The sequence below is a fragment of the Pimephales promelas genome, chromosome 2 (assembly GCF_988280905.1).
Source record: "Pimephales promelas chromosome 2, fPimPro1.hap1.1, whole genome shotgun sequence".
In the NCBI taxonomy this organism is placed as follows: domain Eukaryota; kingdom Metazoa; phylum Chordata; class Actinopteri; order Cypriniformes; family Leuciscidae; genus Pimephales; species Pimephales promelas.
The window spans coordinates 46,398,708-46,470,796 of record NC_142770.1 but is presented as its reverse complement, the minus strand read 5'-3'; the positions used below and the strand labels follow the sequence as shown (position 1 = coordinate 46,470,796).

The following is a 72,089-nucleotide window of genomic DNA, read 5'->3' as shown; positions in this document are numbered from 1 at the left end:
AATCGGACACAAGATACCCCGAAAGATTGTCTGGAGGAGTTGTGTTTTTTCCTTTTCCAAAACCAAAAACACAACGCCACCGGTGCCTAAGATGGATTAAACAGTGTGGACGGCCTCACTTCCAGTTAAATGTGTCGAACATAACGAAGCACAGTTACGTCTGCTCAAAGGTAAGGCTAACAGCTAACTTGTTTACGTTACTTGTTATCTAGATCTAATTTGGTGTAAATTATGTTATTGCCTTTAATTAGTAGATAACCATGGATATTATTGCCAGAATGTTAACCTACTCTCTAAGCTATACGTTTAACGAGCCCTTTAGCAAACATTATTTACATGTGTTGGGTCTTTGAGCCCCCCAACTTTATTTTTCGTCAGTTTACAACAAAGTCGAACATAGCGCTCCAGCAAGAAACTTTACATAATTTTGTTTTTATCTTTCATGTAGCATTTTATGAACGGAAAACCTACCCATGAGTTTCCCGATCCCGTAAATGCTGTACAAGGGCCTAACCCAACTAAAGAGAAGCTCGGAGGCTGTCGAAAGTCGCCCAAAAAATGGTAGGTAAATTTATAAATATGTATGGTGATAAGCACTAATGGCAATAGTGCATATCAACATGTTACATTTATATGTTACTGCACAGTAAATTCCCTGGTGTTAAATTAACACCGCTCGGTGTTTATATGGGAACCACCAGCAGGGTGTTAAAAGTAACACTGAGGCAGTGTTAGAGTTAATGAGATAATTAAGTGATTAATTGAGTGATGATTGAGCATTATTGAAGACACCTAAAGCAGAATTACAAGGAGAAAACCTAACTTTCAGGTCACCGTTATGGAGGTGAGTGTTTGCTTTAGTCGGGCTCTTGACCCTTTTATTATTAACTTTACATTTGAATTGGCTGTTGCATCTGAGTTATACTTGCCAGATGAACAAAGAGACAATTTATATGATGGTGTTGGTCATGTTATGACATTCATTTGAAATATATGTTCGTGGATAATTTTGTAGGTCACAACATAACTGAGATTGTACATAAATATCCAGAATGTCAGATATAATATAATGGATTTCTACAAGTTGTTAAAAAAAAACTTCTTATAGGCACACATAAACCTCAAAATTCAGTCAATGCTTCTCAACAATGGTGACGAGCAGAATATTCAATTAGGAAAAGTAAATTACATAGACAATTCAGATCATAATTTATTCATACCCCAATGCATGATGGGAGCCATTAATGAGTTGTGATTGGTGGAAACAAGGATTATTAATGTCACCATGGTTGAGATACACAGGCTGACTATTTATGTCTGTGTTTCTAAATAAAGATGAAAGTGATTTGATCAGAATAGTTGTTATTAAATATTTTCGGTTAAAAGAAAAACACGGATATGCTGCACAATCACTAAACTGTTACTAACAAGTTAAGCCAATTCATCTGAAAAGTTAGATTTTTCAGATCACAGCATGATTATGTGAAAACATAACCAACAATATCAGATCACAGTTTTCTTTGTTCATTTGACTGTTATAAATTAATAAAAGCAGGCAAACAAAGTTCAAGTGAAAGTATAAGTGTCAAGAGCCCAACTAAAGCAAACACTGATCTCCATAACGGTGGCTTACAATTTGTGATTTTGTCCTTCAGTGATTCTGCTTGTTAACATCAGGTGTCTTCAATAATGCTCAATCATCACTCAATTATTCACTTAATTATCTCATTAACTTTAACACTGTATCAGTGTTACTTTTAACACCCTGCTGGTGGTTCCCATATAAACACCGAGCGGTGTTAAATTTAACACCGGGGAATTTACTGTGTGTAAATAAACTGATGATGCTCATGTACAAATCATGTGTGCAGACGCAGAGTGTGTGGAGGATTCCTCCTCCGGTTCCACCTTCAGTATTGATGCAAGAGAGAGTCAACAACATGCTGTTGAAAGTGGTAAGTGGAACGCATTTTTTACACAACTACTACCGTAAATGTATTTACTGTATTGTTTTCGGTTTAACTTTTGCGAAAAGTAACTCAGTAGTGTAACTCAGTAAAAAACAAGAACAGTAATATGTAATAATTTTTTTTATATATATATATAGCTGTAATGAGTAATACAGCATACAGAATATTACACTGTTAAAGTAACTTGTTCAACACTGCAAACCAAACAATGGAACAAAATAAGAATCACTGGCACATAATATAGTAGGTAAAGAAGAATGCATCAAGCTTGCACTTCATTTGTTCCCATTTTGCAACATCAAAGTGTATTCTCTCTAAGTGGTAGTCTTCTTCACATTTAACAAAGAAATCACACCAGGACATACCTGAGAGACCAAGCTGCCCCATTATTTGATGATGATGGGCATGACACTCTTTTAATTTATAGCTGCCATCAGCCTGCTTGCTAAGGTAGGGACACTCTGTGAAGCTATTCTTGGAAGGGCACTTAATTTCTAAAAGCCCGTAGTTTGGGCTTTCACTCCCTCTCTCTATAACCTTACGGTCAGGTGACGTACCAAGGTGTGGGGCATTGGGATTTACAACAAAACCACATGGATACACTTGATGACCTGTGAGCTTGGTGTAATGTACCACTGCTATGCTCTTGTTCTATGCCTCTTTTCATGGCCTTAGTTTGAACTGATCCTGCACTCTTTAAACTTTTGGCTAGTTTTTCATGGTCAGCTCTCCTAGAACAGATTCGCTTAAAAGAAGTTGATGTGAGTCGCCCAGACCTTGCGTTAAACCATAATTTGTTTGTGCTCTGTTCTCTGGTCTCCTGTTCCAGAGCTATAGAATCAGACAAAGAAATGCTCAATTCTGTGTAACGATGCATGGCACTTTCATTCAGCACTGTGCAGAAGCTGGTAGGTTGGGATGGCAGGGGAAAGTTGGGCAGGTCATGTGGTTGTCTAACTGTAGCTGCTCCAGGGTCAACACAAGGCTCTCCAATTTGATTAACCAGTGGCAGCTGTAAAAGGTGAGAACAATAGATTATAATCATTAATGTGCAAACATATTTTTCTGTACAAAGGTTCCTGAGCACCCCCCACTTCCTGAATGCCAGCTGGAAAGGGAGCCTGAGGAAGAGCAGTCCTGTCAGAGCACTGAGAAGGAATTGGATGCAGAAAACAACAAAATTAAATTGCAATTGCCTTTACAAGAAACTGAATTAAAAAGTCTTAAAGCACAAATTGGCACATTTAAAAATAAAAAACTAACACCTGAACTTCTTCAAAGCAGTGAAATCCACAAGATGTTGGAATACAGTACAGGGTTTACATATGAACGATTCAATCAACCAATCAAATAAATGTACCCCTAAACTACAAGCACAAGGATTGGCAAATAGCAGAGATGCCCCTCCGTACCCAGTTGCTGTTTGTTTTAATGAAACTCCGCAACAACGAAGACTTGAAAAGCCTGGCCTTCAGATTTAATATAAACATGCAAGCAGCAAGTAATATTTTCAATTCTTGGATTCATTATATGTTTGATGTATTAGGTGAATTACCAATTTGGCCTCACAGAGACGTCATAAGACAAAACATGCCAGAAACGTACAAAGTAGACTACCTGAACACATTTGCAATATTAGACTGCACAGAGCTAAAAATGGAAAGGCCAACATCACTGGTGTTGCAAAGCCAGAGCTATTCAAACTACAAAAGTACAAACACACTAAAATCACTAGTTGCCTGTGACCCCCGTAGTGCTGTGATTTTTTCATCTGCCCTGTTTACAGGAGCAATGTCAGACAAGGAGATAGTCAGGCAGTGTGGAATCCTCCCGCTACTAGAAAAACTTATAGACAATGGCTATTTGCAAAGAGGGGATGGAATTATGGCTGATAAGGGCTTTTTAATCGAGGAAGAGATGAAGGCACTTGGACTGAAGTTAAACCTGCCACCGTTTTCAAGGTCTAAGAGGCAAATGCCAACTGTGGATGTGGTGGCGACAAAGCGCATTGCAAAGCACAGGGTGCATGTAGAGAGGGCCATCGCTAAAATAAAAAAGTTCAAGATAGTGTCCGGCAAAATTCCTAATACACAGTTAGGAATTATAAATCACATCTGGTACGTGGTGAGCATGCTTTCAAACTTCCAGCCACACATACTAAAGTAAGAGTCAGTCAGGGACATTAGTAGCAAAGCATGGAAACGTGATTGAAAAGTATTGCTACATCATATATTACAAATGTTTTAACTGTTTTTGTGTATTTTTACTGCATTTTGTAAGCCTGCAATAGTACAGTCCTATAAACAGATTTCTGGATACTATGTGGTTCAACCTTTGTTTAATGTCGATTTGTGTCTGTTTATAATATGTCAGACCAATGTTGTTGTTTTTTTAACATTGTAAAAACGTTTAAAACTGCAACTTCATGAATTTACTGAAATTCCAATAAACCTGTGAGGGAAAATCTTTTCTACAACAGTAAGGCCACTATTGATTCTCACTGGTTTGTTTACATCTTTGATTGTTCATCTTACCTGGTGGCTTAGACCGCACCCCAATGCATATTTCCTGCCTTCAATTTCTACCTCTGGTGCAGCTTCATCAGCTATGTAGCTTATGGGTGAATCAGTCATCTCCCTAAGTAGACCATGTACTCCTTTCCCTAACTCTTTCCTATAACAATACATGCTGGTGAGTATTATCATGTGACAGGACACAGAATTATATTCAGAACAGTGTGATGGTACATAATGTTGTTGGAGACGTACTTATTATGAGTGTAGCTGGACATGATGGGTTGGGTTTCCGCTTGCGGTTGACTTTGGCCTTAGCTGCCAGCACACTACTCACAGGTTGTCCAATCATTTTTTTACCCCTGGCTTTGTGCCATTGCTGGGGCTGGCTTGTGGAGGAGATGTCATCACTTCTGGCACGGCACAGGTCCAGTGTGTGCATCAGGCCCACAATATGAGAGCAAAACCCTGGTGAACTAAATTAAGAAGAATTACAGAAGTAGCATTAGTTATTAGTGTAAATAGTTATGTTATTAGTATTAGCTGTTTTCAGAATCAGAATGTTTTATATTACATAATTCACAACTTGGAAATAGCTTTGGCTTAGTTAAAGGTGCATAATAGATCATCATTATTTAAAAAAAATGGATATCTAAATGCCTTTTTGTTTTATCTATTTCATTTTATTAAATTATTATCTGTAATGCACCTTTTAAGCCAGAGCAATTTCCTATTTGTTAATTCTGTTCATCAACAAAAACAACAGGGAAATGGCTTTGAAGCACATGTAGGTTTAGCTAGCTCAACACCCTTGTATTTTAACAAAATAGCTGCTAGCAATAGACAATAATAGACCACAACATATGAAAGAGAAACTTACCCGGCAGTGCAAGAACATGACTGGTCCACAAGGCTGTGCTGGTTGCATCTGAGGTACAGGTCATGGGGTTTTTCTGATTTAGCTTGAGACCGGTAAGCATTAGCCTCAATAGTAGTCGTGTCTCCTTCATTTCTTATTTTTATATTTTGAATATATCCCTAATTAATTGTACATTATATAATTACTATATAAGAGGCATGGAAGTTCGATTTATGGACAACAATAATCAGTACCAACGTCTTTTTTAACTAGTGTTTAGTTAACATAAATAATTCGAGCAGATAAACTTTCATAAGGAGGATTAAATAAGACTGAATTTATGTAGCCAGTAAGATTTCATAACTAATCACTGAACCATAACCATATTTTTCGTTTCTTTGGCGTCAAATAAAATAACAATGACTCTTAATTGTATTCACCAAAATCGGGATGTTGTCTGTGTGTTTCCATGAGAGCACCAAATGGATATAATGGCATCTATGAGAAAGATGGTTAAATCTGCAAAGACTGCCTTTAAAGAGAATGCAGCAAAATATCTAACTGCCCTGACTTGTAGGCCTATAGCTACAGGAAATGTTAAAGTGTTTTTGTTTTGTTTTTTCCTTTTTTTTTTTTTGTAAAAAAAGTTATAATCTTTAACAAAACGTTTAACATTATTTGACAAGCACGAATACACAAATACATGGACACAAAAGACCGATGCACAGAAACACTACACCAGTTAATTTTAATTGGATTTTTAATTAAATATTCGTTAAAATTTCTATTTTATGAAATTGTTGTGTTGTTGCTATATCACACTAAAGACAACCATGTCAATTTACTGTTAAAAAAAATAAATACAGAATTACATCATCAAAGTATGGTAAAGTACTTTGATGCTAAAAAAAAAGCCACGTTTTCTATTACCATCCAATAAGCCATGCATGACATCATGCTATTATTATAAATTAACATGAGTCTCTTAAACATATTGAATTTTTAAGCGCAATAATGTTAAAAAATTATGAGTTAGAGTATCAGTGTCACGAGGGAGTCCAAGGAAGACGACGAGGAGAGTAGAATCAACATATAACTTTAATGATCGGCGGTTCAGGAACAGGAAGACAGCGTGTAAACCACAAACAATACCGGACAAGGGAGTGAAGACAGGCAGGAACTTAAATACACAGTGAAGATGATTAACAAATGACAGTCAGCTGTGCGGGAGGTGATTAGTGTCCATGGAAACAGATGAGGGCGGAGAACTCAGACGAGGGGACCACGTGATGAATCAAAACACAGACAGTCCAAGGGTGGTGACAATCAGCAGGTACCTTCGTGAGCCATGGAACAACATTCAGGGGCCAATACAAATAGAACAACACAGGTAATTTCGGCTGAAATCACTTTATTTTAAACAGTAAATTGACACGGTTGTCTCTTGCAGATTTAACCATCTTTCTCACAGATGCCATTATCCTATAGACGCTTTCATCAGACGCGTTGCCATGGTGATGAGCTGGCCCAAAGTTAACTTCCGTTCTGTTCGTTTATTAGTGTCTGATAATATGGCATTGACTACACATGCAGTGAGTGAAAGTTAAGGTGATGAGCAGGTTGTTGAGCTGTGGGGTGCAATCTGACCTAGGGAGCAAACGCAATTTTTAAAAATAAAAATGTCAAGGTTTCCTATGAGGGAGACGGTGGTATTAAAATAGCCTAGCTATTTTATCTGAGTGATAACCGGTACAGTGTTTCCCATACATTTATTAGTGGCAGCCCACCACATTATCAGCGCTGACCACCACATATTGATTTCCGTGTTTTTAACAATTTGAGATGGGAAAAGTTGTAATTGACTGCAGAGTAGCGTGCAGCGCATATTCACACGCTCTCTCTCTCTCTCGCTCGCAAACACATTGACAGCGGACCAGTCTGTGTATTGAATGGTTATCATAAACAGTGCTGCACAGATCCATCCAACATGCTGTCAATGTGGAGACCCGCCTTAAAAAAAGGTTGGCAAGCATGTAAGTGTGACGCTGTGCGGAGAAACAGAGCTGAGGCTGGGTCCAAACGCAGTGTAGCTTTATTAAAGAAACTTAAAACAAGACACTAGAAGCAAGAAACTTGAGAGCACCAACGCAACACACATAAATTCAACAACCAACAAAGACAGGGCAGAAACACAGGGCTTAAATAATCAATGACAAACGAGCTAGACAAGATAACAAGGGGGCGTGAGAAATGAGAAACACCTGGGATAAATAATGGACGGGCAATAACTAATAACGAAAACACACAAAATCACTACGTGACACAGCCTCCCCCCTATGGGCGGCTCCCGACGCCCATACAAAAAACAAACAGTTCAGGAGGGCGGTGAAGCGGAGACAGTCTTGGGGGAGGGACGGAGGGCCAGGCCCGTGCAGGGGAACAGGACCAGGAGGTAGCCAAGGCGGGCCTGGGCCGCAGAGCATGGGCCTACCAGACTGGGCCGGAGACCAAGGCGGAGCAGGACGTGGCAGAGGCCAGGGCGGAGCAGGACGTGGCAGAGGCCAGGGCGGAGCAGGACGTGGCAGAGGCCAGGGCGGAGCAGGACGTGGCAGAGGCCAGGGCGGAGCAGGACGTGGCAGAGGCCAGGGCGGAGCAGACACAGGCAAGGTCCATGACAGCCTCGCCTCCATGGCCCCCACAGAGTACCTACTGCCCCCCCCCAAAAAATACTTGGGGAAATTCACGGGAGGAGCCTCTGGGTGGTAAACGGGTTCAGGAAAGGTCTCCCGGAGCTTGAAGGGCGCAGTCAAGGTGATGCGCAGAGGCGGGGCCGGCAGGGCGAGGCGCAGAGGCGGGGCCGGCAGGGCGAGGCGCAGAGGCGGGGCCGGCAGGGCGAGGCGCAGAGGCGGGGCCGGCAGAGCGAGGAGTCTGGGCACGCTCACCGGGGCCTGGCGAACCAAACGAGTCCTCCTTCTCCTCCTCCTGCGGCGGCGCGTCACAGGGCTAGACACACTCGCTGGACTGGACAACTCACTCACTTGAAGAGGAGATGCAGCGCTCACTTGAAGAGGAGATGCAGCGCTCACTTGAAGAGGAGATGCAGCGCTCACTTGAAGAGGAGATGCAGCGCTCACTTGAAGAGGAGATGCAGCGCTCACTTGAAGAGGAGATTCAGCGCTCACTTGAAGAGGAGATTCAGCGCTCACTTGAAGAGGAGATTCAGCGCTCACTTGAAGAGGAGATTCAGCGCTCACTTGAAGAGGAGATTCAGCGCTCACTTGAAGAGGAGATTCAGCGCTCACTTGAAGAGGAGATTCAGCGCTCACTTGAAGAGGAGATTCAGCGCTCACTTGAAGAGGAGATTCAGCGCTCACTTGAAGAGGAGATTCAGCGCTCACTTGAAGAGGAGATTCAGCGCTCACTTGAAGAGGAGATTCAGCGCTCACTTGAAGAGGAGATTCAGCGCTCACTTGAAGAGGAGATTCAGCGCTCACTTGAAGAGGAGATTCAGCGCTCACTTGAAGAGGAGATTCAGCGCTCACTTGAAGAGGAGATGCAGCGCTCACTTGAAGAGGAGATGCAGCGCTCACTTGAAGAGGAGATTCAGCGCTCACTTGAAGAGGAGATTCAGTGCTCACTTGACTCGATTTGGACCTGGACACACTTGACTCACTTGATTTGGACCAGGACACACTTGACTCACTTGATTTGGACCAGGACACACTTGACTCACTTGATTTGGACCTGGACACACTTGACTCACTTGATTTAGACCTGGACACACTTGACTCACTTGACTCGGCCGTTGACTCACTTGACTCGGCCGTTGACTCACTTGACTCGGCCGTTGACTCACTTGACTCGGCCGTTGACTCACTTGACTCGGCCGTTGACTCACTTGACTCGGCCGTTGACTCACTTGACTCGGCCGTTGACTCACTTGACTCGGCCGTTGACTCACTTGACTCGGCCGTTGACTCACTTGACTCGGCCGTTGACTCACTTGACTCGGCCGTTGACTCACTTGACTCGGCCGTTGACTCACTTGACTCGGCTGGCACGCGCTCAGTGGAAAACTCTTGAGGCAGGAATGCAACGGAGCTCACGTGAATCGCGAGTTCGGCTGGGCTGACGTGAAGCGCGGGCTCGGCTGGGCTGACGTGAATCGCGGGCTCGTCAATGCGCACGTGAAGCGCGGGCTCATCGTGACTGACGTGAACCAGCGGTGAAGACGACGAGGGCTTCGCGGGTAAAGTACACTCGGCAGGTGTCGAGTAGAATAAGCGCGCAGTAGTGAAGAGGTCCTGCAAGTAACGAGCCCGAGCGACATACCCGTCAAGAGTCCAGTTGGCAAGGTCCCGCGGCATCCATCGAGCGATCTCATAATCCAGCCCATTCAGAAACAGGCCCATGAGCTGGATATCATCTAGCGCTCCCAGACTGCTAATGGACAGGAACTCCTTCGCGTACCTTTGGACAGACTGGCCCTCTTGCAAGACCGACGACAGGTATTCTGTCATAGCCCGGTTGCTGACGACTGCTGGACCCATATTGATGTTGGTTGTTCTGTGACGCTGTGCGGAGAAACAGAGCTGAGGCTGGGTCCAAACGCAGTGTAGCTTTATTAAAGAAACTTAAAACAAGACACTAGAAGCAAGAAACTTGAGAGCACCAACGCAACACACATAAATTCAACAACCAACAAAGACAGGGCAGAAACACAGGGCTTAAATAATCAATGACAAACGAGCTAGACAAGATAACAAGGGGGCGTGAGAAATGAGAAACACCTGGGATAAATAATGGACGGGCAATAACTAATAACGAAAACACACAAAATCACTACGTGACAGTAAGAAGCCTAGCTAATAAGGAGAGCTATGTTAACCTTATCAAACCCCGCCGTCGCGCTCACCACAGTTTTTTAACACTTCGGTAAATCAGACGTCGGTAGAAAAACATCTTGTCTCCAATTTTTGTTCAACGGGTCTGGTAGTGTCACATTTCAGTTTGGCCAGGTAACATTTATTTTCTTTGACTGGCAAGAAATACCAGCTACTAAGGTTATTTACTTCACTCTAAAAAATGATGGGTTAAAAATAACCCAACTTGGTTTGTTGTATAACCCAACTGCTGGATCAATATTGCACCAGCCCAACAGTAGTTAATTTGACCCAGCAAGATGGGTCGGTCATTTTTAACCCAACAGATGAGTTGTTCATTTCTACTCAAATGCTGGGTCAAATTAAATAAAATTCTGGGTTGATTTAACTACAAATTTGTTATATAGCGTACCCAAATGCTGGGTCAAATTAATTACAATTCTGGGTTGATTCAACTACATATTTGTTATATAGTGTACCCAAATGCTGGGTCAAATTAACCCATATGCCAGACTAATTCTAGCACATTACAGTACAATTAAAGAAAAAAAAAGGCAATTGACTACTCATAGCTATAAAACTGTTACACTACAAACCTAGAACAGAATACATGCTAGATGTATGCATAGATTATGCAATAAACACTTAAACAATACAAAAACAAAACAACAATGGAATCTTTGAAAAATTATTTTATTACTTTAATATCAACAATATTAGTGGAACTGCAGTTAATATCACTGAAGTAGGAAAACATTCAATTATGAATGAACTGGCTGAACATTTAACAGGCCAACAGTCAACGGGAGCCATTAGCTCTACTTGCAAGCAAGTATTCTGGTATCTTCCCAAAGAAACTATTAAAGGGATAGTTCACTTTGAATTTAATTTTTGATATGTTTCATCTTACCTCAAGGGCATCCAAGATGTAGGTGTCTTTGTTTCCACAGTATTTTCAATTTTGATATCTTTCGGTCAAACCATTGTTGTCAATCAGTCATATAATGGAGGTTTAGGGGGTCCTCCCCCGGTTAATGTCAAAGAGCATGCACAGAGAAGTCCAAATTAAACATGATTGAATGACTCGTAAATGTAAGTACACAGTGATGGCCTAAGGCACGAAACGAGCGGTTTGTGTGAGAAAACGAACAGTATTTATATCGTTTTTACCTCGTGTAACTCAGCCATTGGCAACTGATCTGACGGCAGGGGCGCTTCAGTCTGTGCATGCGCCAGAAGTGATCGAATAATGGGAATAATGGGACATTTCTCCAAAATGCTACAGTAAAATTGTTTGATATGAGGTGTGTGTACTGTGTGGGACGTCCCGTATAAGAATTGGCCGTTAGTTTTTCTACTTATTAGATATTAGGTATTTATGGCCCTCTGAAGTCAAATAATGGGACATTTCTCCAAAATGCGACAGTAAAATGGTTTGATGTGAGGTGTGTGTACTCTATGGGATGTCCCGTATAAGAACTGACCATTATTTTTTTCTACTTATTAGAAATTAGGTATTTATGGCCCTCTGAAGTCGAATAATGGGACATTTCTCCAAAATGCTGCAGTAATATGGTTTGATATGAGGTGTGTGTACTGTATGGGACGTCCCGTATAAGAACTGACCATTATTTTTTTCTACTTATTAGAAATGAGGTATTTATGGCCCTCTGAAGTCGAATAATGTGACATTTCTCCAAAATGCTGCAGTAATATGGTTTGATATGAGGTGTGTGTACTGTGTGGGATGTCCCGTATAAGAATTGGCCATTAGTTTTTTCTACTTATTAGAAATTAGGTATTTATGGCCCTCTGAAGTCAAATAATGGGACATTTCTACAAAATGCTACAATAAGATTGTTTGATATGAGGTGCGTGTACTTTATGGGACGTCCCGTATAAGAACTGACCATTATTTTTTTCTACTTATTAGAAATGAGGTATTTATGGGCCTTTGAAGTCAAAAAATGGGGCATTTCTCCAAAATAAGACCGTAAAATTGTTTGATATGAGGTGCGTGTACTTTATGGGACGTCCCGTATAAGAACTGACCATTATTTTTTTCTACTTATTAGAAATGAGGTATTTATGGGCCTCTGAAGTCAAAAAATGGGGCATTTCTCCAAAATACTACAGTAAAATGGTTTGATATGAGGTGTGTGTACTCTATGGGACGTCCCGTATAAGAACTGACCATTATTTTTTTCTACTTATTGAAAATAAGGTATTTATAAACCTCTGAAGTTGAATAATGTGACATTTCTCCAAAATGCTACAGTAAAATGGATTGTTATGAGGTGTGTGTACTGTGTGGGACGTCCCGTATAAGAATTGGCCATTAGTTTTTTCTACCTATTAGAAATGAGGTATTTATGGGCCTCTGAAGTCGAATAATGGGACATTTCTCCAAAATGCTACAATAAGATTGTTTGATATGAGGTGATACTGTATGGGACGTCCCGTATAAGAATTGGCCATTAGTTTTTTCTACTTATTAGAAAAGAGGTATTTATAGCCCTCTGAAGTCAAATAATGTGACATTTCTCCAAAATGCGACAGCAAAATGGTTTGATACGAGGTGTGTATACTGTATGGGACGTGCCCTATAATAATTGGCCATTATTTTTTTTCTACTTATGAGAAATGAGGTATTTATGGACCTCTGAAGTAGAATAATGGGACATTTCTCAAAAATGCTACAGTAAAATGGATTGTTATGAGGTGTGTGTACTGTGTGGGACGTCCCGTATAAGAATTGGCCATTAGTTTTTTCTACTTATTAGAAATGAGGTATTTATGGGCCTCTGAAGTCGAATAATTGGACATTTCTCCAAAATGCTACAATAAGATTGTTTGATATGAGGTGATACTGTATGGGACGTCCCGTATAAGAATTGGCCATTAGTTTTTTCTACTTATTAGAAAAGAGGTATTTATAGCCCTCTGAAGTCAAATAATGTGACCTTTCTCCAAAATGCTACAGTAAAATGGTTTGATACGAGGTACTGTATGGGACGTGCCCTATAATAATTGGCCATTATTTTTTTTCTACTTATGAGAAATGAGGTATTTATGGACCTCTGAAGTAGAATAATGGGACATTTCTCAAAAAAGCTACAGTAAAATGGTTTGATACGAGGTGCGTATACTGTATGGGACGTCCCATATAAGAACTGACCGTTATTTTTTTCTACTTATTAGAAAAGAGGTATAATGGCCCTCTGAAGTCAAATAATGTAACATTACGCCAAAATGCTGCAGTAAAATTGTTTGATATGAGGTGTATATACTGTATGGGATGTCCCCTACAAGAACTGACAGTTATTTTTTCTACTTATTAGAAATAAGCTATTTATGGCCCTCTGAAGTTGAATAATGGGACATTTCTCCACAATGCTACAATAAGATTGTTTGATATGAGGAGATACTATATGGGACGTCACCTATAAGAATTGGCCATTAGTTTTTTCTTATTACAATTTTTTTTTGTAACAGACAAACAGATAGATAGATAGAAAGAAAGAAAGAAAGAAAGAAAGATAAAGAATGAGAAAAAGATAGATAGAAAGAAAGAAAGAAAGAAAGAAAGAAAGAAAGAAAAAGAAAGGTTATGAATATATAGATAGAAATAAAGAAAAAGATAGATAGATAGATAGATAGATAGATAGATAGATAGATAAAGAAAGAGAAAAAGAAAGATAAAGAAAGAAAGAGAGAAAGATATATCAATCTGGGCAACTCAAGCGCTCTGAAGCGCGTTCTTCCTCTGCTGGGACTGAAATTACCGTATTCATAGTAATAGGCGCACACGCTTATTTTTTTAGCGGCTGGCTTGACCGTGTATTTTCAAACTGCGGCTGGCTTGACCGCGGTTGTAAACCGTATGAGTCGAACAATATAGCTTCAAAGTATTTCTTAAATGTCAATTTTCTTGCTCTCGACACAATAATTCACAAAAGGTGTTTATTTATTGAATAATTCGTTTCCAAATGTAGCCTGCATAAACATTGGTCTCAGATAGAATAATATTTAAGTTTACATTGACAAATAGACTACATGTAGTCCTTCATTGTTGAATATTTGGTTTGTGCTTGATTTGGGGATGAGGGAATCTTCTACAACCTGACATGAATTTGTGCTAAAGGACTGTAAAGTTTTTCTGAATTCAGATCTGTGCCGATAATTTGTGTTGTCTGATCTGGCTCATTCCCTCTTCATCATTCATAATCCGCTCATATCTACTTTCACTGTGTCCTGGTGTAAGTACTGTAGTAGTGTTTGACCTCAGTTGCCTGACAGCAGGTTTTATTGTACCATATATTTCTCTAGTGTCTACAGTGTTTGTCTTCCGAGTCCTCCACCTTACGAGAACAACCGATCCCTCATGAGGAAACGAGTTGTTACATGTCGTCTTCTCTCAGTTTTGGTTTCTCTCCCTCTGTTCCTCTCTTCTTCTGGTTCGTCTGTGGGTTTGTGTTCGTCTGCTGATGTAATTCGCCTCGCGGCACTTAATTCCCAAACCAAATAAAATGTTAATATTCACCATTAGTTCCGACTGCATGTTTTTATTCCAGTGCTTTGAACCTAATATGGTCATTTGCAATAAACATTTCCATGAACAGACGCGTCTCTTTGAAGTTTACAGATGAACGCCTTGAAAATTGACAATTTTGTCTTATGGAAAACGGAGTAGAAATATTGATGACTCATCCTGTACTCGGGATTGATCATTTCCTCTGACATCACACTTTCTGTCTTCATGGTTGCTTAGTGTATTGAGTGCCATGGTTTGGACAAACGTGATTGAATTTGGTTTTTATGACTTCAACCCCTGGACCTGTTTTTTTTCAAAAGGTTTAATCCGGATAAAATTGATCCGGATTGATTTAGTAATCCTTTTTCGTGATCCGTGATCATGTAATCCAGTTTACTTTTGAGCCAGTCGCCAGTCCTTTTTCAAAGCAACGTTGGATTGGATCAATCTGATCTGGATAGGAATTTTTCAGGATCACCAAATCTGGTTAAGCAGTGCTCAAACAGGATAGGAAATCACAATGTAGAACTATAGATATATAAAGAGTAACAGGTAGACAAAATGAGTAATAAACTCTGTACATTGAGGATATTTATAAGTTTCAAATATAGATGTATTGAATAATAAAAAAAAAAAACGTAATGTCAAATACTCCACAATAATTTCAGACTTCCTCATCTGATGTGGACAAATCATTGCATGCATCACTAAAAAATATTCTAAAAACAAACATATTTTCGATTGTGATGAATATATATATATATATATATATATATATATATATATATGACGTTTTGGTCATTTTTTACAGCTGTTTGGGGTATTATTTTATTTTATTTCCAAACTCTTTCTACTTTGCTGCCTACCTAATCACTGTAGCCTGACGGATGAACAAATAAAATAAAAACTTATGAATAAATAGGAGATCTTGTAAGATAGTGCATGATCCAAATATAGTATTTTTTGATACATTTTTAAAGTTTTCATCACATTTTGGGCATGAAATCCACGCCGAATCCACCCTTCTGATGGGATCAGTTTAATCCAGATTTTTTGGATCAGAGTGATCCAAATCCTACACAAAAGTCCTGAAAACCCCAAACTAAAGGTTTGATCCGGGTCAAAACCAAGTTTGGATTACCTGATCTAGTCCGATTATGTAATCTGTTTCTTTCTTTTGGAAAAACGAAGAGTGAAGAGAAAAAACAAGCAAAGTGTCTGTCAAACAGTATTGTTTATAAGTATCCCAGGATGCTTTGCGTGGGTGGTGACTGTATTTTTGTGATCACTTGCATTTGCCATAGTTTTGATGACTTTACTTGTATTCTATAATGTGTAGATGCACACTGATACTGTAGTTGTCCATATCTGATTTCTCGTGTCTTCTCGTCTCAGTGTTGTTCAGCGAGGGCCGTGTGGTGGAGGTGCCAGTGGGTCCTCTGGTGCATGTTGAGGGACAGGCCGTCTCCATCCGCTGCAACGTGTCCAACTACGAGGGGCCCCGGCAGCAGGATTTCGATTGGTCCATGCTCCAGGCCGGTGGTAAATTACTCAATCTCATCTCCACCCTCGACGAATCCTTCATAGACTCCTCAGTGAGGGACCGGGTCAACAGCGGGGACATCAGTTATGAGATGCTGGCCGATAATTCAGTGGAGCTCAGGTTCAAGAAGGTGCGAGCGACAGACAGCGGTGTGTATCGCTGCAGCACCCCGAGCACAGACTCCGTCATCAGCGGGAACTACCATGCCGATGTGGAGCTCAAGGGTGAGTGGCAGACGCTTTACCAGACAGTTTACCAGACGCTTTACCAGACGCTTTAGCAGACGCTTTACCAGACGCTTTACAAGACTCTTTACAAGACGATTTACCATTTACCAGACGCTTTACCAGACGCTTTACATGACGCTTTAGCAGTCGCTTTACCTGACGCTTTACCAGACGCTTTACCAGACGCTTTACCAGACAGTTTACCAGACGCTTTACCTGACGCTTTACCAGACGCTTTACCTGGACGCTTTACCAGACGCTTTACCTGGATGCTTTACCAGACGCTTTACCAGACGCTTTACCTGACGCTTTACCAGACGCTTTACCTGGACGCTTTACCAGACGCTTTACCAGACGCTTTACCTGACGCTTTACCAGACGCTTTACCTGGACGCTTTACCAGACGCTTTACCTGGATGCTTTACCAGACGCTTTACCAGACGCTTTACCTGACGCTTTACCAGACGCTTTACCTGGACGCTTTACCAGACGCTTTACCTGGATGCTTTACCAGACGCTTTACCAGACGCTTTACCTGACGCTTTACCTGGATGCTTTACCAGACGCTTTACCAGACGCTTTACCAGACGCTTTAGCAGACGCTTTACCAGACGCTTTACCTGACGCTTTACCAGACGCTTTACCAGACGCTTTACCAGACGCTTTAGCAGACGCTTTACCAGACGCTTTACCTGACGCTTTACCTGATGCTTTACCAGACACTTTACCTGACGCTTTAGCAGTCGCTTTACCAGACGCTTTAGCAGTCGCTTTACCAGTCGCTTTACCTGACGCTTTAGCAGTCGCTTTACCAGACGCTTTACCTGACGCTTTACCAGACGCTTTACCAGACGCTTTACCTGACGCTTTACCAGTCGCTTTACCTGACGCTTTACAAGACGCTTTACAAGACGATTTACCTGACGCTTTACCAGTCGCTTTACCTGACGCTTTAGCAGTCGCTTTACCTGACGCTTTACCAGTCGCTTTACCTGACGCTTTACCAGTCGCTTTACCTGACGCTTTAGCAGTCGCTTTACCAGACGCTTTACCTGACGCTTTACCAGACGCTTTACCAGTCGCTTTACCTGACGCTTTAGCAGTCGCTTTACCTGACGCTTTACCTGACGCTTTACCAGACGCTTTACCAGTCGCTTTACCTGACGCTTTAGCAGTCGCTTTACCTGACGCTTTACCAGACAGTTTACCAGACGCTTTACCTGACGCTTTACCAGACGCTTTACCTGGACGCTTTACCAGACGCTTTACCTGGATGCTTTACCAGACGCTTTACCAGACGCTTTACCTGACGCTTTACCAGACGCTTTACCTGGACGCTTTACCAGACGCTTTACCAGACGCTTTACCTGACGCTTTACCAGACGCTTTACCTGGACGCTTTACCAGACGCTTTACCTGGATGCTTTACCAGACGCTTTACCAGACGCTTTACCTGACGCTTTACCAGACGCTTTACCTGGACGCTTTACCAGACGCTTTACCTGGATGCTTTACCAGACGCTTTACCAGACGCTTTACCTGACGCTTTACCTGGATGCTTTACCAGACGCTTTACCAGACGCTTTACCAGACGCTTTAGCAGACGCTTTACCAGACGCTTTACCTGACGCTTTACCAGACGCTTTACCAGACGCTTTACCAGACGCTTTAGCAGACGCTTTACCAGACGCTTTACCTGACGCTTTACCTGATGCTTTACCAGACACTTTACCTGACGCTTTAGCAGTCGCTTTACCAGACGCTTTAGCAGTCGCTTTACCAGTCGCTTTACCTGACGCTTTAGCAGTCGCTTTACCAGACGCTTTACCTGACGCTTTACCAGACGCTTTACCAGACGCTTTACCTGACGCTTTACCAGTCGCTTTACCTGACGCTTTACAAGACGCTTTACAAGACGATTTACCTGACGCTTTACCAGTCGCTTTACCTGACGCTTTAGCAGTCGCTTTACCTGACGCTTTACCAGTCGCTTTACCTGACGCTTTACCAGTCGCTTTACCTGACGCTTTAGCAGTCGCTTTACCAGACGCTTTACCTGACGCTTTACCAGACGCTTTACCAGTCGCTTTACCTGACGCTTTAGCAGTCGCTTTACCTGACGCTTTACCAGTCGCTTTACCTGACGCTTTACCAGTCGCTTTACCTGACGCTTTAGCAGTCGCTTTACCAGACGCTTTACCTGACGCTTTACCAGTCGCTTTACCTGACGCTTTAGCAGTCGCTTTACCTGACGCTTTACCAGTCGCTTTACCTGACGCTTTACCAGTCGCTTTACCTGACGCTTTAGCAGTCGCTTTACCAGACGCTTTACCTGACGCTTTACCAGACGCTTTACCAGTCGCTTTACCTGACGCTTTAGCAGTCGCTTTACCAGACGCTTTACCTGACGCTTTACCAGACGCTTTACCAGACGCTTTACCAGACGCTTTACCTGACGCTTTACCAGACGCTTTACCAGACGCTTTACCTGACGCTTTACCAGTCGCTTTACCTGACGCTTTAGCAGTCGCTTTACCAGACGCTTTAGCAGTCGCTTTACCAGACGCTTTACCTGACGCTTTACAAGACGATTTACCATTTACCAGACGCTTTACCATTTACCAGACGCTTCTTTACCAGACGCTTTACCAGACGTTTTACCAGATGCTTTACCATACACCAGACGCTTTACCAGACGCTTTACCATACACCACTGGCTTTATGGGTGTTGCGCATCATAGTACCTAGGACTATTTTCGGAAGTTCCCGTTTTTTGGCATGTACGCTCCTCAGGAACGATTTTAGTTCGTGAAACTCTTTTGGAGGAACTGATTAACTCCTTCTTCAGAGTCGGTCTAAACCAGCGCTATAGGAAATACAGTGACGTTAGTGTTCGCTGATGGCCGAACGCACGTCAAACACCAGTACCCGCCGTTTTTAATAAAGCCGCGTAAACACACAGATTATAGCCTGTATATTTACTCCAGAATCTAACTCTATGAACATGTAAAATGGTGATAGATGGAGCTCTTAAACTCTACGCTGAGGAGAAAATCCAACGCAACTTTGAGGGACCGAGAGAAACATGATTATGTATTTCTGCTCAGCGACACTAGACATCAACCACACGGCATACACTAATACCCTTTCATCACTGTCTACTATCTAATAATGTATTAAACAGGACTGTTAAACAGATCATAACTAATGAACAGAGAATGTGAGTCACGACAAGCGTGTCTTACGAGTTCATACTGGAGGTGCGACCAGGAAAAAGTTGTAAAATAAACTATTGTTTCTCTGGGAATCCCCCTGGTGGCGAGTTCATATAACTGAGTTCCTAAAACTACCCGGTGCAAAAGCCCCTTGTAAGCTTGTGTGAGACTAGAAAAGCAGGTCCATTTATTCATATTCTGCTCCATCTGGAAGTACGACTTCAACAGTCCCGCTCCATCTGCCAGACCAAGCTGAAATCATTTATTTATAATAAAAATGTTGCAACGACTTTAGAATATACAAAGAGGTAATTGATACGCTTGTATATTGACTGCTATTTTGGCATTTGGAGATTATCAGTTAATAACTCAGAAGTGGCCATACTGCCAAATCCTGTGCATCTGTGAACCGGGTGAATATTAGTATCGCAACGGGTCATTTAGATTCTGTGTTTTAAGTTATTCAAAACTTGCGTGTCTTTATTTGTTATAGTTAAGTTGAGTTATATATTTAACCGTTATATCAGCTGCATGTGCTCGAGAAGTCTGTGTTGGCACGAACAAGCCCTTATAGGTCCAGTGATCAGAGAAACTAAGAAATTATCTAATGCATGTAAATTAAACAGCAGAGGTCTATCCTAACCGGCTGACACAAACCAAACTTGTTGATGAAAGTAGAAAGCAGGCTTCTCCTACTTCAGCCCCGTATCCCCGTCCTGACAGAGAAATGCTGTTTTTCCTTTTCCCGGTGGAGCACTTTATTGAACCCTTTAGACGAAAAAAAATTTGCATGTGTTTTTTTGGTTATCATAGTTATACATCAGGCTTTTATGTGTCATATAGTGAGAATTCAGAGGGGATAAAACGGCTCAGTTTTATTTAGAGGCCCAAACTGAGCAAAAACATGCAATTTTGGGCAGACATTGATTTACCTGATTTATCTGGACAAAAAGTGAGATGTACGTCTGATTGCAAACTTTCCAGAGTCTTTGAAAATGTTCTAGGATGTTTTGGAAACGTTCAGCCCCAGATACTTGTAACACAAATCAATGAGATCTTTATAACAGTACAGCAGATACTGACATAAAACCAAATATAACTATATCTGCCAATAATAAGCCTTTGTAAGATGATATTTAAAATGCTTAGTTTTGATCAAAGCTCTTTGTAGATTTAAAGCGTATAATGATGATTGAGGGATGAACAAATACACCTTCCTGATGGTCATATTTGACATTCATGATTTTTCTAATAAAGGATGATAAGTGAAGCTGCTTCAGTAAGTGTTCATCTTGAACTATTACTAACAATATCAAAGTTATTCTGGCGTTTCCTTGATAAATCAGAGCAGATTTGACACAGAAACACACGAGCTGACAGAGGACGTGTGTGTGTACAGTTATACTGAAGACTTTAACTGGATACAACCGTGTGAACTATCAGTGCGAGACGAACGACTGGACGACACAGCACTTCCTCAACACAGTGTGACTATATAAAACCTAGCCTACCCGAGCAGACCGGTTCACCATGAATGGCGTAATCGTTCATAGGGTTGATCTCAACGAATCGCACAATTTGAGATTACTGATATTTGAGATTATTCTGTAAATTCCATTAGATTTGTGTTAAACCAGTTTAATTTGATCTCATGAACTAAGTTTTGTCAATGTTATTCAAATTCATAAAGAGATCTGAAGATAAATGAGCAGATGAAGTTGATTCCTGTGCAGTTTGCTGATGTTGATCCTCTGTATCAGATACAGTCCATTTACATGTTTAAACTAGAAGTGCAAAGGAATGTGATTCGCTGCGAGGCTTGAAGTGTCACGCAAATACAAAGACTTGTTCTTTGTTCAGAGTGAAAGTCTGTGGAGGTCTGACGCTTCTCTATAGATGAGATGGACAAAGTGAACTCATCCGCACCGACTAAGAAAAATATCAGCGCAGGGATAAAGTCTTTTTTTATTCTTAAAGACCGTTCACCCAACATAAAATACAACAAATCTTTATTTACTCGCTCACTTTAGAGCCTCTAAACCCATGTGCTGTTCTTTTCTTTTCTAAAACATCAGTTTGACTCTGTACGAGTACAGTAAAAGTAGTCCGTATTGACTTGAGTTTGACCGAAGACACTTGATAGGCTTGTGTGCCAATTACTGATTATAGATCTCACTGATCCTGCATTATCTGAAGGGTTTCTGGGTCAGTTAATGACATCATGTTCCCATCGAAGTGAACAATCCCTTTCATTTGTAGATTTAGAGATTGAGAAGAGCGTTAAGGACGCCGTCACCATCAGGAATTTCCCTAAAACTTTAACCGAAAGAGACTGACACTGACAGACACAGAGGGTGAGAGAGGTCAAGGGTCAAGCGCTAACTGGCTTGTTTAGCCTGTTCTAACCACAGTTCAGAACTAGATCAACTTGAGTCGAAAGTGTGAGGAAACAAGCGACTGAAATGTCCCTTCTGTTCTTCATGTGATCATGATTTTAGGAGCTTCAGAATGAAAGTCTTTGTTTCAGAAAAAAACACAATACATTTTATATTTATGATAATAATTAGGGCTGGGTATTGAGACAAATTTCACAATTCGATTCGATTTCGATTCACAAGCTTGCAATTCGATTCGATTTCAATTACGATTCGATTCAATATCGATTATTTTGGGTATCAGTTACAATAAATGGCAATTTTTCTCAAGGGAATCAAATCTCTTAAATGCTCTAAACTATGGTCTACATATATAGTCTATTTGTAGCCTATAGGCTTCATTAGCCTAATATGAAGGTAATAATAAACTGTTTTGTAGCTAAACACTTAAATTACACTTTTATTTATTTTTATAATAAGAAGATTATATGAAATATAAACATTTAAATGGTGGCTGTCATAAAAACTTGCCAGATTTATTCAAATATGCATTAAATATTGAAGAACAGTAACGAGTCTGGACTAACGAGTTTATGTGGGTTTTCTGAGGTAAATATGACGATACATGACATTGATTACAAGCTGTTTAATTGACGTCTTTCCACGGTTGAAAAGCAGATTGAGCGAATCAATGTGACATGATACGGATTCGATAAGCTGTAATCTTTTAACACACTTTCAGATGCTCATCATGTTTTTTTGGCGCTGTAACTGGTATTATTAAGCCGAAAGAGAGATCAGCGCTGCTGCTTCTCTGGAGCTGCGCCAGAGCAATCTCACGCCACAGCGCCAAAATGTTATTTATGTTTTTGAATTTCTAAAGAAAATGGACGTAATTTGAAAATTGAGACTTTGTTTCATATCAATAGTAACAAAGGACAAAGATTATTGCGATTTGTTGGATGCGCGCAGCCACGATACCAGGGTTCTCAAGTTTGAGCAAAAGCTTGGAGTGAGATCACATGCGGTTAGGGGAGGAGCCATAATGAAGCCCCGTCCACCCATCCCCGCCCCCAATTTTACCCATTGTTCATAATTAACCAGAACAAATTGAAATTATAACAATTAGTAAATCTGATAAATGACAGAGCAATTCATCACATCAAATATACTCTTTAATGCAGTATTACAAATATAGCTAACCAAAAATATAACAAATTGCTCCAAACAGTTTCAAACAAATCTTTAAAAATTGCATTTTGAATGCGTCTTCTAGACGAATGATTTATTGTGTGGTGGGACATTGAGAACAAATGGACAGATTAGAGTGCACCACCTCTTCCACTGTCTCCTCCTCTAATCTGGCAACCTTTTTAGGGGGCTTACCCTTTGGTGCCCAAAATGACAAAATATCTTTCTGCTTTTTTCCTGACATCTTTGAAAAATACAAATGCAACATTATGACAATGATTAAATATTACCCAGAGCAATCTGCTGTAATACATCCTTAATGTAACTAGAATATTACAGTATAATCTAATTTAAAATAAAATGAGTAAATCTTCATTCCTTTCCATACCCACTAACATTTCTCTTAGTTTCAGATAACGTAAGATAGCCAAACTGAGCCTGGTTGCAAAGTAGTTGTAGAGTTTTTGACTGCATCAATAATAATGTACGATGGGCTATATAAATTTAATGTTCTAGCCTAAAAATGTTAGACGAGCTTCTTCCATCTTACCTTCTTCTCTATCACGACACATGTGTTCGCGCGATGTTGTTGGTTACCTAGTAACGAACGTACGGTGGCCGAGGATGTTCCGTCCATTTCCGTGTGTTCGCGCTACTGAATGACATGTCATGTATAGATCAGTGGTGCACGCAGCGCGCGTATATGTTGCCTAGTAACGAACGCAATCTGGCGGAGATACGCGTTGGCGGCAGGAAACTTCACTTTGTTTGCCTGCGCCTCGTATACAACGTTAGAAAGCTTTCAGCCAGGACAACTTGGTTGGCATTGCCTTTTCAGGGTGAGAAATACACAGTGTGGCGTGTGAGCGTGTGAACCGGTCGAAATGCGCGTGTCTCACGGCCAATGCGTGAGACTTGAGAACCCTGCACGATACACTAATCGATTCTTGAGATTTAAGAATCGATATCGGTTTGTAAAAATGAGAATCGATTAATATCGAGAAATCGATATTTATTACCCAGCCCTAATAATAATTTTCTTGAAGATATTTGTTTTGGCCTGAAAGGAGTTGAAAGTTTGCATTTATTTGACCAAATATGGAGTAAAGAGTAAAACTATAAACTATTATTCCAGTGTAAATCATCTGTTTTCTATATAGCAAAGTGTAATTTACTCCTGTGATCAAAGTCCAGCATCATTACTCCAGTCTTCGGTGTCACATGATCCTTCACAAATCACTCTAATATGATGATCTGATGATCAAGAAACAGTGTAATGTATGTTTTTTCTTCATCATATCCCAGTAATATTGTATTAGTGCTGATTCCAGCTGTCTTGTTACTGGTGAAGTGTGCTATTTCTGCAACAAAATTACAATTTTGAAGAGCCAGACCGGGTTGAAAATAACATTTTGAGATTGGGGTGTGATTATCTGTTTGTCCCAACAATGGAAGACAGGTCTGGTGACGTGGAAATCACACAGTTCACCTGTAGAACCACACATCTCCTCCCCCGCCTGCTTTAAAGCTGCAGTGTGTAATTTCTAGCGCATCTAGTGGTGAGGTTGTGAATTGCACCCAACAGAAGTTACGGTGGCTGACAGGAAGTGATGTCGTCTGAGACAGCAGAGAGTCGCCAGTTGAGGTTTCTTTACAAAGATAAATTAAGAAATTAGGTTTCCATAATTCAGTAAAAAATGTTATTCCGACTATTATTGTAATGTGTTCATCATTGTGTCAGTGTTTTATTCACTGACTTGAAAAACAACATTAGTGACGAAACACGTTTGTCCCTTTAGGGCCACCGTAGAAACATGTCGATGTAAGGCGATTCGCGGTGTGTGTGTAGAGAGAAATGGCTCGTTCTAAGCTAATAAACACATAACGGTTCATTAAGTGAGGTCTTCATACACTACTTAAAGGGTTAGTTCACCCAAAAATGAAAATTCTGTCAGTATTTACTCACCCTCATGTTGTTCCAACCCCGTAAGACCTTCGTTCATCTTCGGAACACAAATTAAGATATTTAAGATATTAAGATCGCTCCTGCATACTAGTCCATAGGCTTCTTGAGGGAATGACACTTGCTGTCCCCGAAAAGTAATTAAAGACTTCGTTAAAATAGTCCAAGTGACTACAGGGGCTCAATCTTAACTTTATCAAACGACGAGAACACTTTTGTGCGCAAAAACAAACAAAAATAACAACTTTATTTCAACTATTCGTTTATTTCTCCCTCTGCCTCGAGTCAGGTTACTAGTTTAATAGCGTAAGCTTCTGTTATTGTACGTCACACGCATCACACACATGACCAGCGTCGGCCAATAGTGAGCCTACGTGTGACTTAGCTCTATGCAATCACACTACGTTAACTGACTACAGGCCCATAGAGAAGGAAGTGAATAGTTGAAATAAAGTCGTTATTTTTGTTTATTTTTGCGCACAAAAGTATTCTCGTCGTTTGATAAACTTAAGATTGAGCCCCTGTAGTCACTTGGACTATTTTAACAATGTCTTTAATGACTTTTGGAGGCCAGCAAGTGTCATTCCCTCAAGAAGCCTATGGACTGTATGCAGGAGCGATCTTAATATCTTAAATATCTTAATTTGTGTTGCGAAGATGAACGAAGGTCTTACGGGGTTGGAACAACATGAGGGTGAGTAAATACTGACAGAATTTTCATTTTTGGGTGAACTAACCCTTTAAAGCTGGGGTAAGTAACTTTTATAAAAAATATTTTTTACATATTTGTTAAAACTGTCATTATGTCCTGACAGTAGAATATGAGACAGATAATCTGTGAAAAAATCAAGCTCCTCTGGCTCCTCCCAGTGGTCCTATTGCCATTTGCAGAAACACAACGCTCCCGTCAGAGACAACCCAATCAGAGCCAGGAGGAGTGTCTTAGCAGTGTCAATCACACTCGTGTACGCGCTGATCACACCCCTCCCTTGCACAGCGCGAGCGCGTACCGTCGTTCAAACTCAAGATTGCTCGGCGAGCTGCAGTTGTGCTTATGACGGAGAAGTACCCTAAACTGCCAATTCTCGAGGGACACCTGCTCATAAAACAGAGAGGTAAAGGGGAAAAGGCCGATGACGATAAACAATCTTGTCTAATTTGTCAGCTCATTGTAGCCGCAAACATGTTGATCAAATGTCTGCTGCTAAGCAACAATTGAAACCTGCTAATTCACTGGCTTGACATGTTGCTGAAATAATGTACTAGCACAACTTATCTAGCATTATATATCGACATTATATATTAACGTTATCTTACTAGCTATTTATAACTTATAGAAAGAGTACAACATAAAGTTACATGTATTGCAAAATACATAAGGATTTGAGGACCAAGTTTGTAGTCAAAGTATGGGCAGGCCATAGTCAATGTAAAGCATATTGTTGACGTTTAGTCCCTATCAGTGAATGTGCCATAACTGTTTATCCACCGTCATTGGTGGCCCTGTTTACTGTTCACGACCGGCTCTGCTGTGGGGGACGAGCTGTGGAGGGAGGGCTGTAGCACAGCAGAGCAGAGAGCAAATTTTCAGACTAAGTCAACGTTTTCTCAAAACTCCCTACTGCAGCTTTAACACACAGTTGTGTATATGATATTGCATTTCTGTAACAGATCCTCCTGTATATCCCTGTATATCCCACAATGCACATGTTAAAGTGTCCTCTGTTGTGTCCAGTGATCGGGGACAGTCTGAAGGTTTCTCCCGCCATCCCCAAGTCCGCGGTGTCCGAGGGAGAACCCCTGGAGCTTCAGTGCAACGTGACGCGAGGCTTCACAGAGCACAACTTCCTCTCCGTGTCCTGGTCCCTCAGGAGAGGCGGCACCGGCCCGCTCGAGGACATCCTGACCTTCGGGCCGGATGATAAGATCAGTGTCGGCAGCAACTACACGCAGCGCTACACAGACGGGGGGCTGCGCTTGGACTTTCGAGGAGGGGGGTTTTACGGACTAGTCCTGAAGAGAGCGAAGCCGTCAGACCAAGGGCAGTACGTGTGTGCGGCCCAGGAGTGGGTGAGGCAGGGGGAAGAGGGAAGAAGATGGAGGAAGATCCTGGAGAAGTCCGAGGACATGGGGAAGGTCGTGGTTACGCCCACAGGTGAGTCCCGGCTCTCTCTCTTCTCAGGCTGTACTGGATATTGTGACTGCGATCATGGGAATTGATCAGTGAAACATTGGGAAGCTGATGAATCCTGAATAGGGCTGGGTACCGAGTTCGGTACTTTTTAGGTACCGACTGTATTGTCTCGGTACTACCAAGTATCGAAAGATCTCTTGTTTTTCGGTACCAAATTTCGGTACCTAAGTGGTTAAACTTTAGCATTGGTGCTTTTTTACATACTCGAAATATGAGTGTGAAATAGTCAACAAACTGAAAAATAAAATACAAATTTAGGTTATATTATTAAAACTGGTTACATAAAATTGGTATCGAAAAAGGTATCGTTCAGGTACCGGTATCGGTTCAAGGTATCGTATCGAATATTTTGTTCAAGGTATCGGTATTTTGTCATAACATTTTGTTACGAGACCCAGCCTTAGTCCTGATCCTTGACATGATTGTGAGATTATGCTTTAAAATGAAGCTGGTATTATGCCATATGAGTAATGTGCAGTGCTATTATGAAATATGATTTGTTCTCCATTTTTGATGACTTGAGATAAAGATGTGACAACATTTCCAGAAAGAAATAGCAAAAAAAAATTAAGTGGCCTTGGTCCTTAAAGTCCACCTGTAGTTCATAACTTATCCCTTTAAAACTCCTCTTTGATCACCAAAGTGACAATATTTAAATGTTTTTTTTTTTTCTTAATGTCTTAAAATATTTTGACTGTAACTCGACACCCTTGTCTCATTCAGTATGCTCGGTCTATGAATATGCAAATGAGCCCCGCCTCCACTCAGAGATCCACTGGTTGTCGATCACACGTTGATCTGATTGGTTACAATGTGGTTTGTGACGTCAGAAATAGAGTGAGAGTCAGAAATGAGAGTGTGCGACTGAATTTTACATCCAGTCAAACATGAGCGACCAGTAAATTTGCCACACGTTAAACGCATGGTAAAGCGTGGAAGGGGCGCGTCAATGAATCCGTGACAAGAATAGCGCGCGTAAACGTCCATGGGAAGGAGACGGAGACAAATATCACAACCTGACGTGCGTCTGAGCAATCAGCGATCTATCGACTGTTAGTCGTTACCTAGCAGCGAATGCAAACAAAATGAAAGTGGAACGAAAATACGCCACTCGTAGGCTATATGATTAGGACCGTGGAGCAGCAGCAGCGATCCGAACCATTGACAGTAAAATAAAGCCCCGAACTTGCCAGTCGCGGGCCGATCTCGCTCACGCAACTACTGTTACTAGGAGATCCAGTAAATAAATCCATTGAATTCGCCTCAGAATTAATAACACGAGATCCAGTAAGAAACACTCCAATTCGGCGCAGAGTTCTGTGATAAACCATATCAGATCAAACAGCGCTGACATGGAAACCAGGAGAAACACTTAGAAGGCTTTTTCTGTCCACAAATCAGCCTAACAGAACCATGGATTTAGGCTAATGTAGTAAGTTAACTCTAACCATAAATATGATGTGTAAAAAAAAAAAATAGTCAAATGCTTACAAGTAGGGCTGGGCGATATATCGCACAATATTGTTATGCGCATCTAATCAGTAAAGCCGGTTCCTTGATTAGCAGTAAATCACCTTCACCTGCTTTCAGATGGAGCGGCATTCACTACAAAGAGTCGTAGATCACTGACAAGCTGAGCCAAATCGCGTTAATATCGAGGACATATCGATATCGATATTTAATGCGATATGGCTCAGCTGGTCAGTGAACTACGGCTCTTCGTCACGACAAAATCTCCCGTGTTAAATTAACACACCTGGGAGTGTATATGAGTCCACACTCAAGAGTGTTAATGAGATAATTAAGTGATTAAATGAGTGATGATTGAGCATTATTGAAGACACCTAAAGCAGAATCAGAAGAAAAAAAGTCTAAAATTTTAAGCCACCGTTATGGAGATCAGTGTTTGCTTTAGTTGGGCTCTTGACCCTTATAATATATATTTTATATTGTAATTTGCTTTTGCATCTGAGTTATATCTGTCAGATGAACAAAAATAAACAATAATGAACTGATGTTGGTCATATAATGACTTTCATCATTTGATATTTATGACTATAATTTATTCTGTTGGTTAGTGTATAACTGAGATTCTGCATAAATGTCCAGAATGTTAAATATAATAGACTGATTTCTCAAAAGTTGTTTAAAAAAAAAAAACCTTTCCATTGGGCACACACAGACCTCAAGATTCAGTCAATGCTTCTCAACAACGGTGACGAGTAGAATATTCAATTAGGAAAAGTAAATTACACAGACTAGGGCTGGGCGATATATCGCACGATATTGTTATGCGCATCTAATCAGTAAAGCTGGTTCCTTGATTATTCAGATCATAATTTATTCAAACCGCAATGCATGATGGGAGCCATTAATGAGTTGTGATTGGTGGCAACAAGGATTAATTTTGTCACCACAATTGAGATACACAGGCTGATTATGATCTCTGTGTTTCTAAATAAAGATGAGAGCGATTTGATCAGAATATATATTAAAAATTTTAAGTTTAAGAAAAATACAGATGTCCAATTCAACCACAAAACTGTTGCTAATAAATTAAAGCAAATCACCCAAATAGTATTCATTTTTCAGATCAAGCATGATTATGTCTAAACAGATCACAGACGTCTTATTTGGCTGCTATAAATCAATAGCAGCAGACAAACAAAATTTAAAGTGAAAGTAAAAGTGTCAAGAGCCCAACTAAAGCAAACACTGATCTCCATAACGGTGACTTATAATTTGTGAATTTCTCCTTCAGTGATTCTGCTTGTGATCATCAGGTGTCTTCAATAATGCTCAATCATCACTAAATTAATCACTTAATTATCTCATTAACTTTAACACTCTTGAGGGTTAATTTAACACTCATATCGTCCATCTGAAAGCAGGTGAAGGGGATTTACTGCTAATCAAGGAACCGGCTTTACTGATTAGATGCGCATAACAATATTGTGCGATATATCGCCCAGCCCTAGTTCAGTTGTACATTAACAGTGCAGTCGATGCTGTTGTTTACATCCGAGTGCCTCCATAATGGCCGCTCATCCGGGTTACCGCCCAGAACGTGACGTCGGTGAAAACCCTCAGATCACTCTGCCAGCCCACCACTGCTAGTCAGCAAGTAGCCTACACTCGCAAACAGAACACTTATCTCAAACAATATATGTATTTAACTGTTCTTACCTATGTAAACATAATGTTGACCTCCTTGCAGCAGATGACTTGTGAAGTGTGCACGTACGAGTGCGCGCTGCGAGAGCGAGCAGAAAGGAAGAGCAGTTCTGTTTTTTGACCACAGGTGTCAGTCGCGAGTCTAAATTTCAGGAAAACGCATGTAGCCTCTTTAAAGTCATATCAAATTATAAATAGTGGTGATGAAAAGTTTTCTTTGTTTTGATCATTATGTGACTTGAGAAGAAGAAGTTGCTGTTTGGTCTGGACTTCCGGTGGATGCTGGTGATCCTGACGGGAAGAGCGAGTTCCCTGCTGGTTCTCTTCATCATCTGTGTCATCTGTGTCTGTCGCTGCCACGCACGCAACAAGAGGAAGGCAACAAGTAAGTGTTGGCGTGCTTTCAGTCTATGTTTTGATGTTTTTTGTTCAGTTCATGTTTGAGTTTATGTTCATCCTCTTGTCTGCTAATGGGCTATATGCACGCATAAGTTCCGCATTTGACGCAAGGATGCTCGTCCATTTCCAGTTGTGTAGATTAAAGCGGAGGAAAACCGAGGAAAACGGGATTATGGCAGAGTCTTCAAAATTTACTGTCCTCCCGTCTTTGAAATGAAACGTACATACGTTTAGATGTAATTTTATATATAGTTATGTTTATTTAATATAATTTTAAAAAGAAGCATAAACACAATGTGGGGTGTCTGTTTTATCTGTTTTTGTGACTAACGTTTCATTAGTATAACCATGGAGTATAAAATTCAATATAAATTCTCGGTATTGCATTGGACTCTATGATCGGCGCAAGTTATCGAGCATCCCTAATGCTTCACCGGAAATACCGCCGTGCATAGAGCCCATTAGGTCAGTTCTCCATTCTGTCCCTGTTTGTCACTATGGTTAATAACTAATTGATTTGAGTTCAGGTGTATCTTGTCGATTATCTTGTTTGCACATTTAAGGGTACATTTACAACGATATGTTTGAAACTGAGAAGTTCCCTTTCAAGGGAACTCGAGCTGCATTCAGACGCAGTGGGAATGCTCAGTCCACATAATCAACATAATCAGTCCAATAGAAGTGCGAAACGTAATAGGTAGTTGACGTCATAGACCAGGAAGCTATAAAGCTCCCCCGAATACAGTCTGCGACAGCTTCTGTGCCTTCAGCAAGCGCTCTCTGTATACTGTCCTTGTCCATTTAATGTCTGTCAAATCACACAATGTATATATTACAAAGAGAAAAAACAAGCAAAGTGTAGGGCTGGGCGATATATCGCACGATATTGTTATGCGCATCTAATCAGTAAAGCCGGTTCCTTGATTAGTAGTAAATCTCCTTCACCTGCTTTCAGATGGAGTGGCATTTACTACAAAGAGCCGTAGATCACTGACAAGCTGAGCCAAATCGCGTTAATATCGAGGACATATCGCCAGCGATATTTAATGCGATATGGCTCAGCTGGTCAGGTAACTACGGCTCTTCGTCATGACAAAATCTCCCGTGTTAAATTAACACACCTGGGAGTGTATAAGTCCACACTCAAGAGTGTTAAAGTTAATGAGATAATTAAGTGATTAAATGAGTGATGATTGAGCATTATTGAAGACACCTAAAGCAGAATCACAAGGAAAAAAATCAAAAATTGTAAGCCACCGTTATGGAGATCAGTGTTTGCTTTAGTTGGGCTCTTGACCCTTATAATATATATTTTTATTTTAATTTGCTGTTGCATCTGAGTTATATCTGTCAGATGAACAAATATAAACAATTATACAATGATGTTGGTCATATAATGACATTCATTATTTGATATTTATGACTATAATTTATTTGGTTGGTTAGTGTATAACTGAGATTCTGCATAAATGTCCAGAATGTTAAATATAATATAATGGATTTCTCAAAAGTTGTTAAAAAACAAACAAACAAACCTTTCCTTTAGGCACACACAGACCTCAAGATTCAGTCAATGCTTCTCAACAACGGTGACGAGTAGAATATTCAAGTAGGAAAAGTAAATTGCATAGACAATTCAGATCATAATTTATTCATACCGCAATGCATGATGGGAGCCATTAATGAGTTGTGATTGGTGGCAACAAGGATTAATTTTGTCACCACAATTGAGATACACAGGCTGATTATTGATCTCTGTGTTTCTAAATAAAGATGAGAGTGATTTGATCAGAATATATATTACAAATTTTAAGTTTAACCTCCTAAGACCTGGTTGTCCACAAACGTGGACATCACATTATTGGTTGTGTGTCCAGGGGTCAGAAAGTAAAAGTCCTGCCATAAGTTTATTCCACCCACAGCAAAAACTCCAGTGTTAAATGAACTTTACTGGGAGTTTCTTTGGATCCAGACTCAAGAGTGTTAAAGTTAATGAGATAATTAAGTGAATAATTGAGTGATGATTGGGATATTATTGAAAACACCTGATGTTAACTAGCAGAATCACTGAAGGAGAAAATCTATATTTTTAGTCACCGTTATGGTGATCAGTGTTTGCTTTAGTTGGGCAGGTGACCTTTAAATGATTTACTAAAGATTTTGTTTAGCTGTTTTAACAGCTGGATGAACAAAGAGATCAGATCAGATGTTGAAGATCATGTTAGGACAATCATCATTAGATCTGAATCATTAAACTCATTTAAAGCCTACTCTCTGATTTAAAAGTACAATGATCATAACAGCATCACTGTGATTTTATAACATTAGATCCAGATTTTTCAAAATAAACCAAATGATATCTTAAACGTTGTTCTGAAAAATAAAAATCTTCCTTTTAGGCACGCACAGACATCAAGATTCAGTGTATGAATCTCAACAATGGTTACAAGCAGAATATTAAAATAGGGAAAGGAAATTACTAAGACAATTCAGATCATTATTTATTCATACCGCAATGCATGATGGGAGCCATGAATGAGTTTTGATTGGTGGCACCCAGAATGAACTGCAACATGCTTTATAATTGTCACCATTGTTGAGAATCACTGGCTGATTCTTGATGTCTGTGTGCCCATAAAGTATTTAGAATAGAACAGCTTTTAAGAAATCTTATGGATAATATTTACATTTTTGAAAATGTTATACTGTGTAATCAAAAAGGTTAAACTCTGCAAATGAGTTTCCTGACAAATGATGATTAGTCAAAACATAACCAACCTCAGCGCATCAGCTTTCCTTGTTGTTCATCTGGCTGTTATAACTCATGTACAGCAGCCAAACAACATCAACAGTTAATGATTTAAAAGTCAAGAGCCCAACTAAAGCAGACACTGATCTCCATAATGGTGACTTTAAAAATGTGACATTCTCCTTCAGTGATTCTGCTTTAGGTGTCTTCAATAATGCTCAATCATCACTCAATTAATCACTTAATCATCTCATTAACTTTAACACTCTTGAGTCTGGATCCAAAGAGACTCCCAGAAAAGTTAATTTAACACTGGAGTTTTTGCTGTGGGTGGAATAAAAATGTGGCAGTACTTTTACTTTCTGACCCCTGGACTTTTCCACCTAAAACTCGGGTCTTAGGAGGTTAAGAAAAATACAGATATGCAATTCAACCACAAAACTGTTGCTAAAAAATGAAAGCAAATCACCTGAATAGATTTAATTTTATAGAGCAAGCATGATTATGTCAAAACATAATTGTCACAGACTGACTGTGACTCAAGACTTTTATTTTGAAAGGATTGAGACTGGGTATGCGCACTCAACAAACTGTTTCAGCATTACACATACACGCAAACTAAATACTGGCAAAATACACAATTCTTTTTGTGATTGTATGTTGGTAGCCATTTTGTTTTGTGTTGTAACATCCCATCAGGTGCATCAAGTTTTTAGTTTAGGTGTTTAAAATGTTTAATGATTAGTAAGTAGCACATGACGATTAAACATTTTCACAGAAAAGAACACCAAAACACTTTATACAACAAGGGATTATTTAATTTCAAACAGCTACACATACCTTCCAGTACAACCCTCAATTGCCAAACCAGTACACAAGGAAGTAGCCATTTTTAAACTAGCATGTGCTCATGGAAGATTACTCCATCTGATTCTGACCTCATGGGGGAGGGAGGGAACCCTGTTTGTAAGTTTTCTTCCTATATGTGTTGTCTTTATTGGTTTGAGCCCTTTAAATTGTACTGGATATAAATGATGTATGATTTAGAGTTGAAATATAATGACAGTTTGTTTGTTTATGTCTTGTCACCTCTTTGTAATTTAGAGGTTTCTCCCTAAAATGGCATTTCCCAAAAATAGGAGGAGTTTAGGCCTATAAAACAGGCAGCATTTTGGGGGAAGGGAGAGGTGTGGAGAGGTAAAAGCTCGTTTGTAGTTGTGGGCCTGTATATTGGCATAGCCAACTGACATTTGTTTATGTAAATCAATTTTGATTTATTTTCTTTCGTATTATGATTTTTGATTTGTTTTTCTGAAGATTTGCCTATTCCTGATGGATATTGATTTTTCTTTTTGCACCTTTTGGAATTAAAACCACACTGGACTGTGTTTTTCTGCCCTTGTCACTTCATTTATACCTCTGGCCGTTGGTACATCCTAACAAGTGGTGTCAGAAGTGGGATTAGTACCGGTCGAGTGACAAGTGGGGATTTTTTTTTTCTCTCTTCTTCTGACATGCCGCCTAAAACGAGAAGTAAGCCTGAGGAAGGCACAGTGCGGGAGGAGGACCTAGGTGCAGTAGGAGAAACCCAAGGAGAGAATTGGCCACCTGAGGAGGTCTTGACTACTGGAGGGGATGCTGCAATTACAACTCTTGCACAGATGTTCAAGACCTTCATGCAGTTCCAGCAAGATCGGGACGAGCGTCAGGAAAGGGAGATAGCACGGCGAGAGCAGCACTACAAAGTACTCAGCCATCAGGTCACCCAATTACAAATGGATATGGAGCATAGCAGAGGTAAAACTCCAGCTCCAGATGGTTCAGTGCTGAGGGTGTTGGACCAAGAGCCACGTTTGGCTAGGCTTGAGGACACTGATGACATTGAACATTTCTTGACCACTTTTGAAAGACTGGCGGCTGTGTACCAGTGGCCAAAGGGAGACTGGGCAGTTCGGCTCATACCATTACTTACAGGCAAGGCCAGGAGTGCTTTTGTGGCCCTAAACCCTTCCCAAACCCAGGACTATGACCAGCTTAAAGAAGCTATACTAAGGAAGTATGAGATCAGTCCTGAGACATATCGGATGAGGTTCCGTGCTTTGAGCACCCCGGCAGATGAGTCACCACGAGAATTATATACACGGCTTAAGGACTTGTTCTGCAAGTGGGTCCAGTTCAGCCAAAATAGCAAAGATCACCTTATGGAGGTTATCGTGCTTGAACAATATCTGCGGGTGCTGTACCCAGATATAAGGACTTGGGTCAGGGAACATAACCCAGCCACTGCTGCCGAAGCTGCTAACCTAGTGGAGACCTACATTGCTGCAAGGAGGGGACCTGGAAACTTCTGTTATGCAGGCATACTACCATATTCTAAGGGTAAGTCTGAGGGGTCTGGGGTGAGTTCAATCTCTCAAAGCCATTTTAAGATTCGGAAGTCTACACACCCTAAATCCACATCACCTGTTTCCATATCACCACCCACAGTGCAGCAACCAGTTGTGTGTTTTAATTGTGGGGAGCCAGGACATACTAGGCCAGACTGTCCATTGAAAAAGTCGAACACAACTAGTCTCTGTTATGTTCCAAGGCCAGTGCAGACATTATTTCCCACACATGACACAGAACCAGTTATCACAGTTTTGTTGAATGGCAAACCACTTTCAGCTTTGGTTGACACAGGATGTGCTCGTACTTTGATACAAGCCAGATATATACCCAGAGATAGCTGGAGTCAGGAAGAAACTGTGACTGTTTGTTGTGTGCATGGTGATAACAGTGAGTTGCCTACAGCTGAAGTCTATATTGAGGTGCATAACCAGCCATACCTGATGAAAGTTGGAGTAGCCCAGAATTTGCCATATCCTGTTCTGTTAGGTACAGATTTTCCGGTTTTGGCCGAATTGGTGCAGGGAACAGCATGGTGTGGTGTAGTGACAAGGGCTCAGGCCAAGCAGAAAGTACAATCTATCCCATCATCAGAAACTGTTAAAGCTCTGCAGATGATGCCTTTTTGCTCAGAGGAGGTGTTAGGAGAATCCAGACCTACTGAGGAAGCCAGAATGCAGCAGCGTAGAGAATGGGTAGAAAAAGTAATGGAGACCTCAGAAACAGCGAGAATACGGACAGAGGAACCTGAACTGTGTGAGACAGATATTGTCATTCATAACAATCTAGCACAGCTCCAACAAGAGGATCCCACCTTAGCTGATTGTTTTCAGCATGTTAGCGAGAAGGAAGGGGTTACCACTTTGTCAGATGAGCGATATGTGTTAGAAAACGGACTCCTGTACAGAGAGAGTAAGGAGGAGGGAACACAGCTGGTTGTACCCAAGATACAGAGGAGGGAGGTGTTAGCAATGGGACACTCAATTCCCTGGGCAGGCCATTTGGGGTTTATGAAGACATTCATGCGGATCGCTAAGAGGTTTTATTGGCCAAGAATGTACAGTGATGTTAAAGAGTATTGCAAAACATGCCCTGAATGTCAACTTACTGTTGGTCGCACACCTGCTCATGCTCCGCTTATACCATTACCCGTTGTTGACACGCCCTTTCAGAGAATTGGAGTTAATATTGTTGGCCCTTTAGAGAGAAGCCAGGCAGGGAATAGGTTCATTTTAGTCATTTGTGACTATGCAACGAGGTACCCTGAGGCGTTCCCACTCAGAGAAGTTACTGCTAAGCAAATATCCTCAGCACTCATAAAATTCTTCTCACAAGTAGGCATACCTCAGGAAGTCCTCACAGACCAAGGTCCCAACTTTATGAGCCGCACATTACAACAAGTATATCAGCTGTTAGGGATTAAGAGAGTACGAACCACTCCTTACCACCCACAGACGGATGGTTTAGTGGAAAGGTTTAACCAAACCCTGAAGGCAATGCTCAAGAAATTTGTCTCTGAAACGGGCAAGGACTGGGATAAGTGGCTGCCCTTTCTCTTGTTTGCCTACCGAGAGGTACCACAGGCCTCAACAGGGTTTTCACCTTTTGAGCTCCTTTATGCCCACCCTGTTAGAGGACCTTTGGATGTGCTGAAAGAGAGCTGGGAAGACATAGACAGGCCCAGTAAGCAAAACATCATTAACTACATCATCAAGATGAGAGAGCAACTACAAAAGACCACTGCTTTTGCTCAAAGGAATCTGCTACAGTCACAAGCCCAGCAGAAAGCATGGTATGACAAGGCAGCACGAACACGCAGTTTTCAACCTGGTGAGGATGTCCTGTTACTGTTACCCACATCAGAGAATAAGCTGGTGGCAAAGTGGCAGGGCCCCTACGAAGTCAAGCGGAAAGTAGGTCCAGTGACTTATGAAATTGAAATTCCCTCAAGGAACCACCCACTTCAAATCTTCCACATCAACATGCTTAAGAAATGGCATCCGCGGGCTCAGTCAGCAGAACCTGTACGGGGTGCAACAGACTCAGTGGTTGACAACGCCCTGTTTGTGAAAGCAGTGGAGGAGGAGGAGGAGGTCGAAGAGCAGTACATCCCTGGTCGGCAAGGCAAGAGTGAACTGAGCCTAGAACATCTGAGCGAGGAGCAAGGACAGCAACTGTCCGAGTGCTTGCCTGATCAGCTCTTCATGGATACACCCGGTAGGACAAACCTAGTCTCTCACTCCATCATCCTAAAAGATCCCAAACCCATTCGCCAGCCAGTCTACCGTGTACCAGAACGACTACTGTCAGTAATGAAGCAGGAGCTAAACACCATGCAGGAACTGGGAGTGATAGAGCCATCCACTAGTGAGTGGAGCAGTCCTATTGTTTTGGTTCCCAAAAAGGATGGCTCTCTTCGGTTTTGTCTGGACTTCCGCAAACTGAACAGCGTCAGTAAGTTCGATCCGTACCCCATGCCAAGGGTGGATGAGCTGGTGGAACGACTGGGCAGGGCTAAATACCTCAGCACATTAGACCTCTGCAAGGGGTATTGGCAAGTTCCTCTGAAACCAGAATGCAAGGAGTTTACTGCTTTCAAGACTCCCTTTGGGCATTATCAGTTCCAGGTTCTTCCTTTTGGACTTCATGGGGCTCCAGCTACATTCCAAAGAATGATGAACCATATACTCTGTGGGACAGAGTCATTTGCTGCAGCTTACCTGGATGATATCATCATTTTCAGCCAGAGTTGGGAGGAACACCTGGGACATCTTAAGGAGGTGTTAAATCGAATTAAGGCTGCTGGACTGACAATTCGCCCTGACAAATGTGCACTGGCCAAGATGGAAACTCAGTACTTGGGCTTTGTGCTGGGTCATGGGGTGGTCAGGCCGCAAGTCGGAAAGGTGGAGGCCATTAAGAATGCAGAAAGACCAAACACAAAGAAACAAGTCCGGTCTTTCTTGGGGCTAATAGGCTGGTACCGACGCTTCATACCGAACTTCTCAGACCGGGCACTTGCCCTGACTGACTTAACTAAGAAGAGTCAGCCCAACAAGGTGGTCTGGACAACGGACTGCGAAAGAGCCTTCCGGGACTTGAAGGACTCGTTATGCAAAGCACCAGTGCTCCAGAGTCCTGACTTTGAACAACTCTTTACGGTACAGACTGATGCTTCTGACCAGGGCATTGGTGCTGTACTATTACAAGATGCCCAAGGACAACTTAAGCCTGTGGCCTATATCAGTCGGAAGCTCCTTCCTCGGGAAACAAAGTACTCAACAGTCGAGAAAGAATGTCTTGCTGTTAAGTGGGCTTTGGACTCTCTGCGCTATTACTTACTTGGACGCAAGTTCCGGTTAGAGACTGATCATCGGGCTCTGGCCTGGTTAGGACAGATGAGAGACACCAATGCCAGAATCACAAGGTGGTTCTTGGCCATTCAACCTTTTGATTTTGAAGTGCTTTATAGGACTGGGACTCAAAATTGCACAGCTGACTTCCTCTCAAGGACACCTCAAGAGGTGTCTGGAGAAGGAGGGGGAAATGTCACAGACTGACTGTGACTCAAGACTTTTATTTTGAAAGGATTGAGACTGGGTATGCGCACTCAACAAACTGTTTCAGCATTACACATACACGCAAACTAAATACTGGCAAAATACACAATTCTTTTTGTGATTGTATGTTGGTAGCCATTTTGTTTTGTGTTGTAACATCCCATCAGGTGCATCAAGTTTTTAGTTTAGGTGTTTAAAATGTTTAATGATTAGTAAGTAGCACATGACGATTAAACATTTTCACAGAAAAGAACACCAAAACACTTTATACAACAAGGGATTATTTAATTTCAAACAGCTACACATACCTTCCAGTACAACCCTCAATTGCCAAACCAGTACACAAGGAAGTAGCCATTTTTAAACTAGCATGTGCTCATGGAAGATTACTCCATCTGATTCTGACCTCATGGGGGAGGGAGGGAACCCTGTTTGTAAGTTTTCTTCCTATATGTGTTGTCTTTATTGGTTTGAGCCCTTTAAATTGTACTGGATATAAATGATGTATGATTTAGAGTTGAAATATAATGACAGTTTGTTTGTTTATGTCTTGTCACCTCTTTGTAATTTAGAGGTTTCTCCCTAAAATGGCATTTCCCAAAAATAGGAGGAGTTTAGGCCTATAAAACAGGCAGCCATTTTGGGGGAAGGGAGAGGTGTGGAGAGGTAAAAGCTCGTTTGTAGTTGTGGGCCTGTATATTGGCATAGCCAACTGACATTCGTTTATGTAAATCAATTTTGATTTATTTTCTTTCGTATTATGATTTTTGATTTGTTTTTCTGAAGATTTGCCTATTCCTGATGGATATTGATTTTTCTTTTTGCACCTTTTGGAATTAAAACCACACTGGACTGTGTTTTTCTGCCCTTGTCACTTCATTTATACCTCTGGCCGTTGGTACATCCTAACAATAATAATGCCCTATCAGATCACAGATTTCTTATTTGCCTGCTATAAATCAATAGCAGCAAACAAACAAAATTTAAAGTGTAAGTATACATACAGTCGGCAACGCGTCATAGTTGGGGGGCGTGGTCGGCGTGGGGGAAAGCAGCATGGTCATCCTATGTATTTGAATGACAAAATATGTCATATTGCGAGTCATTTTTGCCTGCCGACCGACAACGGTACATTGCAAAATGAACTGTAATAGGTTATGATTGCCCTTATTTAATTAAAAACTGGGTCAATGACCCACCAAATGGCCGGAGGTGTCGTTTCCAGACTATTGTTATCTGGTTGAATCTCCAGGTAAGACATCGCGGAAGCTGCAACACAAGCCTATTACTCAATCAACTTGCGTGTAAGTTACTATAAGTCCATAAAACCATGTCACTTACCAATTGTACGTATGCTTCACTCAAAACTATTAATCCTTTTGTAAAACGGTGATCAGTAGTAGCTACGAAGTTGCAGAGGGACTTTGCTGACAGTTATCCAAATTCTCACAGACTGCAGTCTGATAACCTTCAGCTAATAACGCTAATGTGACTGAGACATCCCTTATGAAAAACAACTAAAGGAAACTTGTAGTATTTTAGGACAAAATATTGTAGTAACGTTAATATTCCTATATGAATACTATAGTATTTTGGGACATAGCCTAGAAGTATAGAGGTATTAAAGAACATCATAGAAGTATTATACACTACTATAGAATACTAATAGCCATAGGATTACTATAGTTCTTTTCCGTAAGGGATGTTAAACATCTACTACTATCACACAGGGACCTCTACTCATACAGTAATCTAATAAGATATGATTAATTTTGCCATTTTGTCCTCCTATCCGGTTCTGTATGTATGTAAGAAAGGCTGTAGAACTTCAATTTATAATTTGTTAGTTTATTGGTGGTACAGAAAACGACACAGCAACTCTTCGGCATGATTGTCAATTCAATGTATTTCAATGAGCGCCAAGGCAATGTTTTCCCCCACGGGCAAAATTCACACCACGTGACGGGGCGTTCCCGGGGGCGTTCCCAGACCAACCGACTGTATCTATAAGTGTCAAGAGCCCAACTAAAGCAGACACTGATCTCCATAACGGTGGCTTACAATTTGTGATTTTGTCCTTCAGCGATTCTGCTTGTGATCATCAGGTGTCTTCAATAATGCTCAATCATCACTAAATTAATCACTTAATTATCTCATTAACTTTAACACTCTTGGGGGTTAATTTAACACTCATATCGTCCATCTGAAAGCAGGTGAAGGTGATTTACTGCTAATCAAGGAACCGGCTTTACTGATTAGATGCGCATAACAATATCATGCGATATATCGCCCAGCCCTAGTACAAAGAGCCGTAGATCACTGACAAGCTGAGCCAAATCGCATTAAAATTGAGGACATATCACCAGCGATATTTAATGCGATATGGCTCAGCTCGTCAGTTAATTACACACTTCGTACACAGCAAAAACTCCAGTGTTAAATTAACACACCTGGGGGTGTACCCCTATCCGTGAGTATCCATAACTGACATAATCCACAGCAAAACTTCTGTGAATAGATACCTTTTTGATTTGCCTCGGGCATTGACTTCGGTTTGTTTTACTCTTCGTGGATGGTTGCTATCAGTGTTGTATAAAGTAGAAGTAGAAAGTAGAAATTCTGCCATGTCTTACTTTTAGCCATGAACGGATTGACAGTTCATTTCAGCTGATTTCTGTCTCCTGACTGAAAAACTGCTAATAAGCAAATCCAGGTGATTGGACCAAAATACTGAGGCGGACTTTTACTTTCTGAACCTGGACTTTACTCCTCTGAAGAGAACAGAAAAGGAGAATGAAATCACCTGAAGAGAAGACATTAAATCTGAAGATCTCAGCAGAGGAGGATTAAACAACTCCACAAACAGCATTACCAACTTCACTTATTACTAACCAGAATGCCTTTATTTCTGTCAGACTTCTACAGAAGATTTTATTGTGAATTAACAGAGGTTTATCTCAGTTTCATAAGTCACCATAACAGTGATTAGTGTTTCCATTAGCCAGGCTCTTTACTCTTATAATATATTTGATCTCTTCTGTCTGCTGTGACAGTGTGTTTGTCAAACACATTTACAGTAAAAAAAGTTCAATGGAATCAGGTGATGAACATTACCTGGTGATGGTTTTATAATCATCATGAAAAAGCCTGATTCACTGTGGTATTTGAATATAATAATTATTTTGACAAATTATTTACAAAAAAACAAAACCTGTGACTAGGGCTGAGCGATGTATAGCACAATATTGTTATGCACGTCTAATCAGTGAAGCCGGTTCCTTGATTAGTAGTAAATCACCTTCACCTGCTTTCAGATGGACAATACGAGTGTTGAATTAACCCTCAAGAGTGTTAAAGTTAATGAGATAGTTAAGTGACTAATTTAGTGATTGAGCATTATTGAAGACACCTGATGATCACAAGCAGAATCACTGAAGGAGAAAATCACAAATTGTAAGTCACCGTTATGGAGATCAGTGTTTGCTTTAGTTGGGCTCTTGACACTTTTACTTTCACTTAAACTTTGTTTGACTGCTGTTATTAATTTATAACAGTCAAATGAACAAAAACATCTGTGATCTGTCAGTGTAGGATGTTTTGGCATAATAATGCTGTGATGTATAAAATGAAACTTTTCATATAATTTGGTCTAACTTGATAGCAGCATTTTAATGATTATAAAGCATATGATTACCAATATTTTTCTGACATTCCAAAATATATAATATAAATTATTCTGATCAAATCACTTTCAAATGCATTTATTTAGAAACACGGACATCAATAATCAGCCTGTGAATCTCAACCGTGGTGACCACATAATCCTTGTTGCCACCAATCACAAGTCATTAATGGCTCCCATCATGCATTGCGGCATGAATAAATTATGATCTGAATTGTCTATGTAAATTACTTTTCCTAATTGAATATTCTACTCGTCACCGTTGTTGAGAAGCATTGACTGAATCTTGAGGTCTGTGTGTGTGCCTTCAATAAAGATTTTTTTTTTTTTTTTTTACAACTTTTAAGAAATCCTTTAAATTATAAATTCTGGATATTTATGCAGAATCTCAGTTATGCTGTAACCAACAAAATAAATCACAAATACTAAATTCAAATGACGATTGTCACAATATAACCAAAACTATTAGTTTGTATGTTTTTTTCTTTGTTCATCTGACTGTTTTAACTCAGATACAACAGTCAAACAAAACCTAAAGTTAATGTAAGGCTCAAGAGCCCAACTAAAGACTGATCTCTGATCTCTACACTGATCTCTATAATGGTAACCAATTACGATTTTCTCCTTCAGAGATTCTGATGGTATGGTGACTTCAAATGAAACACAGAGTAAACCTCTGTTAATTCTCAATGAAATCTTCTGTAGAAGTCTGACAGAAATAAAGTCAGTCTGGTTAGTAATAAGTGAAGCTGGTAATGCTGTTTGTGGAGTTGTTCAATCCTCCTCTGCTGAGATCTTCAGATTTAATGTCTTCTCTTCAGGTGATTTCATTCTCCTTTTCTGTTCTCTTCAGAGGAGTAAAGTCCAGGTTCAGAAAGTAAAAGTCCGCCTCAGTATTTTGTTCCAATCACCTGGATTTGCTTATTAGCAGTTTTTCAGTCAGGAGACAGAAATCAGCCCTAATCAACTGTCGATCAGTTCATGGCTGGAATAAACACATGGCAGGACTTCTACTTTTTTTCTACTTCTACTTCTACTTTATACAACACTGGTTGCTATGCAGGTCACATGATTAGTGACGTAACGCCGACCAAGAGAATCCATACATCCTCATCACAGGAAGTTCCTGAGGTTTGCTTTCGGGGGCGAAGCATACCAATATTGGGTCCATCCGTTTGGCCTAGGTTTATCAAAATCCGTTTGGCCTAGGTCTTTACAAAATGCATGGATGCAGTGCTGGTTCCTCTGACACTCCAGGGCATTCGTGTATTAAATTATATTGACAACTGGTTGATTCTAGCTCAGACCAATCAGTTGGCAGTTCGGCATCAAGATGTCGTTCTGTCTCACATAAATAAATTGGGGATGCGGCTAAACACCAAGAAGAGTGTGCTCCTCCCAGCACAGAGGACCACCTTTCTTGGGGTGGTGTGGGATTCAACCACAATGCAGGCACGTTTTTCTCCTGAATGTATTTCTGCGATTCTCACTGCCGTAAAGAATGTAAAACTAGGCAAGTCACTCACTGTAAAAAAGCTTCAGAGACTGTTGGGGCTGATGGCAGCTGCGTCCAATGCCTTCAGTACATGAGACCTCTGCAGTGGTGGCTCAGAACCAAGGGGTTTTCTCCGAGGGGAAATCCGTTTTGCACGATCAAGGTCAAGCGGCAATGCCTAAGTGCCTTGGTCATGTGGAAGAAATCTTGGTTCCTTGCCCAGGGCCCAGTTTTGGGGGCTACTTGTCAAAGCATTACGCTATCAGCGAATGCTTTCCTTACAGGCTGGGGGATGGTCATGAGTCACGAGTGTCGCTTGGAAACATGTCTCTGGCAGGACCATCAGCTATCTTGCCATTTAAATCAACTAGAGATGATGGCACTATTTCCGGCTCTCAAATACTTCCTACCAGACCTGAAAGGCCGTCATGTGCTTGTCCACACGGACAACACATTGGTGGTCTCTTACATTAACCATCAGGGGGGTCTGAGGTTCCGATCAACCATCAACCATCAGGGGGGTCTGAGGTCCCGATTATTATGCAAGTTGGCTCATCAGATCCGAAATTACTGTCACTCAGGGCAGTATATATTCCAGGGTGTCTGAATGTAGAAGCAAATATCCTGTCAAGTAGGGGTGGAGCCGAATCCGAATACGGTATTCAGAAAGGCACAAATAATGTGTTTTTTTATGAATACTTATTCCGAACAAATACTTAAAAAAATATTTGTATTCGGGAACAAGAAATACTTTATATCAAAAAGCTGCGTTCCTCAGACCGCAGTGCGCGAGTTGAGTGAGTGACGTTCAGGAAGAGGTGACTGACACAGGCTGCTCCACACAGCAACAGAGAGGGCTCGGCTGAGCGAAAAAACACTTAACTGCATCACTATTTTTGTTGAATAGATGTTTGTACCTTAACTAAGTTCCGGAGGCAGTTTATAACTTTCGGGAAGCGGAGTTTGATCTGGAGTATATTCCATTATTGACGTCTGCAGACGGGTGCTCTCATGTTCGCTCTGTTTACGTAGCTCTGTTAGCTCGGTAACGGTAATTATTTGTTTCTTATGTGGCTTGGTTGAATTCTAATGTAGAATGCGGTCTGTTATTATAACAGGCCGCTGCTTATAAGTAGAACACACCGTTGCCATGAAAAACAGAGCGTTGCCATGGATTCTAAACGTAGAGACAGAACGGACTATTTTTCTTTTTTTAGCGGAAGCGATACAATCATTTTTTTTAAATCAATAAACTCCTTTTTATATCCATATTTTGAGTCAAATTGTTGATTTATTTGGGCTTCGGGCTTCTTGTCGGGCTCATAATCAACCTCCTCGCTATACATTATCCATAACTTATTCTGTCTGTTCAGCGTCCTCCACCGTGGTGTTCATAATGTTCACAATTTTATTTCATTAGTTGTTGGTTTAACCATGGTTCATGAGGTAATGGCTGACTGTTATTTTCTTTTCAATTACTTTTCTTGTTACATGTTCATTGCTGGATTTATAGAAAAACATCAACCAATATTGCATATCCATAATTATTATAATGGATATAATTAAAGAATCCATACACTATAAAGTAAATTAAAGATTTTATGCCTATTTTGAATTTTACTCGAATACAAATACAAATACTTTTCCCCCCTGAACAAATACAAATACAGATACAAATACCGGCTGCTTTGCACACCCCTACTGTCAAGACAGGGGCTGAGGCCTGGGGGATAGAGACTTCACCCCGAGGTGGTGGAGGTCCTATGGGAGAACTTCATTCAAGCCCGGGTCGATTTTTTTGCATCTTACGATACAACCCATTGTCCACTTTGGTTCTCCCAAGCATATCTAGCTCCTCTCGGAACCTGAACCTGTACGCTTTCAGCCTGATATCAATGCTCCCGGGAGTTCAGGAAAGGGTTTTTCAGGAAGGGGCTCATCTATTATTACTAGCCCCGCACTGGCTAGCCAAAGTGTGGTTCTCAGACCTAGTCTCCTATGGAGATTCCTATCAAGAGGGACTTACTTTCCCAAGCAGGGGGCATGATATTTCACCCTCGCTCTGAGTTGAGGAAACTCTCGACTGAGGTCGTTGAGACCATCCTTCAAGCCAGAGCTCTTTCCACGAGAAAACTATATTCTTTGAAATGGAAACTGTTCTCTAAATGGTGTGGAGAACGTTTTTTTAATCCTGTTAACTGCCCGGTTGATACAGTTCTTGATTTCCTACAAAACTGTTTCTCTGTTGGATTATCTCCCTCCACCTTAAAGGTGGACGTAACGGCTATATCTGCCTATTGCTCCCCTCTGGGGGCTTCTTCTCTTGGGAGAGATCCTCTTATCACTTGTTTTCTTCGTGATACATTGAGGCCTGCATTGCACTCTAGAGCACCGGCTTGGAATTTGGCCATTGTACTTGAGGGTCTGGCATTGGCTCCCTTAGAGCCAATCAAAGAGGTTTCAGAGAAGTTCCTTACACTAAAAACTTTATTTCTTCCGGCTATTTCTTCTACCAAGAGAACTGGAAATCTGCAAGCCCTGTTGGTGGCTCCTTCATGTTTGGAATTTGCACCTGGTATGGTGAAGGCATTTTTACATTCCTAAGGTCCCCACAAATGGGATGGATGATATTGTGCTGTAGGCTTTTTGTCCTCCCCCGTTTAAGTCAAGTCAAGTCACATTTATTTATATAGCGCTTTTTACAATACAGATTGTATCAAAGCAGCTTCACAGTGATAACATTAAAATAATACAACACGGATCAATAATATTGTTGAATATTAAATGTCCCCAACTAAGCAAGCCAAAAGCAAGGCAACAGTGGCAAGGAACCAAAATTCCATCAGGCAATTGAATGGAGAAAAAACCTGAACCCAGGCTCAGTCGGGGGCCAGTTCTCCTCTGGCCAACGAAGGAACAGTGATTACAAAACAAATTGGATTGAAACATTAAAGGGGGGGTTGACTGCGATTTCACTTTTTTAATTTTAAATAGTGTGTAATGTTATCGTTATAAGCAGAGATATCGTCTTTTAAAAATCAGGAAGTATATTGCCTACAAAAACGACTCAATTGGGACTACAGCTGGGTTACGGTACGTCACTAACCCACACATTTGCATCAACCCTCCCTCCGGAATATGCAGAAAATGGCATGCGCATATTTCTGAGGCACATCGACTCATCCAGTGTGTTGTTCACGCAGCTGTCAGGTCTTCTGTGTTTCGGGCTTCCCATGGACGCTATACTTCCTCAACAATGGATACAATTTATGTTTGATTATGTTCCTGAAAATGACTATGGTAATCTAGCTCTCTGTGCTGCACATTTTACGGAAGACAGCTTCCAGAATCTCCATGAGTTCAACACCGGATTCAACAAGAAACTGTTACTAAAACATGAAGCAGTTCCGACTTTAAAACAAGAGGCAGCAGTTGTTGGGCCACAATATGTAAGTAGGCTAAGACTTCATCATTTTAAATGTATTTGCATGTATAATTTCCGACGTAGCCTTGTGTTTTATTTTTTTCAAATGCCAGCGCTGGCTTTATAGCCACTACTAGTTAGCATAGCCTATGCTTTTTGTGTCTACGACAAACGCGTAAAAACATTATGGACCTGAATTTTCTATAAGTACTAATGTTTTAAACGTATTTTTCATGTATATATGCTTTATGGCGTTATTTTCGATTTGATCAAGAACGTAAACATGCCAACGGTGTTTGAGTACATTAGTAGCCAGTCAGTTGCTATTGTTGCCAGTCAGTTGCTATTGTGTAAAACAAACATGTATAAAGTTAAAAAATGTAGCAAATTGTCATTCAGAAACGTTTAGTAAGAGCCGTGTGTGGTGAGGTTCTGTTTGACTCTCTTCATCGCGGCTTTCTCGGTCTGATTCTGCCTCAAACTGATACTGCAGTTCGACACATATTTACATCTGGACCGGAGCTCATGACATACATGTTTCGCCCGTAAAGGTAATGGGCGTTAACCTTTCGGACAACGTGAGCGACAGTTTAGCCAATCACAACACACCGGCCCAAACTAACCAATCTGAGCCCACTACGTGTTTCTGAGGGAGTGTTTTCATAGAATCAGGAAGTCGACCGCTCGTTCAGGGGACAGAGGAGAGCGCGGCTGACAATAAATGTGAAGTTTATGAAAAATAAGACTTAAAAAAGAAAAAGCACGAATACATGTTATATTGCACCCCATAAATACAATCATGCAAAGAAAAAAAGCAGTCAACCCCCCCTTTAAGAGAAATTGTCCATTTCCATCTGTTTGGAAGTCGAAGTAATCATGCCGGTTTGGAGACGAGATGTTGAGGATCAGTGCCAACGGCTGTCGTGTCGATGAGGGCGGCACTTAAGGATGAGTCGGGATGGGTCCAGGCGCAGGTCCACCATGGAGGGTCCCTCGGGATAAACAGAGAAACTGACATTAGCTTAGACGCCATCCTTCTTTTGATGTACCTTCTTTTGATGTACATCAGGATTTACGGGACGTGTTCCCAGTTCCGGCTGAAGTCGATAGTGTGTTATGTGTATGCTAGGCCAAAGAGATGTGTTTTCAGTCTAGATTTGAACTGACAGATTGTGTCTGCTTCCCGGACAATGTTAGGAAGATTTTTCCAGAGTTTTGGTGCTAAATAGTAAAAGGATCTACCACCAGCAGTCGATTTTGATATTCTAGGTATTATCAACTGGCTGGAGCGCAATAGACGTGAAGGACTATAATGCGTTAAGAGCTTGCTCAGGTACTGCGGAGCTAAACCATTTAGTGCTTTATAAGTAATCAGCAACATTTTAAAATTTATACGATGTTTAATAGGCAGCCAATACCCCAGATCAGGAAAATCTCAATCTGTTATGTACCGTTAGCGCTTTGGATGCCTGCATTCACAGAGCTGCTCTGTGGCAGAGATCAGAGCAGTTATTTGTCTGTTTCGGTTCGACCAAGAAAGGTTGCCCTGCATCGAGACAAGTGATGAGCGAGTGGGTAGTTGAGGCTATCTCTATTGCTTATGAGGCGGCCGGACGGTCCTCACCTAGGATACAGTTCGGGCCCATTTTACTAGGAGTGTGGCTGCCTCTAAGGCTTTAATTTCAGGTGTTTCGCTTCAGGACATTTGTAATGCAGCAGGTTGGTCCTCACCACACACATTTGTCAGATTTTACGACCTAGACCTTTCCACTCTTGGGGCTAGGTTGCTTGCTTCTTAGTGTGCGCAAGGACTTCACACAGATCGGGCATTTTTCATTATGGCGTAGTGGGTATGGGGTTCCCACCGTGTCTCAACGCAGCTCAAGTTTCCTTGAAAGGGAACGTCTCAGGTTACGTATGTAACCCTGGTTCCCTGAGAGTAGGGGTGCACGATATATCGAATCAATATCGTTATCGCAATATCACGTTACTCGATATCCATATCGAAAGTGTCGCGATATTTATGCAATATTTTGTTTATGATGCGTCTGGTCCGACATGCACCGTTGCATTCCCCCCACCGACACATTTCCTGATTCTCCTTCTCCATAAACAATATTAAATCAAGAGAGGTTTAACTTTTCATGCTACAGATTTCCCACAGTGGTCAGAAAGAACAGGGGAGACGCTTTGTTTTTCTCAATATAAAGTCGCTACTCGCTCCAAAGCTAACCGCCGTCACTCTCTCACTTCTTCCTTGCTCTCCAACCACACAGTCCCACACACACACACTTGCCCCGGCTCGACGCGCACAAGTATAAACATCAGGCCACGGTCCACCTGGCAACTTCATGCGTTTTCACTGATCGGATAGCTATCTGATTAGGGATGGGTATCATTAAGGTTTTATCAGTATTACTACTCTTACCGATACCGCTTATCGATCCAGTACTTTAACGGTGTTCTTATCGTTTTTTTTTTTTTTTTAAGAATTAAGAACATAATTAAACTCTATATTTTGAAATGTAAAATAGAAAAAGCAAAACGAAGAAAAATATATTTTTGTTATGCAGCAATGTGCAGGCTTTTTTGTTTTATATACAAAAAGGACACATAAGAAAAAAAAACAAGTACAAACACAAGAATACAATTAATCAAAGATACAAATTATATACAAAGTGCTTTAATTTCAGGAAGGTGTACTAACATATCTTTTCAGGTAATTGTTTCTGTCTGAAAAGAAACCTAATTTAGTAATCAAATATAAAATAGCACTGTATAGTTTATCATAGATAGATTAATGCTCATAAAATCTAAAGTTACTCATTCAAAAGCTGTGAGTGATTTTCTCTGCCTTTTGTTGTTTGATTTGCATTAATGGCTGAATCGTCAGCAGGTTTAGGCTATTGGACTGCTGCCCCTTTAAAGGAACACTCCGACTTTTTGGGACTTTAGCCTATTCACCTTATACCCCAGTGTTAGATAAGTCCATACTTACCTTTTTCATCTCCGTGCGTGCTATAAGTCTGTTTGACGCACCCACCGCTAGCCTAGCTTAGCACAAAGACTTGGATGTACTTGGTTGCACTTAGCCTTCTAATCCAAATAAGTGAAAAAATAACACAAACATTTTCCTATTTACAGGTTGCGATTTGTATAGTCGTATAGTGTCCAAAAAAAAAATTATATGAGATACAGACATATTTTAATCGTATAAATACTGGGAACTATTCTCTGAAGGCGAAGCACTACTATTTGGGCGGAGTGAGAACCGCAGCACCTGAGACGCGCTGTGGTGAGGAGGAGCGGAAAGTTCGTTCAGAGTTTGAGATACAGACTCATCAATTTATAAATAGTAAAAGCGTGTTTTACAATCATGGGTTTTCGCTGCAGTGTAAAGAGCTGCGACAATAAACAGGGGAGACCAGGTAATACCATGATGTTTCACAGAATACCAACTAGAAACGCTGACCGGATGAAAACATGGCTAATTGCTCTGAATATTGACCCTAACACACCAAAAGAGAGTATCAAGGGACATTATGTTTGCTCTGTACATTTTAATGACGACGACTATATTGAAAAAATGCAATTTGCCACAAGAACCATGAAACGTGTGCTGAAGGACATGGCCGTCCCATCAAAATCACTTACAGGACAAAGTGCTGCGGTAAGTAGCCGTTCCGTTATATTTTAGATGTTTTGCCTAACGTTACTGTAACAGTGCCATTAGCTAACTTAGAACTATTGTAATGCTAGTGACACTACTATATGATTAGGGTGCAAACTACTATACTGCAGTTGTTTACGCGCTCCATGTATATTCCCTGTAATGTTGTTTAGAACGCGCTCTGTCGCCCAGGTAAAACTAGAACGGAGCTAGAGGTAAACACATGTAGTTAGTAGCATACACCTTGCTAATGAATCTTATCGGGGAGGGATTTTTTTTTCTATTTTTTATTTTCTTTTAGAAATAGTCATATTGTCTAGCACGGGTAGGCTACTGTCTGTGGGTTCATTGTGCAAAAACAATTTGCCTTGTGCTATTACTTTTCCCTTATTCTAGCCTATTGTGAATATTGAGTCATTGCCTATTGTGAATATATTGTCATATTCTAGCCTATCTGCCATTACTGTATTAGACACTGTTGAATACATTTGGTTACGCTGTAATAAATTTCATTTTAGATGTATATTGATTCCTGTAATAATAATTTATTATTTTGTGTTCTGTGATATATATTAATTAGGATGAGCTGAGTAACCTGCAGCTGGATCAACTGGAATTTGAGGATGTTTCCAGCCTGTTTGCAGGTGTACCACACTCCACACCCAGAAAAACCTGTACTGTACCTACTGCAGAGTTCAAAGCCCCACTACCTTTGCAGCTCAAAAGTCCTGCTCAGACAGCTACAGGGACAAAGGCATTGATTGCCTTGGCACCCAGTTGGACACGTCAATTGGTAGGATAATTAATAATTTATCATTGAATGGTGTTATACGTTCTGTGTGATAAATGTAACAAATTCTATATTTACTTTATAGGACACTGCTTCATCGTCCATAATGATGCCTACCTGCAGGCCAAAAAAAAGTCTTATCTTTGATGTAAGTAGCAAGCCAGGTTCTCTATTCATGATAGCTAAAAAATATTATTGAAAAAAAAAAATCAATTTAGATGCATTTTGATAATTCAGCTGACACTTATCTTGATCACAATGAAATGCCAAAGATAACAGTCAAATAATTGAATATTGAAAATCAATTTTCAAATGAAAACCAACACGTTCCAAACCCAGATGTATGCTTCTAAAGGTGCCAAGAGAAAATAAAATTTTACATGTTGTTTTGTCGTCAACAGGAAACACAACAAATTGATTATTCTGAAATGGATATCAGTTCAGCAACATCAGCCTTGGATATCAGCATGGCCTCAGAACCTGCCTCTGAACCAGCCGTGGATCCTGCTGACTCCAGTTTTGTCCCTGACACAAGCCCCTCCACCTCTACCACAGGAAGCACTGAAAGCATTCCTGGACAACATAGAGGATGGAAAGAGAGAAAGTGGCTGGTAAATGAGTCTAAACTCATGGAACTCTTTAAAAAATGCACTGTTTGTGGATCTGAAATGTGTGATTTGAACCAAATTGTGAAAAAATCTGGCACAAGGATCAGAGTAATATGGAAATGTAACAGTGGACACACCGGAGATTGGGAATCATGCCCAAGTGTTCGTGGAATGGCGGAGAACAACCTGCTATCAGCAGCAGCAACACTCTTCACCGGTGCTACCTACACAGACATTGCTGAGTGGGCAGAGCTTTTGAACATTCAGCTGCCCCATAAATCTACCTACTACAGTATACAGTCCAGCTACCTGATTCCAGTTATTGCTGAAAAATACAAGAAGCAGGAGGACACTATAAGAGCAAGACTCATCTGCCAGACCCTGGATGGTGAGGGAGTACAGATCTGTGGAGATGGGAGAAGTGATAGCCCAGGCCATTCCTGCAAATACACAACGTATTCCTTCATGGATGACTCCACCAATCAAATTGTAACATTTGACTTGATTCAGGTAATTTTTTTTAATGATAAATAGAATAATATATACGAAAACTCAGTCAATGTTCTCAAACGTCTTATACTTTTTCCCTCTAGGTGACCCAGGCCAAAAGTTCTGTTGCCATGGAGCCAATCGGTTTCAAGAAAGGATTAGAAAAGCTCCTAGATGAAGGAATCAATGTAAAAGTTGTCACAACTGACCGACATCCCTCTATCAGGAAAATAATGAGGGAGGAGTTTCCAAATATAGAACACCAATTTGATCCATGGCATACTGGAAAAGGTTAGTCTATTTTTGTTATTGTAAGCTTGTTCACAACTCCTGATACTTCGGCTGTGCTGTCTGGGTTTACTCTCTGTGTATCTCTGTGTTTTCTGAAGTGTACTATTATTATAAAGCTTTTCCTTATTTTAATTCAGGAATTAAAAGAAAATTGGTTTTGGCATCCAATCGCAAGAACTGTATGGCCCTTGCTCCTTGGATAAAGAGTGTGATCAATCACATGTGGTGGAGCTGTAGCTCATCTAAAGGAGATTCAAAGGTGCACAATCATACATTTTATACACACAGACATATTGCAAAGGCAAAGTCTAATTTATTTCTCATATGCATATTTATACCGGTTATAGTGCACAGTGTATTTTGACTACTGGCGTGCATACATCACCTTTGGACATAGAAGTTATTAATTAGGTTCTATTTTGGTTCAAATTATTTTTTCCGTCTGTATTTTTACAGGAATTGTTGAGACGATGGAAGTCAATTCTCCATCATATCTGCGGGGTCCATCGCTGGGAAGAAGATGGCAAGGAACATACATGCTACCACACTGAACTGCCAGCGAACGAGCAAAGGAGGAAGAAATGGTTGGCCGAAGACTCCCCTGCCTACAATGCCCTTTATGAAGTGGTGATGAATGCACGCCTCCTGAAAGACCTGGAACAAATGGCACTGTTCAAACACACCGGTATGTTTATCAAAGATTTCACAGCTATTGGATTGCCTCCATAGATTTTAGTTTCTGTGGGAACCTTTTATGTGAAACATTTTTACATTATTTTAGAAAGTAATATTGCACCTCAGACGATAATGAAAATAAAATAACTCCCAATATTCAACAGATCATTCATACTACTTGTAAGCATTGTTCCATGTATAGTTTATAAAGTGTTTTGTATTTTGTACTGTCTTTATTTCTCTTTCACTAGGACAACTTGAAGTCTACCATAATGTTCTTCTAAAATACTGTCCCAAAAGATTGCACTTTGAATATGCATCAATGCAAGCACGAACAATGTTGGCAGTCATGGACCATAACGAGAACCACGAAACACAACGTGAACAAGCAAAAACAGCGTCTGGTTAGTTCTAAACATATATCATATTATAAATAAAACAATATATCCTCCGGATATTTCAAATTTTGCAGCCATACACATGTCAGTATTGATTTGTACGTAATGTTTCACCTAAAAATATAATAGAACATATTTATAATTTACAAATCAACACTTTTGCTGTTATAACTGGCAAATATTATAACATTTTTTAATTTTTATTTAGTTATTATTTAACCTTCTGAACACACTCCTAACAGACCAAACTCCTCAATCATGTTGATTTTCATTTCAGGACTCCAAAGACACAATGTGATATTCCAAAAACAATCCAAACAATGGATTGCCCGACCAGTCTACCAGGAAACTACACAGACTTTCAGGAATGAATTGATGGACGCAGTCATTCAGAGAAGGCTGGATCCAACGGTGAAATACCAAGACCCCTTATCGCATGTCAAAGTTCCACGTTTGGCTGCTAACATCGCCACAGTTTCAAAACCCAGGAAGGAGGATGTCATTGCCGGACACACATCAAGATTCACAGGTTCAGACTCATAATGGTATCTGAGATGGTTATAAATAAATAAAGGGACACCCACCCCACCCACCTATCATTCTTTAGTCCTGCTTTTCACTATGTCACCACTGCCACCCAAAGTGCCTTTTTGTTATTCTTGTATATAGTTTTTGGTTATTGTGGTACAGCAATTGTAAAATAAATAAGAATATTTCTCATTATTTCTCCTTCTCATTTCTGCCTTGTGTAGGCCAACTAGTCTTCTTATACTGACACATGTAGAAAAAAAAGAAATGAGAAATGTAGAAGTTAGAATAATTTATTTGAAGTATAAAATCTAAAACAATAAATAAAAAGAAAACAATGGTTTCACATATTTTCAAAATGAAATAAAACTCTGCTGTCTTGTAGGAGGTCAAAGGATGGAACATCTGTGGAAAGAGAACAAAATGTTAGGCCTTGTACTTCATAGACCAGTGCCAAAGTATCAGACAAGATGACTAGAATATGCAAAGTGTATTACAGACTAATGTAGTCAGGGACAAAACAATAATATATTTCCTTGACTACAATTATACTGACATTTCTAGGTTGCTCTTTTATATTTAATGTTGTTATCTTTACTCACAGTAACTTTGTTCAGTTTTATACAACATATACAGTAATGCCAACAAAAACAAAATATGTAATTTTTATTCCTGTAATACTTATATACATCATACGTTTATGGTTTGTGTATGATAAAGACATGTAGTATAGGCTAATTACTTTATATATGATTGGTGTTGACACATGCATACTTAGAACATTTCAATTGCATCCTCAGCCTCTTGAAATCCCACATAGACACCAGTCTCTGAAGGATATTTTCTTCGAATGGCACCAACCACACATGATGGCAATGGTTTACGATTGCTTCTACCCAAAGTTTCTCCCTTCAGGGCCCACTCCAACACTATGCGGTAGGACACCAACCTGTATTGACTTAGAGCACAGAAAAAATTGTATGAATAACTAGTAAATCAAGTGTACGGGTTATCAAGACAGACTATTTCAAGGGTGGCAACAGTCAGTTGGCATGTGTGTATATTTTGTTTTTGCGCGTGTATACTACAATTGCATTATACTAATGTTACCTGTATGCATTATGATCATTCAAAATGCACTTACTTGGAGGACAGCTGTCCATTCGGTTCACTCGGCATGGGACGTTTCTTCCAGTTTATCTTGTCACAACGGGAAAAAAAATCGACAACCGCAGGGTGTATCAGGGCAGAGAATTCCTCCGTGATAGTGACGCAAATATCTTCATTGTCATCACGACTTGCCATTGATGGCAATACCCGCTCCCATTCATTACAACAAATGCACTCGCTTTCTGTGGGCATAGGTTGACATGTTCCACATTTACACCACCAGTCCGTGTTAGTTCGGATTCTCCCCTCGACCTCCTCAGTCTGTTCGGCATCTTGGCTATCAGCCTCAAAACTTTGTAATTCCTCGTCTGTGTATTCTGGCTCAAACCGATATGGTTCAGGATCTTGGTTTGAGACAAAGTAAAAATCATCTGACATTTCGTCAAAATCAGCCATGATCACCATTCACGTCAGCTACTAGCTAGTTAGTCACGTTTGTTTTGTTGACAGAAGAAACAACGGCGCGTCTCAGGTGCTGCGGTTCTCACTCCGCCCAAATAGTAGTGCTTCGCCTTCAGAGAATAGTTCCCAGTATTTATACGATTAAAATATGTCTGTATCTCATATAATTTTTTTTTTGGACACTATACGACTATACAAATCGCAACCTGTAAATAGGAAAATGTTTGTGTTATTTTTTTCACTTATTTGGATTAGAAGGCTAAGTGCAACCAAGTACATCCAGTCTTTGTGCTAAGCTAGGCTCGCGGTGGGTGCGTCAAACAGACTTATAGCACGCACGGAGATGAAAAAGGTAAGTATGGACTTATCTAACACTGGGGTATAAGGTGAATAGGCTAAAGTCCCAAAAAGTCGGAGTGTTCCTTTAAGACCGAGAGCAAATCTAATCGGTAACTGAAGCACCATCATTTTCTCCCTATTATTTACGTCCATTTAAGACATAATTGTGTTTAAGTGAATAAACTTTGTTTAGGTGAATCTCAGAGCTGGTCATTTTGACATTTTTATGTATATTTGATAGTTAAGGACCAGTGGTGGAAAGTAACTAATTACAAATACTTTCGTTACAGTACTTGAGTAGATTTTTTTCATTCTTTCTACTTTCTTGAGTATAATTAAATTGTGGTACTTTTACTCTTGAGTAAAATAAAAATAAAGTATTCAACTTCGCTACATTTATATTTCATAAAAAGTACAAAGTACTTTGACAAAGGTGCCGACCTATTTTCTGCACCCGACGGAGCAACAGCGCAAGTTGCGATTTGACAGACACATTTCAAAACAACTGTGGTGGAGCCCTGCGCTTCAGCCAATAACAGACATATCTGAAGCACTTCAGCCAATAACAGACAGGTCTGACTCGGGTGCAAAACCAATCAAAACCTCCAGTTTGGCTGGGGGGCGGGGCGTTCAAACCGCGCTTTGACATTTCAATCACTGGCGCTCGTGTTTGAATCAGTACCGCTAACGTTTCAATATGTCAGTGACTGTAAGTGAGTATTCTGCTCATATTAAATTATGGCAACTACTGAAATGGGTCACACCATTGATAATACCAGAGCACTGAGCAGTTGAGGTAAATAAAAAAGCTCGGCTCAAACATGCATGGACGCGGTTTGCAATGGACAGAGCAAGAAAGTGTCTAAAATACATGCACACAGTTCAATTAATGGTAAAGCTTTCCCTGTTTAACAATACATTTAAACTAAATATACGAAGAAAACTTTTTACAAAGCTGAAAAAACAGTGAAATATGATCGCATGATTGATCTGTCTATCAGATGCATGTAAAAGTGTAGTTCGTTCCTATAGCAACAGTGGGCTCACAGCACATTTTCGGTTGGCTACGATGAAAAAAAGATCATTTAATTTAACATGTTAATCATACCCCAGTTTTTTTTAACTTTTTTTATTCATACTGTTTTATTGTTTTTCATACCTTTTTAATCGGACCTCTCAATTAACCTTCTTTGCTTTCAATTATGAATGATTCAAATCAAAACATTCAAATGACCTTATCTACACTTCCTTTTCAAAATTAGTAATAAAAAAAATTGCTCTTGACAACAGAGGAAGCTAGTAGTCTATATGTGGAGCACTTTTATCATTGATGGATGCACTTTTTTGGGCTTCAAATTTTCTCCAGTCATTCACTGCCATTATAAAGTTTGGAAGAGCCAGGCCATTTTTTAATATAACAATGATTGTATTCGACTGAAAGCAGAAAGTCATATCTTCTAAGATGACTTGAGGGAGAGTAAATCGTGGGCTAATTTAAATTTTTGGGTGAACTATCCCTTTAAAGTCATACATCATTCTTTTGAAAATACCTTGAAAATAAATTGACAGTTTGATAAACTCAGATATATTATAGCTATTATATGTTTGTCTTCATGTTTCATCAGTCAAAACATCACTATTTGCAAGTTATTATATCCATATAAGGCATTTCCTGAAATGTGTAAGTTTAATACTTCTATGCATCAGTAAGGCCTTCAGTATGAATGAAACAGATGACATGAGAGTTGTTTAGCGCTCCATTTCACTATCATCTCCCTATTTTGGGTAAAAAATAGAAAAATACTAAAGTACTTTGTAACGCAGTTACTTGAGTAGTTTTTAAGCAAACTACTTATTTACTCTTACTTGAGTCATATTATATTTCAGTACTTCTACTTGTACTCCAAGTACATTTTTACTTAAGTAGCAATACTTTTACTTAAGTACAATTTGTCAGTACTCTTTCCACCACTGTTAAGGACACACGAAGCCCAAAGTGTAGGCTACTTTTCTTGTCTCGTTGCAGTCGTGAACAGCGTCTCTTGCGCAGGCTTTTGTGTTTTTAATAGCCATTTTTTGAGCTTGCAACAGTAGAAGACAGCATTTTGCAACAATCGCCAATCGTGCTGATTCTGACGGTACGTTTGGGTTTTGGGAACTTCCTAATAGGAAGAACTGACAGCGCTCCGCAGTGCTGTGAAGTAGGCTAAAGGAAGTTAAGCTGGACAGATCATGCGTCTTGTTTTTTAACGGTTTTGTCTCAAATATCTTCTTTTTATAATCTTTGGAAGCCGAAATACAAAATATATTAGAATAATATCCCAAATCTAAAGTGTAACCACGTTGAATGTTTAGTTCTGTCCTCATTGTCACTCATTAAGCAAGGGCTGTCGTGTTCCGCGTGCTGTGGCTTTGCGTGAGAGATCGCTCTCTCTCTCTTCTGAACTGCGAATTTCAAATTTGCATCACAGACAAATGGTTTAATTAAAATACAGTTTATATATAGAAAAGGCTGGCGATATAAACATGTTCAAGATAACCTCTTTAGGAATGATAAATAATTTTTCCAGTACCGACAGCAGAACCGATAACGTCCAAACTTATCGATACAGCGGTCTTTCAAAATTCAGTACCGGGGCCCGTTTAATACCGGGTTTCGGTACCCATCCCTATATCTGATTGATCAAAATACGATCTTCAATTCCCGCGCTATATGCAGATTTAATGGAGTGCACGTCACCGAAAACAACAGTTATGAGCTGCATTTTATGATCATCAGGTAAAATAAGATCAGTTAGTTTATTTACTTTTAATGAAGATAACTGTGAAAAGCGTCTGCAACTTACTTTCACTTTGATTAGCGATAGTTTGCGCGTTGGCTTGATGAAAACGAAATGTTGCGTGATGCGTGTTGCAGTCGCGCGCGTCGTCATATCTGGCCATAACATGACAAGCCTGTAACGTTCTCATTTTTAGCGTTTTTGGAAGGATTACATTTTACATATGTGGTTTATTCAATAACGAGATGCATTTACATTTGTCCAGTTTCAACTGAAATGCAGCCCAGACCACCTCCTGAAGTGGTTTGAGCGATTAGATTCAAATGCGTCACGAATGCGTTTCACAGGGCATTTACACCTGGTCTTTTCACGGTCATAGCTATCCGGTCAAAGAAAACGCATATAGTGGCGTTTATGTTGCATAGTGTGTTCTGTAGACTTGCTATTTATTTATTATCTTTTACAGTGTAGTGTACACAACTAACATGTCCTGTTCTGTAGACATATTATTTAGGCCTATTTATTAATGCTGTACCAGTCCAATATGACTGTCAGTTGAAATAAATCTTATGTTGTAAGAAAACTTGTTTTATTTATTAATCTTTTTTGATGCGTTTTCCAATAACTTTTGTAATTTTACATCTGTTTAAAAATATCGAAATTAATATCGATATTGCAATATTCATTATCGATATCGCAATATCACATTTTTGTCAATATCGTGCACCCCTACCTGAGAGGGAACGAGACACTGCGTTCTCCTGCCATACTTCCTGCATGCCCTGATCGACTTGCTCCAGACTTTTTCAGAAGCTGTCGTGGTCTGTATTTGGGGGTGCTATATAACTTCCTGGTCTATGATGTCACCCGCCTATGACGTCTCGCTCTTCCATTGGACTGATTATACATGTGCTTCACGACGCAATCACGCAGGGCGTTCCCACCGCATCTCAAGGCAGCGTCTCGTTCCCTTTAGGGAACCAGGGTTACATACGTAACATGAGACGTTTTCCTTTTGAGTTCCCTTTCGAGGGAACTCTACACTGCGTCGAGAATCGACACTTTGGGGACGCTCCCTTAGCGTGCGTCTCTGAAGTATGAATGAAACTAGTCCAATCCTGATTGGTGTTGCGTCATGACGTAACATGTGACGGCATTACCGGAAGCATAAAAGCAGCGCTGGCGCAACACACACCAGCTTTTGCTCTTCAGCAAGCGCTCTGTGTAAAACTGTCTCTGTCTATTTGGTGTTGTTTATCTGTTTGAAAGTGAATTATAACATGGCGAGTGAACAATTCAGTAGATGTGTACACCCCTGCCCTAGATACATCACGGGTGGGGACACACATCAGCTTTGTGTGAATTGTTTGGGAGTGCAGCATGCACAAGCAGCTCTCGAGGGGGCTGCTTGTGAACACTGTGAGGCACTATCTATGAGAATCTTCATCATCTTCAATGATGATGGTCAAGCTCGCAATCCAGGTCGTTCTCGGACCTTTCTTCGGGAGCAAGGAACACGAGTTTAACTCTCCAGCTCATGTTCCCGCATACGAGGAGTTGGCAGAGGTTGTGACGCGTGCTGTGGCCAGATTAAACATTAGCTGACCACAAGATAAGCAGGAAGATTCTCGTCAAAGTAAATTAGACGAGAGATTCCTTTAGCACAGATCACAACCTCAGCGCCGGGATTTGCCATTTTTCCCAGATCTCCATAAAGAGATGACGAGATCCTGGGAACTTCCTCTTCTGCGAGAGCCTTCTCTCGCATCTCACACAGTACATCATGCGATTATAGCAATGATGTGGGTGCGAGGGAGGTGGGGTATGGCAAGATGCTGCTGATGGAGGAAGCATTGGCGAGTTATCTTTCTCCTGAAACGGCATCTTCATTAAAAACCCGGAGCTGCCCAGCAAACCATGTAGAGAAACATCAGCATTGGTTTGCAGGGCATGTATGGCGGCTGGTCAGGCATTCATTAGCTATTTTGCGTCTCTGCATTCATTAGCTATTTTGCTGGCGTACCATCTCCTTAAAGATTTAGATGAAGGCGAGGGCCCATCACCAGCAGATGTTGCAGAACTGAGGAAGGCCACAGATTTGTCTCGACGGGCCACTAAAGAAACAGCTCGCGGCATTGGTCGTTCCATGGCAGCGATGGTGGCTACGGAGAGGCACCTATGGTTAAATCTATCTGTAATAAAAGATAGGGATAGATCTTTTCTGCTGGATGCCCCGCTTTCGCCTTCTGGCCTGTTTGGCGATGCAGTATCAACTGTCGTCGACAGGTTTCAGGAGGCAAAGAAACAAGCCGCGGCGTTCCAGTAGTATCTCCCTCGCCGCACTAAATCTTTTAGGAGGGCTGGTCCCAGTGGCCAGCCCCAGCCATCTACCAGCTCATTGTATAGGCAAGAGCAGAAAGAGAGTGTTGCCTCTAAAGCCCCTCCTCCGGGAGCTTGGCAACAGAGAAAAAGGCTCTCAGTCAAAACCTGCCACCCAGAAGGGCGACTCGAGGGCTGTCCTTCAGGCTAAGAGAGCAGGGAAGAGGTCCTAACCGAGGTGGTAGGACCTCAGAGGGCTGTCCTCCCCGCTGTGAGGCAACTGAGGTTGTTTTCACAGCGGAGCCCTCAGAAAAAAGATGCTGTCCCGCCATCTCTGGTGCTTTGGGTCACATCAATTTCCAGCGAACATCTAATGGGGTGTCCACCACAAAAAGATCAAAGACAACAAAAATTATGGTCACAAAAAATTTCTCATCCAATGCCTGCCGTTATGTCGCTTCAGGAAGTCGAGAAAAGTGTCCAGAAAATACCCGAGACCAGTCTCGAGAGACTGTTTCCCTTAGTAGAATTTATGGAAAATTGGCAAAATCTTCAGAATATTTCTATGTGGGTCCTGATTATAATAAAAAAAATGGTTACAGACTGCAGTTCGATCACAGACGGGGGGTTTGCAGGGGTAGTGCCGACTACAGTGGTGCCAGAACAGGATCGGGTTATGGAACAAGAAGTACAGACTTTTCTGGCCAAAGGGGCCATAGAAATCGTTCCTCTACCAGACATAGAGTCAGAGTTTTACAGCCGTTACTTTATAGTTCCAAAGAAGGATGGAGGAATGAGGCCGATTTTAGACTTAAGACATCTGAACTTGACTCTGAGGAGGTTCAGGTTTAAGATGATCACTATTCCCATCATAGTGAATCAAATCAGATCCGAGGATTGGTTTGTCACCATAGATCTAAAAGGCGCTTATTTTTACGTATCCATCCTTCCATGTCACAGGAGGTTCCTAGGGTTCGCTTTTGAAGGCAAAGCGTACCAATATCGGGTTCTTCAGTTCGGCCTAGCACTCTCTCCCCGAACGTTCACAAAATGTATCAGGCATGTGATTGGCTAAGGACAAAAAAGCAGGAAAATATACAGAGCCGCATCCCATCCCCCGATCATTTTGGCTGCATATTCCGATATTTTTTCCGCAAAGTGAGAACAAATATTTAGTCAAAGCCAAATATAGTCTTCACTGTGTAAATTGATTCATATTAAAGCTACTATTAAAGTTCTCAGTCAAGAGCAGTGAGTGATTTTTTTCCTTTGTGTTTTGTTGTTTTATTAACATTAAATAGATAGTTCTCCCAAAAATTGTAATTGTCATCATTTACTCTCTCAAGTTGTTTTAAACCTGAATAAGTTTCTTTCTTCTGTTGAATTTATTTGGAAGAATGTGGGTAACCAAACAGTTGATGTACCTCACTGATTTCCATAGTACATTTTTCCCTATTGAGGTCAATGGGGAGTAGCAACTGTCTGGTTACCCACATTCTTCAAAATATCTTCTTTTGTGTTCAGCACAAGAAATAAATTAGTACAGGCTTGGAACAACATTACAATGAATAAAAAATTACAGAATTTTTATTTTTGGGTCAACTATCCCTTTAAGGACAAAGGGCTGCATGTTTATTATTAGGGCTACTGTCACTTTAAGACCTGTACGTGACGCGTCTAATATACACGTGCATTTGACAAGCAGATTTTTGACAAGTGATTTCCATAATACTTTTTCCCTATGGAAGTCAATGGGGACCAGCAACTGTCTGGTTACCCACATTCTTCAAAATATCTTCTTTTGTGTTCAGCACAAGAAATAAATTAATACATGTTTGGAACAACATTACAGTAAATAAATTATAACAGATTTTTTTCATTTTTGGGTCAACTAACCCTTTAAGGACAAGCGGCTCCATGTTTATTATTAGGGCTACTGTCACTTTAAGACCTGTACGCGACACGTCTTATACACGCGCATTTGACAAGCAGATTTCTCTCAATTTTCTTGGTTTGCTTTCAGTTTAGACATAACCACATCTTCTTCTGTAAACCGTGTGTATTTGAGAGTATTAGCGAAATAACTTAGTCCAGCAACCAGGTGCTGTTAGACAAGCTTTTAGTGCATGTGTGCGTCGGGTGTTCGCGCTCAGAACAGCGCATCAGCAGTGAATAGGGTTGGGTACCGAAACTCGGTGCCAATAGGGAACTGGTTCTGACTTAAACGGTAGTAACCAGACTGAATTAGAATGAACATTTCGGTGCCTGAACATTTCGGTGTCTGTGGCATGAGACGCACACACGCAGCCTTTCGCTGACTCCCTCTCCCTCTCCGACGTGCGCACACTTTACGGTTTATTGAAGCACTGTCTGATCTGTCTTGCACGCGCGCTCTTGTTCGCTCGCTCTAGATTCCGGGAGATTTTAACTAATTTGCGATCATCCGGGAGCCGTTATCAATATACAACAGACTCCTGGAACATCTGCTGATAGCGATGAGATTAAACACACGTGAAATTTAGCCTACACGTGAAATGTTTGGCTGCATTTCACGTGTAAAATTACGCGTCAGAATAACGATTGTCTATGGATATAGAATCACCATTCGCGCCACGCTCACGTCGCTCACGTCGTTATATTATATTAGCGCACGCATCATCTGCTCCTCAGAGTTCTCTGCCGAAAAAGGAAGCTTGTCGGCTGCGCAAGATATTTGGCAGCGAACGCAGCGTCTCGTTCCCTATTCAGAGAACATGGGTTACACAGAGACGTTCTCTTTCATATGTTTACTCAAAGCTGCGTATAAGACGCAGTGGGAACGAAATATCAAACTGGCTAAGAGCTTAGCTAGTAAATGACAAGATAACTTAGCATGACTAGTTAAAGCAGACAAAACATGGAAACCTGTAGCCATGTCGATATTATATTACCCTGGTAGTAATCTCTATTAATCTCCAGGATAATTACATTGTTTAATATAATATTGTTTTATTTGATATTATTTAAATATGAACTTTTATTTTATATTGGTTTATTTATTATTACCATATGTTACTTGTATTTATATTGTAAGTTAATATTGTGTCCAGTTTGGCCCTGTAAATAAAGGGGTTTTATTATTTTTTGACAAAGTGTGTGCGGTTCCGTTTTCTTAAGGACCGTTTCAAGAACCGTTTAGGCACCGGAACCGTTTAAAAAATACTGAGTAGGTTCTGGTATCGGATAAAACCCAACCGATACCCAACCCTAGCAGTGAATGACATTTAACCGGCAAGGCTTTAAAGCACATGCAAACAATGAACTTTTGTGAACTCACTGAACTGATTTGGCCGTTCCTCTGCGTTAATATTTTATGTGAGTATTTGTCGCATTGTACACTAATGCTGTTGAGACAGAGGCATCAGAACTAAAACTGATAGAATGCATGATATTCATATTTCTACAAAAGCAGTCAGCAGCTTGCTTGCAGCAAGGATCATAGCGCAAATTTGAACTTTATCTATATATCGTCCAGCCCTACTGGGGACCTAACGGTGATGTTCTTGTAAACTGACAACGATAACACAGTAGCGCGAGAGCGACTGAGGTAAGAAATTGAGCAGGTGAACAAGCTGAACGCAAGTACGTCCTTGTTGATGCTTGGAAAGGAAGGAAGAATCTGTACGCACGTCAACCAGTTATGTTCTCATATCCTCTCCTTTTCACTCCGGCAGCCGACCCAGCCGACACCCGTCCCCCTCCCCCCTTTATTATTTTTTTTTACAGATCTGCATGATTCACGTAGGTCACATTTTCAGGTCGGAAAATCCAGAATTCTGGATTAATCTGAAAACATCACATCCCTGATGTATGGATGCAGCTCTGGCTCCAATGAGACTCCAGGGCATACGTATACTAAATTATATCGACGACTGGCTTATTTTGGCTCAGTCGTGGGAGATGGCAATTCGGCATCGAGATGTCGTCCTTGCTCATATTAAAAGTTTTGGGTTGAGACTCAACACAAAAAAGAGTGTGTTAGAAACAGTTCAGAGAACTACGTTTCTGGGGGTGGTATGGAATTGGGTTACGATGCGGGCACAGATGTCTCCCGCACGTATCGAGACAATTCTGACCATGATAACTGGGTTAAGACTAGGCCAAGCCATCACTGTAAAGCAATTTCAAAGAATGCTGGGCCTCATGGCAGCAGCATCAAACATAATACCTTTGGGCCTTCTCCACATGAGGCCCCTTCAGTGGTGGTTGAAAACCAAGGGGTTTTCCCTGAAGGGAAATCCGTTCCGTATGATCAGGGTTACGCGCAGATGCCTTCGTTCCCTAGTAATTTGGAAGAAAACTTGGTTTCTGTCCCAGGGACCAGTATTAGGAACGTCATGTTGCCGGAAAACCATTTCAACAGACGCCTCCCTTACTGGTTGGGGCACGGTAATGGACGGCCGCTTTGCCAGGGGTCTGTGGCAGGACCATCATCGCTCTTGGCATATAAATTGCCTAGAGATGTTGGCTGTGTTCAGGACTTTGAGGAGCTTCCTTCCACACATCAATGGTTACCATGTCTTGATACATTCGGACAATACATCAGTGATAGCCTATCTGAACCGACAAGGGGGACTCAGATCGCGACCTCTATCCAGACTGGCGCATCATATAATTTTATGGTCCCAAGGGAAAATATAATCCATCAGAGCAATATATATCCCAGGGGTTCAGAATCAGGGAGCAGACATCCTGTCGAGGCAGGGGCTGAGGCCCGGGGAATGGAGACTTCATCCGGAAGTAGTTAAGTTAATATGGGAGAGGTTTGGACCAATGGAAGTGGATCTGTTCGCGTCTCGAGAGACTTCCCACTGTCTACTTTGGTTCTCCCTCTCACATCCAGCCCCACTGGGGTTGGATGCCATGGTACAGCCCTGGCCGAGGCTTCGCCTGTACGCTTTTCCACCCGATCGCTCTGCTTCCGGGAGTCCTGGAGAGGGTCCGTCAGGAGGGCATCAATCTTCTTCTGATAACCCCGTTCTGGCCGGCCCGAGTATGGTTCTCAGACTTACTGTCACTTCTGATAGGTCAACTGTGGCAGATTCCTCTGAGGAGGGATCTGTTGTCTCAAGCAGAGGGCACAATATTCCACCCTTGCCCGGAGCTGTGGAAGCTGTGGGTCTGGCCCCTGAGGGGGCTCAGTACTTAGAAGCTGGGCTGTCAGAAGGAGTAGTTGAAACCATACTTATCTCTAAGGCTCCATCCACCAGGAGATTGTATGGCCTTAAAATGGAATGTTTTCTCTATTTGGTGTAGAGAACATGACATAGATCCAGTTAACTGCCAGGTGGCTTCAGTTCTGGTATTTCTTCAAGACCGCTTCTCGGCGGGTCTCTCCCCTTCCACTTTAAAAGTATACGTGGCTGCCATTGCGGCTTTCCATGCACCTTTACACGATGGGCCTTTGAGGAGGCATCAACTGGTCATAAGGTTTCTCTGTGGTACTTGGAGGATGAGACCGACAGTTAGGTCCAGGGTTCCTGCCTGGGACCTAGCAGTGGTTCTCGAAGGGTTATCCCTGGCCCCCTTCAAACCACTTCAGTCGGCTTCACCGAAGGACTTAACTTTTAAAATGGTGTTTCTCTTAGCTATTACCTCTATTAAAAGAGTGGGAGATCTTCAAGCCCTGGCAGTGACACCAGCCTACGTGGAGTTTGCCCCTGGCATGGTCAAAGCCATTTTACACCCTAAACCTGGCTATGTGCCGAAAGTGCCATCTAATGTGGCTCAGTCTACGGTTCTTCAAGCATTTCATCCTCCACCTCATGTGTCGGCAGAAGAGGAAAGACTCCATTTCCTTTGTCCTGTCAGAGCTTTAAGAGTTTACCTTGAGAGGTCCTCTTCCTGGGGGAGGTCGGACCAACTTCTCGTGTGTTTTGGGTCACCTAGAAGGGGACAACCTGCTTTATAAGCAAACTATCAGTAATTGGATAGTTCAGGCTATTACTTTAGCCTACAGGGTGCATGATCTACCTTCACCTTTGGCTATTAGGGCTCACTCTACTAGAGGTATGGCATCCTCTAGGGCAGTGTTTCCCAACCCTGTTCCTGGCGGCACACCAACACTGCGTGTATTCTTTGTCTCCCTTATCAAACACACCCGATTCAACCCATCAGCTCATAATCAGGTGGGTTAATGAGCTGATGGGTTGAATCGGGTGTGTTTGATTAGGGAGACAAAGAAAACGCGCAGTGTTGGTGTGCCGCCAGGAACAGGGTTGGGAAACGCTGCTCTAGGGCCCTTCATGAAGGAGTTCCCATTCATGAGATTTGTGAGGCAGCCAGATGGGCTTCTCCTCACACTTTCATCAGATTTTATAGTCTGCACCTCCCTAGTACGCCTGGCGCACATGTGCTTTCGTCCTAGTTGAGTGCCTATGTCAGTTTCACTCCGGGACAGGTCTATTCGTTGCGTGGCCTAGTGGGCATTCATTCCCCAAAGTGTCGATTCTCAACGCAGTGTAGAGTTCCCTCAAAAGAGAATGTCTCAGGTTATGACTATAACCCTTGTTCCCTGAGAAGGGAACGAGACACTGCGTCGTTCTGCCACGCCCCCTTTAGACCTTAGAGCGTCTTGCTTCATCACGAGACTGCTGTGTGTTGCACCAGTGCTGCTTTTATGCTTCCGATAATGCCGTCACATGTTACGTCATGACGCAACACCAATCAGAATTGGACTATTTTCATTCATACTTCAGAGACGCATGCTACAGGAGCGTCCCCAAGTGTCGATTCCCGACGCAGTGTCTCGTTCCCTTCTCAGGGAACAAGGGTTATAGTCATAACCCCAGACGTTTTCCGCGCAGAGACGACACCATTGTCAAAGCGAGCCCCATTCACGTGGATCCACAAAAACAAATAAAAATACTGTATTCTGCTTCCAGGCCAGTTGATGGCGATGAAACAATATAGACTGAACATGTAATAGGCATCTGCATGACATCATCGTCTTCAGAGATTTGCGTTTTTGTTGTTTACACAACACCATTTTGAAACCCATTTTCAAATGTTTGCATCTTCAGGTAACCAATATGCCGCTGTCGTGTAAACGAATGGCCAAAAAGTTTTATGTTTTTAGTTGAAAGCGGTGTCGTGTAAACAGCCACTTCTGTTTTAGTCAGTTCCAATTGTCTAGCATTATTTCAGTTCTCTGTGAAATGTGATTGAGGTAATAATTGGGTGTGTTTCATAACCATGCAAATAAGTATAGATGAAGCGGGGATCAAATATCTGAATATTCTCAAATTCTGAGATATTCTGAAAATTCTCAAACTAACCAGTTGTTTCACGTTCTGCTGTCTCTGTCTGTCTCCGCAGAGGAAGCTGAGTTTCGACTCGTCTCTCTTATGCCGGACTACACAGATCAACCTGATGTTCAGTACATGCAGAAAACTGAGTCCAACAGACCGTCCAAAAGCGTGCGAGACCAACACAAAAACAAATTACAAGTTAGCAAAGTTACGTAAAAGGTAGATTTTTTTATTCATGAAACAGAAACCGGTCCACTTTATGGAAATTGTGCCCTTATTATGTCTTTTATCTCACCATTTAAATAAGTAAAATTTTAATGTTGAGGTTTCTCACATGTGGTAAGTGTAAATGTAATACTGACACTTGGTTTGAATGTGTGAATATGTTGGGTATATGTGCTTTCCTCTGTCTGCCTTCTTGATCTTGTTGAAATGTATTTGAATTTTCCATTGTACCTCCACATGACCCAAGAACAATCAAATTAATAAACATATTATTGCGCAAGTCTTGCATCCAACTGAAAAGTGAGTGGGATGGGGTTTTTCAGCCCAGCGCAGTTGGTGTTCGGACATTCAATTTGTGGCCCCCTTAAGCTTCTGAGTGAGCAAGTACTTGAGAACGAGGTTGCACTTATACAGGTGACTTGAGTATGCAGATTCTCTCTGTAAGTGTTTGAACCATGCTTGTGAACGCGCAAAGTTGAATCTAGCAAGTTCAAAAGCTGTTATGAAAGATTTTTACAATTGCAAAAAGCGTTGTTTGTTTGTTTTGTCCGGGAGAGTCAGTGCTGACTTTGTTAACAGTTCCTGGATCGTGTCTGTAACGGATCACAGAGACAGATGTAAATGCAAAAGACTCTTTATTAGTGTGTACACAGACACGATGGTCAGACACAAAACACAGGTAGTCAAACTCCACAGGTGCAGGTCGAGCGATCAGTGCTGGATGGAAGGGTGACACAGGGAGCTCGGTGAGCGACTGGTGAAGGTGATCCGTGATGACTCAGTGAAGTGCTTGGTATCCAGTGCAGGTGAAGAGTCCAGACGAGGCGAAATACACAGGAAATCCACAAGCCAACACGAGCACAGGAACACACCGGGGAAAACCACAACGATCTGACAACATGCGACACCAGTTACTGAACTTATAAAGAGACAAACGGATTGAAACCAGCTAGCGCTGCTGATCAGCAGTGATCAGTGACCACGCCCACAGACACACACAAACAACAGCACGCGAGACGAGAGAGAGACAGTCAATTCATGAACAGTGACAGTCTCTGCAATCCCGATTTACTGCAGACATCCCAAGTCTCCCGGAAGTTCTGGGAGTCTCCCGCATATTGATAGCGTCTCCCTGATGCCTGCAAATTAGTTCAAATCTCCCGGGATCTAGAGCGAGACACAGATACTGCGCGCATAACATACATAGTGCGCTGCGCGTGCACTGTACAAGTTAGCCTTCCCTCCCACCCCCATAATCCTGTTACCGAAATATACCTCCCGGAAATGAATTCTTGCAGGTTGGGATAACTGTTACTGATCCCTACACAATAGAAAACAAAAAACGAGTGTAACAAATTACATCCTGTCCTGAGAACACCAGATCGTTGAAAGAAAATGCGACTGTGTCACATTAACATGCCCTTCTGTTCTCCAGAGCAATGTTAAGGATGAAGTTGGAAGAATTCCAGAGCTGGGAGAAATCTTGCGAAACTCTAACAAACTCAACAATTTGAATAGCTTTCTTGGTCACCTGTCAGGTTATCAAAGAGAAGGTGTTATAAAAATTAAATGACAGCTTACCCAGTATTTTCTCTGATGTCTCGTCATGCACTAATGTGTTGTTCCATGACATCGTCATTGGAGATGCGGCTCCATTTAGTTTTTTCGATTGCTTACACACTAAAATTAGAACTTTCCCACAATAAGCGAAACCTTACACTCAAGGAGCAAAACACCGGCCTAGATTTGCACAACTGTAAGCACATTGTCAGCTTCAC

General features: G+C 41.0%; 4 protein-coding genes across 4 annotated transcripts; 3 read left to right on the top strand and 1 right to left on the bottom strand.

Moving 5' to 3' along the window:
* The first annotated feature begins 16,010 nt into the window (after positions 1–16,010).
* On the top strand, positions 16,011–70,591 carry LOC148997638 (prostaglandin F2 receptor negative regulator-like). Its single transcript, XM_089120265.1, has 5 exons — positions 16,011–16,026; positions 16,155–16,526; positions 27,009–27,428; positions 30,885–31,026; positions 70,154–70,591. Exons 1-5 carry the CDS (start codon positions 16,011–16,013, stop codon positions 70,161–70,163), a joined length of 960 nt encoding a protein of 319 aa, XP_088976391.1. The 3' UTR covers positions 70,164–70,591.
* LOC148997640 (uncharacterized) lies at positions 16,543–20,766 on the top strand (the record flags this gene model as incomplete). The annotated part of the gene is made up of 4 exons (XM_089117803.1): positions 16,543–16,601; positions 16,633–16,770; positions 17,079–17,774; positions 18,083–20,766. Coding segments are annotated over 4 exons (2,088 nt in total), but the record flags the coding sequence as incomplete, so codon positions are not given.
* Positions 51,427–55,979, top strand: LOC120476325 (uncharacterized). The gene is made up of 8 exons (XM_089123310.1): positions 51,427–52,801; positions 52,884–52,946; positions 53,200–53,916; positions 54,000–54,186; positions 54,324–54,445; positions 54,643–54,871; positions 55,113–55,265; positions 55,537–55,979. Exons 2-8 carry the CDS (start codon positions 52,905–52,907, stop codon positions 55,800–55,802), a joined length of 1,716 nt encoding a protein of 571 aa, XP_088979436.1. The 5' UTR covers positions 51,427–52,801; positions 52,884–52,904; the 3' UTR covers positions 55,803–55,979.
* Positions 56,562–57,559, bottom strand: LOC148997639 (uncharacterized). Its single transcript, XM_089117773.1, has 2 exons — positions 56,932–57,559; positions 56,562–56,745 (listed from the first exon to the last, which is right to left on the bottom strand). Exons 1-2 carry the CDS (start codon positions 57,360–57,362, stop codon positions 56,562–56,564), a joined length of 615 nt encoding a protein of 204 aa, XP_088973899.1. The 5' UTR covers positions 57,363–57,559.
* Positions 70,592–72,089: the final 1,498 nt, after the last annotated feature.

Excerpts from the sequence above, each read along its gene's own strand:
- LOC148997638 (XM_089120265.1), top strand. Across the intron at positions 16,527-27,008 it reads TGCCGATGTGGAGCTCAAGG|TGATCGGGGACAGTCTGAAG; the intron begins GTGAGTGGCAGA and ends TGTTGTGTCCAG. Across the intron at positions 27,429-30,884 it reads GGTCGTGGTTACGCCCACAG|AAGAAGAAGTTGCTGTTTGG; the intron begins GTGAGTCCCGGC and ends ATGTGACTTGAG.
- LOC120476325 (XM_089123310.1), top strand. The coding sequence starts at position 52,905 with ATGATGCCTACCTGCAGGCCAAAAAAAAGTCTTATCTTTGAT. Across the intron at positions 52,947-53,199 it reads AAAAAAGTCTTATCTTTGAT|GAAACACAACAAATTGATTA; the intron begins GTAAGTAGCAAG and ends TGTCGTCAACAG. Across the intron at positions 54,872-55,112 it reads GGCACTGTTCAAACACACCG|GACAACTTGAAGTCTACCAT; the intron begins GTATGTTTATCA and ends CTCTTTCACTAG.
- LOC148997639 (XM_089117773.1), bottom strand. The coding sequence starts at position 57,362 with ATGGTGATCATGGCTGATTTTGACGAAATGTCAGATGATTTTTACTTT. Across the intron at positions 56,746-56,931 it reads AATGGACAGCTGTCCTCCAA|TCAATACAGGTTGGTGTCCT; the intron begins GTAAGTGCATTT and ends CTGTGCTCTAAG.